General features: G+C 43.6%; 1 protein-coding gene across 2 annotated transcripts; it reads right to left on the reverse strand.

Moving 5' to 3' along the window:
• Window positions 1-367: 367 nt before the first annotated feature.
• On the reverse strand, window positions 368-36,814 carry DYNC1LI1 (dynein cytoplasmic 1 light intermediate chain 1). Of its 2 annotated transcripts, none has more exons than XM_083188658.1 (13): window positions 36,506-36,814; window positions 26,125-26,198; window positions 23,383-23,499; window positions 22,793-23,023; window positions 21,457-21,626; window positions 18,727-18,820; window positions 11,913-12,048; window positions 10,019-10,130; window positions 9,403-9,462; window positions 9,241-9,282; window positions 7,379-7,499; window positions 7,165-7,275; window positions 368-1,248 (listed from the first exon to the last, which is right to left on the reverse strand). In XM_083188658.1, exons 1-13 carry the CDS (start codon window positions 36,613-36,615, stop codon window positions 1,136-1,138), a joined length of 1,491 nt encoding a protein of 496 aa, XP_083044784.1. In that variant the 5' UTR covers window positions 36,616-36,814; the 3' UTR covers window positions 368-1,135. The 2 variants fall into 2 exon arrangements, with proteins under 2 accessions (XP_083044784.1, XP_083044783.1); XM_083188657.1 differs by having other exon boundaries at window positions 7,132-7,275; window positions 36,506-36,813.
• Between the last annotated feature and the right edge of the window lie 27,288 nt (window positions 36,815-64,102).

Consider the following 64,102-nt stretch of genomic DNA (forward strand, 5'->3'; position numbering starts at 1 on the left):
GGCAGCAGGAAGATTTCAGTAATGGCGCTACATAAAAAAAGATTCACTCTTTTGAAAGGGGGAAAAAAAAAAAACTCAGCTTTCAGTCTAGTAGTTACATTATTGCAATCTTGCTGTGGTCCCCAACAGGCAGCCTAGTACATTTAGACTTTTATGTGCCAAAATAATTAATAATGAAACTTGCTTACCTGACTAGCTATATTGGTTTGAGTTAAGTTTAGATACAAATATATCCTACCGGACGCAATAGATAGCCTGTAGTTGTAATTCTTTTAAACTAGACAAAAAAAAAAAAAAAAAGAAGGGCAACAATAAAATTAATAATACAATAAATATTAAAATATAAAAAAAATATGTTTAGTCTATGCAGAGAATAAATACAACTTTATTAACTGATTGTAGAAGACAGGACTCTTTGAACCATCAATGTAAACCAGATAAATACCAGCTAGTGCAGATCTGTACATATTAGACAAACAAACCTTGAGACATTAGTGTAAACACAACACAATTAAGCCAATCTCAGCCTTTTAGATAGACATACAAAAAAATGTTATTCAGTGCTTGTAGTAAAGTGGTAATAGAACCTGCCCATACCGTAGGTAAATGTACTAGAGGACACAGCAGCAATATTTAGGTCAGTTTTAGTTACTCCATAATTCAGTTCTGTGTCCTGCATCGCCCACACAAGATTTGCTAACTTGCTTTTTTTTTTTTTACCCCTTTCTGTTTGATAAACAAACAAGCAAACTTGTATTTTAAGATTTTCCATCTTATAGTTGGAAGATGGAAATCCATTAGTAGCCTATAGAATTACAATTCTCTCATCTATGTTATTCAGATTGGGTAACTAAACCGAAAGAATTGTAGTTGTACCAGTGACTTAACAAAAATAAGCGTAGAACAAGTTAAAAAAAAATATTAATACAGATCTGTGTCAAAAAAAAAAAAAAAAAAGAAAACCCACCAGTCCAGTAATGGATTTTGCTTATACCACAGGCAGCTTTGTTAAAACTGGGATGGGGAAGAAGAAAAAAAAAAAAAAAGTGGGAGGTGTTTCTGTCTCTGCAGTTCCACAATCACTAGGAAAAGGCAGAGGCAATTTTACACAATTATAAGGGTGCATTTGCAAACTTCAAGATGCTTCATTTTCTGTAGGTGACGTTGGTGATGTAGGGGAAACCATATCGGGTTTAGGTGGGATTCTTTCCAGTTCAGCTTGAACATCTGTTAACACTGGCTTTTGACCTAGAAAGGAAAAAAATATATACATAAAACTATTTTTGTTATGGGGCATCAATAAAATCCAAAATATTTAGAATTCATCTAATGCTGCTCATTTCACAGATTTACCACCTGCTAATCAGATTATTTGTTAGAGTAAATATATTGCTGTCTATTCATAACTTATTGTACTAAATTCCCCTTATTAAATATTATATATAAAAAACAGAGAAATGGGTTTCCATGTTTTAATAAAATACTTTATTCCCCCATATTGAATGATTCCCCAATCCCCAATCCACCCATATGTTAAAGTTATTTGACAGTGATTGACAGATAGTTTTAATTCAAGATCAGATCTGCATTTTAATATAAAGATACTAGTTACGGTCAACTGATCATTACCATACACTAGCAATCTACAAATCTACAGCCCTGATTGGTCAGTGGAATTCGATGTTGGACAACATGATCTACAGATTTCGACAGAGATTGCTGTATTCCATACATTGCCAACTTTTTAACACTATCAACTGCAAAACTGGCCATATTGATTGCTGATGTATGGGTCTCACTACACATGCCATCTTGTATTTTAGGATCAGCAATTCCTTAAATCAGTTAATTCTCCAAAAAAAACATTTAAAAGTCTGGAAGAAGTGCTCACATTTGAGAGCTTGCATCCCTCTGGTGGCATGTTAGAACTACAGGACAGCACTGAAGCATTTTATAACTTGTTATTTGATACTTTAACTAGAAAGCCACAAATTAGAAAACAAAAATGGAGAACATTGGTGAGAACAGATTTCATTATGTATAGATAATGATCATCCTTAATCTAACATAGTGCACATCTCTGTATAATGCGATAACATAACCTGAAACATTTGGTAAATTGATGAGGGCAGAGCCATCCTTGTCTCTGGGTAAGAGAAAACAGTTGATACATACAATATTGAAGTTACAATTGGCATTTCTTGGTAGCTGCCGAAAGGTCAGGATAATATGTTCCTACCAACCAGGTCAGTGATTCATCCTTTATCTAAATCTTGATTTTTGAGAAGGCCAATTTTGTGCAACACGGGCACTACTGACTAGCTTGGAGTAGCTCTTTGCCTGACTCTATTCTTTGGCATTATACTTGCTAGGGACACAGAGCCAAAACACTTATTCCACATGTTAGTAGATGTTGTAGCAACAGCTGTTGTTGCCAAGACGACTGTAGGGACAAAAGTAGGAACAGAGATGGCAACAGCAAGGACAGTTGAATGGATATAGGGGCAGATGTATCAAGCCTTTGAGAAAGATAAAAAGTGTAGAGAAACTAAAAAACACCAATTTTTTTTTTTTTTTACACCAATTTTTTTCCCCAACACAGCCTGCAGGAGTGCATTGCTTGGAAATTTACCTCCATCGACTTGATCACTCTCCATGGCTCCCCCATAGGGAGTATTCAATTCCTGCAGATATTTCCTAAACTCGTTTCGGAAATCAGTTTTCGCATATAATAGATCAAATTCACAGGTGACCTATTCAATGCTTTTGGGGTTTATTCCTGACTTTTGGAAAAGTCAGAAAAGATGTGGATCGGTAAATTCATGACTTTTTAGGTGGAAACGACAGGCAATCAGCACTTTGCCAATTTTCAATTAAGGTGCAGGTTTTTTGACTGTCGGGAAAAAATTGCCACAGTAGGAAAACCCATGGATTGGCAAATTACTCTCCAATCCAAGTGGTTTAGTCGAAAATGCGTCTGTTTTCTACAATTTTCCGCTAATACAGATTCAACTTTAACTGAAAAGTCAAACCTGCATCTTCAGAAAAGCCTGATGAAAAGAATCAACACTGGGGCAGATGTATTAAACAGGTGAAGAGATAAAGTGGAGAAAAAATGAAAGGAGATAACACGTTAGCCAATTATCTGCGTTTCAAAAATAACAGTTAGTAGTTGATTGGCTGGTGCAGTATCTTCTTCCACTTTATCTCTTCATCTGCCCCATTGTGAGGAGCCCAAGAGTTACCAACTGAGAGCGTGGCATGCACCAAGATGGAACCAGGTGGAGACAGAGTACCAGTCACTTAAGCCTGATGGATCAATCTTGCAAGAGTCTGCTTGGAAACAGACCAACCTAGTTTTTCACAGAAAATACAGTTTTTGCAGGGCTGTCATACAAAGCCACATAGATCCGAAGATGAGGATACATCTTCTAAGCTATTTGTGGCTGTGCTAGCACAATATTACCATCCCTGGGAGGAACCCCAGAAGTACCCTTATACGGCTGGGCAGATTGGAAAACCAACAGCTGGGACAGATGTATGCTGTATAATATTGGGAAGCTTCTAAGAGGCGTGAAAAAGGCCTTGGAAATCAGTGCACTTCTTGAGAAATAAGGACCCTTAAAAGGCCTGGGCAAACTAATACGAGTAAATATAATCATTGATTTAGGATTATACATTTATTGCGGAATCTTAAAAAGGAACTCCGCATCACAGCAAGCGACTTCAAATGCCTCAATGAATAGAAACAATCCTTGCCTCATAAATTATATACAACCTCAGACAGCCCGCCACATCCATAGTGCTGGCGGAGGCTGACTGGAGAGTGGCCAGCGGACAGGAGAGTGGCAAGCGTCTCGTGTGTGCATGCCCCATTCTGGTGGACTGGGTGGGGGTGACGCAGGCTGGCAATCAGATTGCGAATAGGAAAGTATTTCTAAAATAGTTTTTTTAGGTGTCAATCCTTTTTATTTGTATGTGCTATGGGGGTACTCAATCCAGAATTCTAACTGTCAGAATGTCCAAAGAGTCAAAAACTCGACAGCTGGAATTCACCATTCCAGCTGTCAAGTGTCAGAAAGTGCGTGGATTGGGTGAACGCGTCCAGTTTGTTGAACAGCCGCGGATTCGACAATCCACAGCCATTTTCCGACAATACAGACTCGCCTACATAGGGAGGTGGGTCTGTAGCAGGCGATTCCCAGCCGGGATGGTGAGTCCTGCCAGGATTGAATACCTTAACTGCTGATATTTCCACTGTTGGAAATAATGGCAGACATTGAATACCCCCCTAAATGTGAATTAATTTTAAAGAGAATCATTTTTTTTTTATTGTGTTGATTAACGTAGCAACAAAAATGGGTGGTATTCAATTGTTTTTTTTTACCAGCTTGCTATACTTGGGGGTGTGGAGCTGAAATGCGTGAATGCGTACCTGAACCTGACCACAATGAGTGCAATATAAGTGAAAAAAATAGATCAATTGATTAACGCACCATGATCTCCTGTAACTTTAGACAGGAGATCAGGCGCGATATAACAAATTGAATCTGTTAGAATGTGTTTGATCCGGAGATCTTGAACCACATTCAACGATTGGGAAGAAGCATTCCCAGCTAACACTTGTATCGTAATAGGTTGTTTGAGGTAGAAAGCGGAGAACACCTTTGGCAATGTGTGCTCAGCTCTATAATAGTGGAAAACAAGATACAGGGAGCAACAGGACAACACCCCAACCTCTGACACCCACCAAGCAGATGCCAAAGCCAGAAGTAGAACGGTCTACTTTAAGAACACCCTTTAAGAAAGTCTGAAGCTTTAGAAGGAGGGCCAACCGGCACTAAAAAACATGGACAAGGAAGACCTTTCTACCTTCAGCATACCCAGAACAAGACCAGCATCCCCACCTCACTGTATGAAAAGACGACGACAGGATAGCCTGAAGGAAGTAATGGAAAATTTTCAGTGCTCACACCAAAGCTTCCAAATACGATGATAGTGTGCAGCCCTCACCACTAGTTAACATTAGTTGACACCAATTCTCACAGCTACAGGTAGCTGAATTCTTCATCAACACTGGGTAATAACAGCTCCTGGGATACCCGTACCATAGGATCGCAGTTTCAAACCCATGCAGACTCAGTTAAGTCAAAATACAACAAAAGACCCTGAAGAAAAAAGGTCCAGTCTGAGCAGCAGTAGCCATGATTGATTCTTCTGCGAGAAGTAGGAGGCCTGAGTACCACATGGCACAGTTAATCTGGAACCACAAGGATGACTGTGGTGGACTTATGATTGATGCACTTGAGCACTCGTGGCAGTAGAGGAAAAAGAGTGTAAATAGGTACTTATGAGGAGATCATCATAGAATGAAAAAAAGCATCTACTTCCTCTGCCACTGGATCCAATGTCCTGGAGCTATAACATGGTAGCTGGTGATACTGCTTAAAGCCCATTAAGTCTACCCACTCCCCTTGCTAATCAATACTTCACCAGGCTCAGCCAGTCAATGCAAGGTTGAACACAGGGTCCGATGACCCATGGCCAGGGACACAACAATAGCCTCAATACACTATGACAGGTCTTCTTTGGCAGGTCCCATGGTACACACAGTCTGTGGCTGCATACAGTCTGGACACAGCCCTATGATGGTACACACTAGGTAATATGTTGGCTTGTGTGCACGCTGTTGTTCATAACATCTTCAGATCTGCAAGGAGTGCAGGCAGGGCTGAAGATAGGACAATGCTCCTGGATTTGGCCAGTAATGGATATATCACACAATATATATTTTAGTTTGTACAGCCAACCAACATAATGTTCTGTCAGCTTAAACTAAGTCCAGTAGGATATAAAGGAGGACGAGCCAACTTCAATTCTAAACTTATCATCTGTCTATACACCAGTGTCCCCTAGTGGATGAAGGAGAAAAGGACACCATCAGGGGTTTGATGGATAGGGAAACCCAATTATTCGATGTTTAAAATTCTGAAATTACAATAATTGCCAGTAAAAAACTACTATATTAAGGGAAAGCGATTAATTGAATAGAAGAAAACGATCGCTCATAAAAAGAAAATTAAAAAAAAAAAACTATGTAGTTATGCTTAATTTTTAATGTGTAACTAGCCGAGGTACCCGGCTTTGCTCGGGTTTGGTTGTGCAGTTAGCATTACTTGAACTTCATCCTTCTTTTGTTTAAAGCTTAACCGCTCACTATGCCCATGGTGTGACCAGCATACACTATTTTGTTTTCTTACACCCCATTGTCCTCTACCCCCTTTATATTATGCAACTCTGCAATATGGGGGAAAATTTACTATAGGAAATTTGTAAAAAAAATAGGTGTATTTGTATTTAGAAATACACTTATTTTTGACATTTACTATCCCGAAAATACGGCAATTCGTATTCGTATTGATGTGCTATCAATACAAATACGAATTGCCGTATTTTTGGGATAGTAAACGTCAAAAATAAGTGTATTTCTAAATACAAATACACCTATTTTTTACAAATTTCGTTTAGTAAATTTTCCCCATGTTGTTTCCCTAACCCACTGTGTGTAGTGGCCGGACCCCTTTGTGGGCCCCCGGTGGGCTTGAGATTCGGGGTCTAAGTGGCCGTGAACCTAATCTGAACCCAATCCCTGTCCTCTACCCCCCCCCTCCCCTCTATGTTATACAACTTTGCCATATCTTGGTTCCTTGACCCACTTTGTGTAGTGGCCAGACCAAATTTTGGGCCCATGGGGGTGCTAGGGGTGTCTTTTTTTTTTTTAAGATTGTAAATCATGTGTACCAGGTTTGGTGTAAATTGCTTCAGGCATTCCGGAGTTGTGCTGGAACACATACAATATATATTAAGATGCAAGAAAAGCTTCTGAAGGGCTTGGATAGAAGTTTAATTTATATAGCGCACTTTCTCCAACAGGACTCAAGGCGCACAACAGGACAATAAAGCAGTCTGATGTAGTGTGAGGTATAACTGATGAGTTATCTAGAGCAGCATTAGGAAATAGACTAGTATACAAGACCTGATGAATGCACAGTTGAAGAGCTCTCCTCTACCGCCCCTCCCCCCCCCCCAAACTAATTCCCTGTAGTTCTTTATTGCACACTGTAAGAGTACCTGATTTTTTGGCAGTTGTTGGTAAACTATTACCTCCAGCATTGCCTGCAGGGATTGAGTTACCACCAGGCCCAGATGGACCAGCTTTCTTGCTCAATAAACTGTTGAAGAAATTAGCAAGCACCCCTTCATTTGTTGTTCCAGCTGTGATAAATACAGAGACAAAATTGTTAATGCTGACATTTTACCATTACAAAATGATTTTGCTGCAAAAAAAAAAAAACCAAGCAGCTAACAGAACAGATACCTTTCATGTTGGGATCAATTTTCTTTGTGCCAGCAGGAACTGGCGACACACTGGCAACATTAGAAGTCCCTGACCTACTGGGTGTTCGCGGAGACCCACCAGGGACCCTAGGAGAGGCATCCTGCAATAAAAAGAAATTTGACCCTTGACATTACGGAGCACATCATTAAAACACTCTCCAGTAAGTAACTGGTGATGAAAATGTACCATTTAAAATTGTGTTTGCACATTAATAGTTTATGACTAGGAATTTAGAGGAATAAGATTTTGTTATAATTTTTATTTTTTTTTACTTTTCTCCTTGACTCAGATATGTTGGCTTGTATCAACCATTACACAAAACAGAACCATAAAAACACCAGTCTGCTTGGTCACCACAACCATTGACCACTACTCACACAAACCAAGCAAAAATATATGTTTTTTCTAGATCTCCAGTATAAACACAAATTGTTAATGGAAAGACTCATACTAAGGTGTCAATCCAAATACCCGCTAAGGGTGAGAGTTGCCATTAAAGCAGTGTGCAAATGCCATTGATGGCACCCCTTGCAGCCACATCTAGTGCCCAACTCACACATTTTTGCTTGCACTTTTAAGAGGCTGCAGACAAAATTCTGCGAGTCGTGGTAATGTAAGTGCAGAATACAAAATGTACTTACTAGCCCTCCTAAAGAGTGCTAGTAAGATGACCCCAAATACTCAACATTAAGAAACCAGAATGGCATCTAAATAGCAAGGTCATGATATTTTTTTATGGATATTTGGTGAAATTTGTTTCAATGTTGTATTGATATTTAAAATGAATGGTTGAACAATAACAGTGCTGTACACATTTTTCTTTGGATACTTGTTTTGTTGTAAATTGTCAACTATTTTTCTAAATTAAAGGATTTAACCAAAATGTAATTACAGTACCCGACATTAAACAGATAAAAAAACACAACCCCCTCCTTAGTAGCAAGCCATTTCTAAAACAATGTTATTCTACAGATCCATATAAGTACGTTAAATAAATTCAGTAGAGATACTTTGCTTTGATACCATTACATAACAAAATAAATAAATAAAAACATCCTGTTTGCACCTTATATAAAACAACATTAAATCTGTTGCAAAAAAATATATTGGTTATTTCCCTACTCTGTAAACTAAAGAAGTACACAATTAAAGGGACCCCCAATTTATGGTTACCCTACATGACTAAAATAGTGCAAAAATGAGTCTGGTCCAAAATATATAAAATACTCTGGTACGGTACATCTAGGTAAAGAAAGAGCTGTTCATTTAGTAGGCTTTCATGTCTTAGGGCAGTATTCAAAGAGAAAAATTCTCCGTGTTTTATGGCGAGTTTGTGCTTTTCTCGCCTTGGACGGAGACTTTTGCTCTCAAAAAGCAAACAACCCTATTCAACGTGCACTTCTCGCCGTCTAAGTGAATTTCGCTGTGTCTCTCAGTGTAGCAATTCTCCATCTTTTCATGGAGAAGTGGAATATGAACTTTTAATCTGTGAAAGGGCATGCTATTTTTATTCATGTGCTTATAGCACATGAATATATATTTAATTTTTTTTTTATTATTATTATTATTTTTACACAGAGCAGCCAGCAGGGGGCCGGGAGCCGAGCCACTCATTAGATATTCATATAGTCACTGCACCCGATCATTACATATGCACGATCGGGTGCAGTGAATACCCGGCCCCCTGTTGGCTCTCCGGGGGGGCAGCCTGTGCGAAAAAAAATGCTCGCCATGCACGGAGAATATTTTCATTGAATACTGCCCTCAAAATTCCAAGCTGCACAGAAAATCAATAGGTATATTACAGTGATAACTTAACAAAATAAAAAAATTCTACTTACGGGACGCCCAGCTGAGGTTGGCGGTTGTTTTGCTAATTGTGACTGAAAGCAAATAAAAAAATTCAATAAAGTAAATACATTTACAGCATTTTGTGACTATATAAAAAGCACAAAAACAAAGAAATTTGTATTTCAGTATAGTTTAAGACATAAAAAGCTTACCTGTTGTTTCATAAGGAATACTTGATCATCTTCCGCTACAATCTCCTTCTCATGAACAAACTAAAAAAGAAAAAAAAGGAGTATAAATATTGCAAATAAATGAAATCTACATTTGATATTATGCAAATGTAACAAAAAATATAAATAAATAGCATACCAAAGTGAAAAAAAAAAAAAAAAGATATATACAGACTGAACTACTACTAAAAAAAAAAAATGACCTCTGTAATGGGAACCTTACAACTATAGTCATAAATATTCACGGTGGTACTGTGTGAATTTGCAGGTTTGTTTACATTCAATAATTTGTAAAAGCCTGCCTTTTTTTAACGTGTTTAAAATAGACAACAGAATTTATTAGGCATTGATGAACAATAAAGACCAGTCGATCTTTTACAAACCCTAATGAGAACGGAATATATACATACACCTATTGAAAAAAAATCCTCTCACTCTAGTAATACAGTGATTTTTTTATATTACTTTAATGTATTTTACACTAAACAACTTATTTTCTCTATTTTTTATTAAAATCACTGTATTTAATCAATTTTGTATAGAAGGAAGAGTGTGTTATAAATATCTAAAGGTTATATGAAACAAAATGTAAAATTACCTTTCGCACAGGTGGCTTAGTGATAATGTCTTCAAAAGTGTCTTCAGGTTTTAGTGTTTGAAAGTTTTCATGTAAAATTCCTATTTTCTTATCATTGTCCCATCCTGCTGGACTGTACAAAGACAGAATTGCAGAAACAAGATCAAAGTTATTTAAACTCTGTTCTTAGATTCCAAACCCGTTATCAAGCTAGCACAGAGCATCACCATTTACAAGACAGCACCGAGCCGTTTTTGTCAAAGATTGGTTGCTATGAGCAACAGAACCACTTGTCTGTTTTAGATGCTTTAATATATCTATCCTTAAGTCTCTCCTAGTGGGTGCTGGAAGAGAAGGTGAAGTCCACGTACATACCAATATCAGGCGTCTCCTTGTTGATGAAGGGGTATTGCTTATGGCCCTGAAGTAGCAACGGGGCAGCACTCCTGGCAGGTCATTTGGGTACATATTCAGAGTAGTTTGGATAGCTGTGCTCCAAAGTCACCTATGGGAGGTACTGGCAGCTTCCTAGGGGACAGGGCTAGTCTGGCTCTCCAGGGCTCAGCTGACTCACCAGCAAGAGTTACCCTCTGGGACTCCACTAACTATACTCTACCGCCGTCAAAACCAGGCGCCCTTACGCTCTATCACTGCAAAGCTACAGCCGGTGCTGCAGATCAGAGATAGGTTGAGGGAGGGGAGAGGATGGCTGCGGGCACTGGGGAGAGGGAGGGCAGGACAGTCACTGTCCGCTCCCTTTTGTAATGTATAATAGTAGCAGTACTCCTGACAGAGGAATAGCCTGGTCAGGGCCGTAACTAGGGGGGGGGCTAGGGGGTCACGCGCACCGGGCGCTGAAGGGTGGGGGCGCTAGTGTGAGGTCCCGGCAGCGTGGTCCCGGGGATGGGCAGCGGGGTCCAGGGACTGGTGGGTTAACTCTGGCTCCTACTAGCACTGCCTGGTGGTGGGCGGGAAGCAGGTTTTGAAAAGACTTGCCAGACGCCGCCAGGCAGATAGCGCTAGGAGATGGAGTGAGTGAAGGCTGCCGCTACACCAGTCCCTGGATGCTGCCTACCCCTGCTGGCTGCACACAGGTATGTTGGCAGCGGGGGTCCAGGGACTGGTGTAGCGGCAGCTTTCACATACACAGCCGCTCGCTATTTGCCTGGCGGGGGGGAAGCGCTGATGATTTTGAAAAGACTTGCCGGACGCTGATTGGCTGAATTCAGCCAATCAGCGTCCGGCAAGTCTTTTCAAAATCTGCTTCCCGCCCACCGCCCGGCAGCGCTAGGAGCCGGAGTTAACCTTCTCCAGTCCCCGGACCCCCGCTGCCTGTCCCCAAGGCAGTGATTTGGTGTTTTTTTTTGGGGGGGGGGGGGCGACCAGATGACTGCTGCCCCGGGCACTACTAATAAATTGCAGTGGTGGCAATTACAAATGTTGTCATTTATGATCAATGTGGTAGCAGCCAGATCATTGGCACTGTTTGTGAGGCACCAGCTATACCACCCTAAGTTATGGACCTGAAACCTGGTAATTTATTGGGTTTGAAAAAAGGGGGTAGCCTCAGGCTTTACGTCCCGTCTCAATTAGAGCACTTCTTCTCACCTGGTATATTACCCAGTTATCAGCCATTAATACAGATAATCTAGGATAAGTTCCTGGAGCAATGTGATAACATGGTTTGGGGCACCCTATATTTGGCTACTTATCTGTGATTTATTTTTTGGGTATGCCCAAACCCTGAAATAAATCCCTCTTACCTGCAGCCTGGCTGCATACACAGCTAAGTGAATAGTCTCAGGGGATCAAATTAGCCCATGGCAACATTACAGTGGCTAGTTGTAGTCCCCCATAGTTTAAATAAACAACTGCATTTAGTGTCCAAAACATATTCTTTATTTCAAATACTTACATAAACACTGCATCTTTTTCCACAACCACAGCAGGCATATTGAAGGGAAAGCCGTATAATTGTTGAACAATATACTTATATACTATGTCAATGTTTTTGTTCTCTTTTATGGATGTATAAATTAGTGCAGCCCCATCTTAGCATAAATTAGTCAAGGAAAGATTCATCATTTTAACCCCTTCCTGACAGAGCCAGTTTTTGCGTTCCTGACAGAGCCCTTTTTTTCAAATCTGACATGTCTCACTTAAGTGGGGATAACTTTTTTTTGCTTTTACTTATCCCAGTGATTTTGAGATTGTTTTTTCGTGACACATTGTACTTCAAATTAGTGGTAAATTTGGGTCGATACAGTCTGTGTTTTTTTGTGAAAAATACCAAAATGTCGTAAAAAAATGGAAAATTTAGCAATTTGCAAAATGTTAAATTTTCTGCTTGTGAGACAAATAATCATACCACTCAAAATAGTTAATAACTAACAAAGACCATATGTCTACTTTATGTTGACATCATTATTTCAACTTCCTTTTAATTTTTTTGGACACTAGGAGGCTTACAATATGAATAGCAAATTCTCAAATTTTCAAGAAAATTTCAAACACTGATTTTTTTAGGGACCAGTTCAGTTCTGATGTGACTTTGAGGGACTTGTATGTGAGACACCCCCATAAATGATACCATTTCAAAAACTGCACCCCTCACAGTATTCAAAACAGCATTTTGGAAGTTTGTTAACCCTTTAGGTGTTTCACAGGAATTAAAACAAAGTGCAGGTGAAATTTCAAAATTTCATTTTTTTTGCAGATTTGCAATTTTAATACATTTTTCTAAGGAACACAGTACATTTTACTAGAGAAATGTGACTAAAAATTGATTCCCCCAATTCTTTTGTTTTCATAAATATCCTATATGTGGCCCTAGTGTGCACGTTGACCAAACCACAGGCTTCATAATAGAAGGAGCACCTACTTGATTTTGGAGCCTCCTTTTTATGAGATTATTTTTTAGGCACCATGTAGGTTTCTAGGCACCATAAGATGCTAAAAGTTAGGAACCCCCCCACAAGTGACCCCATTTTGCAAACTACACCCCTCAGGGAATTCATCTAGGGGTATAGTGTACATTTCAAACCCCCAGGAGTTTCACCAATTGTGGTACAACTGGGCAGTGAAAATGAAAAATTATTTTTTTTACACAAAAATGCTGTTCTGGCTCCAAATTTGTCATTTTCAGAAGGTATGAAGGAGACAAAGCACCCCAAAATCTGTGCCCCAATTTCTCCCGAGTACGGCAATGCCTCACATGTGACCAAAAAATACCATTTGGGTGCATGGCAGGACTCAGAAGGGAAGGAGTGATTTTTGGATTTTGCAGCTCAGATTCTGGTGGAATTTTGGTGGGTGCTATGTCGCATTAGCAAGACCCCCCAAGCACCAATACAGTAGAACCCCCCCACAAGTGACCCCATTTTGCAAACTACACCCCTCAGGGAATTCATCTAGGGGTATAGTGTACATTTCAAACCCCCAGGGGTTTCACCAATTTTGATACAAGTGGGCAGTGAAAATGAAAAATTTCATTTTTTTACACAAAAATGCAGTTCTGGCTCAAAATTTTTCATTTTCAGAAGGTATGAAGGAGAAAAAGCACCCCAAAATCTGTGCCCCAATTTCTCCCGAGTACGGCAATGCCTCACATGTGACCAAAAAATACCAGTTGGGTGCATGGCAGGACTCAGAAGGGAAGGAGTGATTTTTGGATTTTGCAGCACAGATTTTGGTGGAATGAATGGTGGGTGCTATGTTGCACCAATACAGTGGAACCCCCCCACAAGTCACCCCATTTTGCAAAGTACACCCCTCAGGGAATTCATCTAGGGGTATAGTGTACATTTCAAACCCCCAGGGGTTTCACCAATTTTGATACAAGTGGGCAGTGAAAATGAAAAATTACATTTTTTTACACAAAAATGCAGTTCTGGCTCAAAATTTTTCATTTTCAGAAGGTATGAAGGAGAAAAAGCACCCCAAAATATGTGCCCCAATTTCTCCCGAGTACGGCAATGCCTCACATGTGACCAAAAAATACCAGTTGGGTGCATGGCAGGACTCAGAAGGGAAGGAGTGATTTTTGGATTTTGCAGCTCAGATTCTGGTTGAATTTTGGTGGGTGCTATGTCGCATTAGCAAGACCCCCCAAGCACCAATACAGTGGAAACCCCCCACAAGTGACCCCATTTTGCAAACTACACCCCTCAGGGAATTCATCTAGGGGTATAGTGTACATTTCAAACCCCCAGGGGTTTCACCAATTTTGATACAAGTGGGCAGTGAACATGAAAAATTACATTTTTTTACACAAAAATGCAGTTCTGGCTAAAAAATTTTCATTTTCAGAAGGTATGAAGGAGAAAAAGCACCCCAAAATCTGTGCCCCAATTTCTCCCGAGTACGGCAATGCCTCACATGTGAACAAAAAATACCAGTTGGGTGCATGGCAGGACTCAGAAGGGAAGGAGTGATTTTTGGATTTTGCAGCACAGATTTTGGTGGAATGAATGGTGGGTGCTATGTTGCACCAATACAGTGGAACCCCCCCACAAGTCACCCCATTTTGCAAAGTACACCCCTCAGGGAATTCATCTAGGGGTATAGTGTACATTTCAAACCCCCAGGGGTTTCACCAATTTTGATACAAGTGGGCAGTGAAAATGAAAAATTACATTTTTTTACACAAAAATGCAGTTCTGGCTCAAAATTTTTCATTTTCAGAAGGTATGAAGGAGACAAAGCACCCCAAAATCTGTGCCCCAATTTCTCCCAAGTACGGCAATGCCTCACATGTGACCAAAAAATACCAGTTGGGTGCATGGCAGGACTCAGAAGGGAAGGAGTGATTTTTGGATTTTGCGGCTCAGATTCTGGTGGAATGAATGGTGGGTGCTATGTGGCATTAGCAAGACCCCCGAAGCACGGTGAAATTATGAACCTAGTATTCCATAGATGTGTGGTATATTTTAAAACACTCCTTTATACATAGGCCGGGTTTGTCGGGGCAAGTGTCACACTGGAAAATAGTTTGCTTTCTTATTCCCTTTTTATAGCAAACTTTGCACCTTTTTTGTGTCCTGCCCTTTTTTCCAGTGGAGGGGATTTCATCAGGAAAATGCTGCCCTGGTACAATACGGGGGCCAGTACTAGAAGTACTGGGGCCCTCTGCCTGCTGGTTCCCAAATATTAGGCCCTTTATGACTTCCTCTTGAAAGTGCATAAATGTCCCCCTCTGGCCGGTAGAACGGAATAGCACGTAAGCGTTATACAGTGCCATCTGGATGATATACACGGCCACCTTCTTGTACCAGATTTTTGTTTTCCGCAGGGCACTGTACGGCTTCAGTACCTGATCTGAAAGATCCACTCCGCCCATGTACCTATTGTAATCCAGGATACAATTAGGTTTTGAGGTGTGGGTACTGGTACCTCGTACAGGGACGGAGGTGGTACTGTCTCCGTGAATTGTTGTCAGTATAAGGACATCCCTCTTGTCCTTATATTTGACCAACAACATATTTTCGTTGCATATTCCCCTGCTTTCACCCCTTCTCATTACTTGGGCAATGTGCGTTTTTGGGAGGCCTCTTTGGTTCTTGCGCACAGTACCGCAAGCTGCTGTACCTCTTGAACCAAGGGCCTTAAACAGGGGGATGCTGGTGTAAAAGTTATCCACATAGAGGTGATAACCTTTATCCAGGAAGGGGTGCACTAAATCCCAGACAATTTTCCCACTAACACCTACGAGGGAGGGGGGGCATTCTGGCGGTTCAATTCTTGAATCCTTCCCTTCATAAACCCTAAACCTGTGGGTGTACCCTGAGGTGCTTTCACACAGTTTATACATTTTTATGCCATACCTTGCCCTCTTACTGGGAAGGTACTGGCGGAATTTAACCCTTCCTTTAAAATGTATAAGGGACTCGTCGATACAAATACATTTTTCAGGGATGTACACCTCTTCAAATTTGGCACTGAAATGATCAATGACCGGCCTGACTTTGAATAGCCGGTCAAAGGTGGGATCATCTCTGGGTGGGCACTGTGCATTATCGGTGTAATGTATAAATTTAAGAATCGTCTCAAATCGAGCCCGGGGCATGGCCATACGGTAAAATGGGGTGCTGTACAGAACATCTGTACTCCAATATTGCCTAATTTCTGGCTTTTTTACTATGCCCATATGAAACACCAGACCCCAAAACGTCATCATCTCTACTGCATCTACAGGGGTCCACCTAGCAAATGATGACGTGGGGTTTTGAGCAATAAACTGCTGGGCATATAAATTAGTTTGGTCCACCATTACATTTATAAAATCATCAGAGAAAAATAATTTGAAAAAGTCAATTTCTCTGAGACCTGTGGAATCAAATTGGATTCCTGGCATGGCCAAAAACTCAGGAACCTGGGGCTCAAAATTGTCTGGTGGTGGGGTCCATACGAGATCAATTATTGGGGGGGGGGGTCTCAGCTGCTCTACGGGGGCGTCTTTGAGGGGGTCCCTCATCATCAGAGGAGGAAGAGGAGCTTAAGACGAATCCTTCAAATTCCCCGCTTGCCTCACTGGCTGTGTCAGAGTCAGAGGCAAGCATGGCATATGCCTCCTCCACTGAATACATTCTCCTGGATGACATTTTTATTTTTGTGTTACTGGTAGTGAAATGTTTCAACACGTGTATAGTGTAGGGGGGGGTACAAACTTTATTTCAACCCGGGGGGTATGTAGTGTGTAGTGTGTATGTAGTGCAGAAAAAAAAAAATACTTTATACAAAAAAAAAAAAAAAATTGAAGGGGTTAAAAAAAAAAAATTGAAGGGGTTAAAAAAAAAAAATGGAAGGGGTTAAACAAAAAAAAAAAAAAAGGTCCTGCGCCAAAAATTGAGCACAGATGTTGGTCAGTAACGTCCGTCACTGAACAGCGCTCAAAGGCAACAGGAATTTGATCAAAAAAAAAAAAAATAGATCAACCCTGTGCCGAAAAAGATGATCAGTGATGTACGTCACTGATCAGCGCACAGCGGCCACAGGACACCCACAAAATCACAGTGTGTGTAAAAAAAAATTAAAAAAAGACCCCACAGCACACACACAAAAAAAAAAGGTGATCAGTGATGCGACACTGATTACCAGTGAGGGGCAGCAGGTGCACAACCTTTGGTGCAACTGACAGTGCAACTGGCAGGTATATATAAAAAAAAAAAAAACCTCTGCACCCCCAAAAAGTTGCTGATCACCTCAGATATAGTGATCAGCACAAAAGGCGGGGGCAGCAGACACAAAATTTAGCACTCTCTATCACTCTCTGTCACTATCTCTCTCTATCTCTCACTATCTAACACTCTATGACACTGCAGCAGCAGCAGCAGTGACAGGTATATATATATATATATAAAAAAAACCTGCGCCCCCAAAAAGTTGCTGATCAGTTAATTTATACGGATCAGCACAAAAGGGGGGGCAGCAGTCAGTTATTTAAAAAAGATATAGCACAATCTGTCACTATCTCTATCTCTCTCTCTCTATCTCTCTCTCTATAACTATTACACTGCAGCAGCACAAAATATAGCACTCTCTGTCACTAGGCCTCTCTATCTCTCTCTCTCTCTCTCTCTATCTCTCTCTCTATCTCTCTCTCTATCTCTCTCTCTATCTCTCTCTCTATCTCTCTCTCTATCTCTCTCTATCTCTCTCTATCTATCTATAACTATATCACACTGCAGCAGCACAAAATATAGCACTCTCTGACACTATCTCTCTCTATCTCTCTCTCTATCTCTCTCTATCTAACTAACGCTATTACACTGCAGCACAGGAAGTCACAAGTAACAGGATCCAGGAAGCATCCAGCACACACAAGCAGTGATGAAGCAGGCAAGATATTTGCAGTGATCAGGTAAGTATTTAGCAAGGTTCTGGTCAGTAAATGGCGACAGCTCGGCACGGTGACCGCACTGCACGCTATTCCAGACCGGAATGGCGTCTGCAGTGCAGTCACCGTTAGTTTAAACCCCCCTCCATGGCTGTGATTGGTCCGTCGGTCCGACGGACCAATCACGGCCTTTGGGGGCGGGCGGGGTGAGGTGGGTGACACCAGTGTCACCCTTACACCCCGCGGTGATTGGTGCTGTACTTTACAGCACCAATCACCTCCGATCCCGTGTCACCGGCGAACGTTATTCGCCGGTGACACAGGAAAACGCTGTAATTGGCTGTTCACACTGAACAGCCAATCACAGCGATCGCCGACGGGGGGGGCGGCATCGCAGCCCCCCCTGGGCATGCACGGACATGTCTGCTGTCAGGGACAGCAGACATGTTGAAACTGTCACCGCGTCTATAGACGCGGTGACAGTTAAATGCCATGACGTACATTTACGCCATGTGTCGGGAAGTACTTCCCGACCATGACGTAAATGTACGTCAATTGTCGGGAAGGGGTTAAATAAAAATATTACTTGTTAAACGTATGCACAAAGATAATTATTAAAAAAATGAGGTATTAAAAATGTAAAAAATAAGTTCCCAGTGCACCACCAAAATAAACTAGTTTTCAGTTTTGTGTAAATCATTGAAAGTTTAGGCGGTAGCACATTCGATAAGTGACTAATGGGTATAAATGCAAGTGGTTGTATAGTATACTATTCTTTAGTTACAACACTCCTTTATCTAAACAAATACCATTTGTGCGTTAAAAATGTAAAACATATAGGTGATGTTTGAACCTTTAGCTGCAGGGTTGCTTCTATATATTCTAAAAAGGATACAATGTAAACAAAACTTCCGGATGTACGACTGAATAAAGTCGAAGTGCTCATCTGTATAGTCATGTTCTTTTTCCAAAATACTAATGGCATCACACTGTAAGAAAAATGTAAAATATGGGTTATTCTGAAAGCTGTGTCATCAACATTGTAGGCCCCGGGCAAAGCAATATACTAAATGTTGTGGAAAAACAATGGACTTTCCTGGCCTGTGACTGGCCTAACACAAAAGTGGTCCATTCAGTGCGCGTGTTATGGAAGTATTGCATGGGGGTCCACACGTTGGAGGAACTTGTGGGTGTTGAGCCCAAAATATTATTTGGGGTCCCCCACTCCACTCTAAACCAAATTCACAATATGCAACATGGTAGTGGGTAACAGGGAGAGGCCGAGGGGGTCAGGGGCAGCAGTGGGCCCCTTAGTCCTCAATGGCTCCAGTACACTGCACCTGCTGCACCAATGGTAGTTCTGGCTCTGTGTTCATGTATGGTTCTAATATGCAGCTCTACAGGAAGCCATAGTCCGTTTGCACACCATTCACTGTAGATGTAGTTTCTCACAATATTAAATGTGCAAAGATGTGTAAAGTGGCCGTTTTCAGACCTTACACATTTGGGGAGGGGGCGGGGGTATTCTGGTTGATTCGCAAGGCTGCAAATTCGCAGCCTTGCGAGTCCACCAAACCCCGCCCGGGGAATGAACGCCCAACCGCAGAGGCTGGGAATGGATGTTTTGCATAAACATTCATTCGTATGCCTCGGTAACCGCCCACATCTTTCGGTGGTCGGCGACTTGAATAACCCCCTGGGTCGCATGAATGTACACAAGTGAAAGACTTTATAGCAGCATTAGTATAGAAAGTCACAGATGGGTGACCACCAATAGGTGATGTGCACTTTTGCATGTCAAAAAAATGCAGCTTGTCTGGGTGCCTGCCTAATGGATACATCCATTCAAAATATAGAAGCAGAGTAAAGCAGCACTTGCACTGACTGTCATAGAACCATCCCCAGTCTGTTTTAGGCAACACAAACTGTACAGTGGTCAGGGAACTCGTCCTCATTACCCCACACAGTGCATGTTTTGCTGGTAACCCAGCAGGTGCACAGGTGTACTAATTACTCACAGACACATTTTATACGGTCCGCAGGTGGAGTTAATTATTTCACTGCGTGGGGTAATGAGGACAGAGTTCCCTGACCACTGCACTACTGGGATACACCACAATACTGTATTGCCACCTTTACAATCAGAAGCAAAAGCCACTAGCTAAAAACACAGTATTGTTTCATCTCTTCAGCATTGTTATTTTATATGGTTGTTTTGTGGTTATTCTGTACGTTTATATTGTAACATCAACAAATATAAAATAGCCTGCTAGTAACTACATGTCAGCAATATAGCGACTAGATTTAAAGCAACAAGATAACAGAGTGAAGCCGGGTTCACACTATGCAATATAGTGATTGATATTGTGATCCACAACGAATCACAATAACTATCATATAGTGGGCCAGATGCACCAAGCTTCAAAAAGTGATAAAATAGAGTCATAAATAGCCAGCCTGAACCGGATTGGTTGGTGGTTTCCCTCTCTCCATTGTATCGCTTTTTGAAGCTTGGTGCAACTGACCCAGTGTTCACCTCTAAAACTCACTCACACCCGTCCATATGGATTCGGTATGAAATGCTGGCGGTCGGAACCCCCGACGCTGGAATCCCGACCCCCGAAATGCCAAAAAGGGGGGGCGCGTGGATCGCCCCCCCTTGCGGGCCCGGTGCCTCCCTACGCTTGGCACACTATTTTGTTCTCCCTCTATGTCGTGGACACCCATAGAGGGAAAAAGTGCCGGCATTGTGGTGGTCGGGATTCCGGCGTCGGTATTTCGTCCGTTGGGATTCCGACCATCGGCATATTGACCGCATCCTGTCCATAGGATGTTCTACACATCCAATTAGACAATGTGGTATTGTAACGTGAAGCATGTAACATACTGCGTCATCGTACATCAGATTGTTTAATATGCATATCTTTACATCACATTGGGGCAGATGTATTAAGCCTTAACAAGAGATAAATGCAAGGGTGATAAAGAGAGATAAATGTCCAGCCAATCAGCTGCTAACTGCCATGATACAGGCTGTGTTTGAAAAAAGTCAGTAAGGAGGTGATTGGCTGGACATTTATCTCTCCTTATCACCCTTGCATTTATCTCTTGTTAAGGCTTAATACATCTGCCCCATTGCACCTTAATTTAGGTGTGTACCCAGCTTTAGATGTAAAAAGGTGCCACAGTCTCAATAAGCTCTACTGAAGGTGTGTGTCTCATTAGACTGATGCCACAACCGAAAATCCAATGCATGCAGTGGGCATTTAGAAATGCTAGACTGCCCTGCAATAGAAGTGCTAAGACAGAAGAATGTTTTTATTCTAACTGTATTGCAATGGGTGCAGCATAAGTCCATTCAGCCAAATGGACTCTCCCAAACTGAAGGATATATTACACTAATAATAAACACAGAACACTACTAAAAAGGTTAATTACAGGTTGCATAATTGGAGTTTAAACCTAAGAGAACCAGTATTGTAGGGCAATTTGTACCCCAATGACCCTTATTAGGCTGAAGTTCATAAAGATGTAAGCTTTTGGTGCTATACCCAAGCTTACTTTCTGTGCTGTAGCTGTAGCCAGGACTGCCTAATCCAACATAAAATACCATAAATAAACTGACCTTTGTGCAAACAACTACTATGGGAATACCCAGGTTATGAGTAAGCGTGTCATCTCCCAATGGCAAAATGACACTGTCGTCACGATCGTCATGTGTGGATGTGCTCCTTCGCTGAGGGGAGGCAGGGGATTCCTCTCCAGGCTCTACGTATTCTTGGAAATTTCTAACCACTGCAAACATATCAAATTCATTCAAGAGAAGAAGGTCAGATTGTATACAGATTATTTCTATGTGCAATACGCACTAAGGTTCAAAAAGTGATAACCATCCAAGCAGATCCTAAATGTCATTATACAGTATGTTTTAAAATGACAGTTATGAGCTGATTGCTGATCACTCTCCACTTTACTACTTTTTGAAGCTTGATGCATCTAGCCCCCTTAGGGCTTCATTACATCTATTAAGAAGCTTGGTTTAAACATTTGGGTACCTAGGGCCTCACAGCACTGAGGGTTTGGGCTGATATCCCACCCCTCACTATGGGCCTAATTCAGCTTGGATCACTAATCAGAGAATTTGTAATACGCTCAATTATTGAATGTGCGTGCTCAGCATTGTGCATGTGCAGCCGTAATTGGCAAATAAATATCCGTATACATAGAAGTTACAGAGTAGTCGTGGTTTCATTGACAGGAAGCTGGCATTTAGGGGCAGAAACATGGCATTTTCTGGGTGTGTCTCGGATGTCAGCGACGACCACTTCCAGCCTTGTTCTTGAGCAGATTGGTTCGGTTTTTGCGAATGGAACGATATTTGCAATGTATTCGCAATTTTGCAAGGGACATTTTTTTTTGCCTGAGTGGCGACTTTTTGATCGCAGACAACTACTTTTTCTCGAACTAGAAATCTATGCTGAACTAGACCCCATGTTTGGGGTTTGTATGTTCACCTCACCCTGCATGAGCTTCCTCCTGGTACTCCAATTTGCTCACACACTCCAAAACAATACTGGTATGTTACCGGTCTCTCAACAAAAATGAATCTGTGTGTCCATCCTTCTGGGACACACACAAAAGTTTTTCATTTTGTTATGCTGCCTCCCTGCATGAAAGACCCTTAATCCCATATGAATTTGTTTCCATTAAGTACATAAAAATACATACTGTAGGGTTTCAGATTATTTTAATGTGCCTGTCCTAAATATGCAGAATATGGAATATAACTCCACTGGGACAGGCAGTGAAGTAAATGACCAAATATTCTTTGTAAAGCGCTGCAGTATACATGTGCACTATAGAAATAACTAGTAGTAATAATACAAATAATATTTATTTTAATTGTACATCAATTGTGGAGAACCTCTTTGGAAGTTATACAACGCACTAATTGCACTTACTTTTTTCTTCCATCTCCTTCATTTCTTCAGGCGGTATCTTCAACTTATCCACGTGTTCCCGGACAACACTAGCCCATTTCTGAAGTGAATCCAGGGCCAACCACGGCCGTGACAGGTCTACCACTAACATAACTAATGTGTCTTTTACACAGCTGCCATCCATGGCAAACTTCAACAGCCCCTTGTGATACAGATCACCATCCAAGATCCACACATTACATCTGGTTTGATCTAAAATAAACATAATCAGTCTCATCACATAAACAAAATATGGAGAGTTCATTTGGAATATGCAAATATAGGACACATTTTATGGTTTTAGAAACCCATATCATATGCTCTGCTGGCAGATTGTTCCTGCATTAAGAGTTCTAAGTACATCTGATGGGCACTGGAGAGAACACTAATTTAGTGGGATAGTGGTGTATGGGGAAGTTATCATTATTACTCAGGTCGGCAGATCATGGCAAATCCACTTTTGCAAATAGCCCCAAGTCCCAAATATTCAGACTAATAAATCAGATCTCTGTACCCGAAAACATGTTTTATCTTTAGGCCATTCTAGAATACAGCACATCAACACTACTTGCCATCTCTATCTTCATCATGGACGTTAATGTATAGATACTCCATTCCTCTTCCTTTCTTATACTCCGCTATTCCCTGAAGCTTTCCAATCAGGCTGGTCTTACCAGCTCCATCCTCGCCTGTAAATATTAAGATTTGTGGAAGAGAAAAAATAATAATTAAAATCAATTATCCACTTACAAACCAAAATGATCAGGAAACAAGCTTTAACATATGGTGTAAAACCAATATTTTTATATATTAATTTTATTGTTCATAAATAAAAATCAAATGCGGTGCAAAAGTACTCACTAAAAGATCAGTCATTTCCAAACCATAAGTGGAACATATCTGTCAAAGACTTGAAGTGAAAGCAATACAAAGCTTTAGATGAAAAGCCTTTCATTCATTTTAGCTGACCCGCCCAGCATTGCCCGGGAAAACCTTGGGGGGGGGGGGGGGGGATAAATTTCCAAATTTGCTGTAAAATGTAATCTTATGCTGTGCCAAAGGCCCAAGTTTCTAATTTGTTAAAACCTCCACCATAAATGTTAGAATGTGTTTGCATTGATACTCAATGACTTAACATATCATGCGTGTTGATGAATTCTACATCCACTCCTGAGATTTAGCAACTATGATGCATTTATTTTGTGTGTTCTGTGTGTGTTGTACTGTATGTGGGAGTGTGTTGTACTGTGTGTGTGTGTATGTGTGAGGTGCGCTACGTATATATGCGTGTGTGTTGTGTGTTTGTTTGTCTGTGCAATCTTTAAGTGTGTGTTTTGTAGTGAATGTGGGTGTGTGTTGTACTGTGAGTAGTGTCCAATGTATAAGTGTGTGAGGTGCGGTAGGTATATATATATGTGTGTGTGTGCGTAGTGTGCTGTGTGGTAAATGTATATCCCCAATTATTCCTAATAGTTTATAGCCTCCACCATAATGTTAGAATGTGTTTGCATTCATACTCAATGACAGCAATGAAATCAGGTGTGGTGTTGTTCCTTCATCATCTGTTTCACAGATTTTAATTTTTTTTTTTTTTTCTTCAGATCATCAATCAAGGCAAATTGAACCTTGGTGTTCTTTAAATTTCTAAGTGAACGGCTTTCAGGTGCATACCACTGGGTCCAGAGGTACCTTGTCACCGAATTTGGCAACTCTGAGTGCCACTGTGTCTCAGACAGACACAGACACACACTCTTCAACTTATAATATAGATACACCAACACTGTTTGGAAAGTCATTGTTACTAAACAGATATGTTCAAATTAACTCGGTAAATACTCCGTATACAAGGTGATAAAATAATGTCAGCGCTGGTTGGTAGAGTTGGCAAATTAACTTAAAGGTCTGATAAGTGGACATACGGATGTGGTCAAATTTAAAGCAACTTACTCTCTAGGTGGAACAGAACAGAAAAGTACAGTAAAGCTGTGTAACATTGGAGCTATGTCGGGCAAATTTGCCATTTCGTAATGACAAATCACTGGTTACTTCAGCCACAGTGAGTTGATCATTATGCATAGCTCCCAACATGACCCATGCCAGGAGGGACACAATGCTCTGCTTCTGGACTTCCCTCTTAATGTATGATTGTCATCACCTGTTTCAAACAGGATAATTGATAAGAAAGGTGCTTCAACACAGGTGATGGCAATCATAATTAAGGGAGAAGTCCTGAAACAGAGCATTGTGTCCCTCCTGGAGAGGGTCATGTTGGGAGGTATGCATTATGCTCCCTCCAACTTTAGACTATAAGCGTTTAGCTTTGATCATCTCCCTGCTCTTTAACCTGGAGAATCATATGAACTGATAGAAGAATCCTTGCCTGTAAAAACCCAGGTGTACTACTTGGGGACAGGTGAAAACAAAATGTAATTCATGCAAAAGTTTCTCGTTATCTAATGTTCTGGTCAGCTCATTGCACCAACAAAGTAAGAAGGCATCACACACACCAAAAACAAGCAGAGAAACAGAAACAACACTTTAATAAGCAGATAAAATCTGCCAATCTGAAGCGTTAAAATAAATGGAAAATGTTTCTCTTCACAGAATAATTTTGCTGTTTAAACTCTGCTTGCATGTGAAGACTGGAGTTTTGAAGGGGTAAGAAGAAACATCTCATCTGCAGTCACAACCGCAGTACGAAACCGCTGGTGCAACATGGTTGCATTTCTGCCCCTATACTTTATACCACATCATTTGTAAAACATGTCTGAAACTGGCATAATTAGGTCAATGGCAAATTCATGGTACATTCTCCCTGATACTGAGCTACTAATATAAATATATATATATATATATATATATATATATATATATATATATATATATATATATATATATATATATATATATATATATATATATATATATATATATATATATATGGAATACACAGGACAATGAAGTTATACTAAATGCAACAAAAACAGCTTATTCCCTGCATTCATACTACTGCTAATAAGCCATCGAAACCTGATAGAGCTGTGGGCAAAAATGAGCAAGGTTTCCTACAGAAATCAGGTTGTGCGATTCCTCACACTTAAATTGCGTTTGCCTCGGAACGTCTACTTCGAGACTTTAAGATAAGCAAATATGCTTATAATGGCTTAATCAGGTCTTATCTTTCTTGAAAAAGACAAAGAAAGACAAAAACTGTACATGTCACAAATACCAAATAACTACAGCTGCTAAAGTCTTGCTTTAGGTGTACAAAGGAAGTTAGGAACTGAATTAAAAAGAACGTTAATCTTGCTTACCAAGTAGCAGCACATTCTTCCCAGATGGCAGCTTAGAGCGGGACCGCGTGGAGACTTCACTCAGTATGGAGGACCTGGATAGATTAAACAAAACAAGCAAATTAAAGATAGCTTGCAAGACACACTGTATGCAGAGGGTATGGTGGGAATTTAATAATTATGTAGCCTGACATAGAGCCCGATTCAGAGTTGATTGCAAATGCAAAATCTTTCTCAAATGGACAAAACCATGTGCACTGCAGGTGGGGCAAATGTAACATGTGCAGAGAGTTAGATTTACAGTTATATTGTTTCTGTGCAGGGCAAATAGTGGCTGCTTTATTTTTACACTGCTATTTAGATTTCAATTTGATCAAACCACACCCACACCCAAATCTAATGCTGCCCATACATATGTCAGATATTACATGCAATCATTCAATTTTGGCCACATCTGGCCGATAAATCGAATGATTGCATGCATTTTTAAGCTGACATCCAACGCGATGCGCAGGCACGGCGTCGAATGTCGCATCGATTAATAATATGAGCTGCACATAATATTTATCGAATTGCATGAGCAATCGCATGTGAGCGGGGCAGGGATGGGGACCGAAGCCGGCGGACGGGGAGCGGGAGCCGGTACCTTAGCGGGAGCGGGGTAGGCATGGGGACCGGAGCCGGGTGGACGAGGAGCGGGAGCCGGTACCTTAGCGGGAGCTGGTTCTTTTAAATACTTTATCATATAAAGTCACATTTTATATATTCATCTCTGTGAGATGTCGAAAATATACGCAAAAAATACCAGCATTGCTCACATTTGTTATATAAATTCAAAAAAATAAAATAAAAAATGTTGTGTAAAAAAAAAAAAAAATATTATATTTCCTATATAAAAAAGGTAAACATTACAGGTCATTATCATCAAAAAAAAATGTTTGCTTGCTAAATTTCACACCTCTTGAGAAATTCACTTGGCACTCAGGGTTAAACTCCATTATGTTACTTTTACTAAACCATGAAAAAAAGGTCCTTTGTTCTCGAGAAAAAAATGTATTCATATAAATATTAGGAAAGACAGGTACCAATGCTTTTTTATTCTGTCTCATCACTTTAATAATTATAGTTGTTAGGTGTCCTGAGAAACTATGCTTTTGAAGTCATACCTAACAGTTCTCATTTTCAAAATCCCCTAGCAGTTATATTAATTATGCAACAGCATATTTAAAAGATTTACAGGTGAAGCTAATTATTTCACTTGTGATTCTGTGAGACCTGAACCCTTTGAGTGCGTGCCAAGGGAATTTGTCAAAATAGGTGTTAAAATTGCCAAGCAAACTTTTTTATTAACACTTTGAGTGCCAACGTTGCTGTGAGAGAACCTCAGATCTCTGTTAAAAACACCTGTGCCGCTCACGACGACTGTTCTTTTTCTTGGGTGCAATATTGAACTAAACTTAAATTAACTGACTTGGCTGTATTTGTATTTACTTATACTAAAGGAACAGTTGCTGTGAGCAGATATTTTGAGGATCGCGCACAGCAACATTGGCATTCAAAGGGTTAAAAATATGCACTATTTGGAGTCTGAGTGCATATGATGTTATAAGATTTTATTTTTCAAAGCTTGTCTGCTTATAGCAGTGATTCTCCACTCCAGTCCTCAAATACCCCCTTAACCAGGTCATGCTTTCAGGATTCTTATCTGTGGTAGAAGGTAGGATACTTATTGACACAGCAAGATACATGACACAGCTGAGCAGGATCACAGAAATACACAAAACCTCCTGTTAGAGCAGGCATGTCCAAACTGTGGCCCTCCAGCTGTTGTGAAACTACACATCCCAGCATGCCTTGCAAACGCTTTAGCATTCCCTAATAGCAAACTGTGTTAGGCAGGATGGGACTTGTAGTTTCACAACATCTGGAGGGCCATAGTTTGGACATGCCTGTGTTAGAGAAACAATGTCTTGCGGTGGGTAAACACCGGCAGATATATTGGCTTATCAATAGATTGGCTGATATATTGTTAAGTGATAGACAGGTGTGTACCTGCAATACGTCTGTGAATGACGTTGTTAATAGACATAATGGGTGGTATTCAATGCCTTTGGCGAGGGGGTTGTAAGGCGAGGATGGGTTTCCTTGCCGAAAACAAGCAACACTCACACCCGATTCAATGTACGGCCCACATTCTCACCGTGAGAGGACGGCGAGGATCCCCTTAAGGACGGCGAGGATCCCCTTAAAAACGGTGAGGTTTGCCGCAAATGCAGCAAGCTTGCTGAATTTTGTGGCGAGCCCGCCGGTTTAATGGTCATACTCGCCATTTCCACCTCGTCTCAGGGAACAGGCGAGATGGAAACAGTGAGTGAGGAGAGGGAGATGAATACATATCGGCCCTTCTCACTGTCAACAGCTTGCTGTCAGGGCATTGAATATACCCCATTGAGTCACCTATTCAACACAGCCAATAGCCGATATATCTGCGGTGTGTAATCTTTCTGGTGGGATCAAAAATCTGTTAATGTATGCAAGCATATAACAAAATGAACAAAAATGACTGTTCAGATAAATTTGTTAAATTAAACAGATTTAACCAAGTTGTATGAATGTCTATGGTCTGTTTTCCAGTGTTTGTAAGTAAATGGTTGATCATGGTCATTTGCTCCCAGACATTACCATATAATGTTATAGTGTGCACACGGCTAAACTACAATAAAAACCTCTATTTTATGCCAGGCCTGGTAAATAAATGGTTAATTCCACTTAATTCCGGGCAACATTTATTTTTATTGAGAAAATGAACACCTGCCATGACAGGTGCCATGCCATGACCAATGACAACCACCAGGAAACAAAGTGTATTCAAAGGGAAAAAACTTCTTTGCCTCTAGTAAATTGCCAAGGGGTGGATTGGTAATCACAATTTGAAGAGCTGAAACAAGTGGCTACTTTTTTATGGGAAGCTCATGATTTTAACATATAGAAAGTACAATTATGGGGGTATACTATTACCTGCATTAATTTGCAAAACAAAAACAAAAAAAGGCTTCATCCTTTGATAAAAGTCTGGTGGCAATTATCAGGCTGTCCAAATATAGCCCTCTTTAGTGGGGCAAATACCCTATATCACACAAACACTTATAGCATATAACACAGCATTTTGGCAAACTTATTGGGGATTTGGTTTTGGAGAAACAAAACCCCTGATAAGTTTGGGCATCAGGGCTAATAGGATAGCCGGGCGAATTAAGCAGCCAAACAAAATGATCGCTCCTATGTTTCGACTTCAGGCAAGTTTATATATGTCCAGGTTGAGTCTCATATATCCAAAATACGGGAATATTTCCAAATTATGGGGGGGGGGGGGGGGAAGTAAGCAATCGATAGTGACCCCTTTCCTGATGCTTCAATACACACACACACTTGCAATTTACATGGGTGCCCTCCGGTATGATATATATATATTACTAGAAGGTGATTTTTGGTGACTACCCCCTTTTCTTAATTCATACTTTTTAATCAAAATCGATAAATGAGGTATAATTTAAACAATTAAGGGTACTTGTTTCCTAGAACGGCCACAATCGTGAGTGATCGTGGCTCTTAATTAAGGGACACGATCCTCACGATGTGGCCGATTTTTTACAATTTTTTCACTTTGAGTGACAGAAATCGGGTCAATCGGTCGGTCGCGACCAATTAAAATCGGCCGCGATGCGACCGACCGATTGACCCGATTTTTCCATAGACTTCAATGTTAAAAAATCTTTTAACATTGAAATCGGGAGGATCCCGTTGGTCTTGTGCCATTATAATGGCACAAGATGAGATGGACTTGATTAAGTCCATCTCACATAGGGTAAAATGATAAAAAAGGTGAAATGGCCCAATATGACCCATTTCACATTTTTTATGTGCCCGCCATGACCCCACGATAGACGTCAACCCGAAGCGTGGCGAGCGCAGCGAGCCCGCGAGGGGCGGCGGTGCGCGTCCTCCGACCTTTTCATTCCCCTACTATCCACTAGGGCGTGGAGTGAGAATAGAATATTGTGGCGAGCGCAGCGAGCCACCGAGCCCGAAGCGTGGCGAGCCCCGCGAGGGGACGCGTATACCTGCGCTCGCCACGCTTCGGGTTGACGTCTATCGTGGGGTCTAGCCCACTTAGTAACATTTGGGGGGGCAATTGAAACAAATCTGGTGAAAAAAAAAAAAAATCGGGTGAAAAATCGGTCGGTCGGATCGGTCGCATCGTATGCGACCAAATCGCATGCGATGCGATCGATCCGATTTTTTATCTTACGACCACAACGATCTAAATCGTTGTGGCCGTGCTAGGAAACAAGTACCCAATTAAGTTCTCCACTTCTGAGGAATTGTTAATTTAGAATTGAAATTGTATTGTTTAAATCGAAGTTAAAAATTGCCTTTTGGCCCATTCGCATGCAAAAGTTTTGCACGGGCCACCTAGTACATACTATAGTATATATATTAAAGCATAAATGCATTCTGTATTTAGGCTTGGGATACCCAATTATAATATGCAAATATTCCATAATCTGGAAGAACCTACATTCTAAAATTGTTCTAGTTCCAAGCATTATGGATATGGGAGATTCAACCTGTACTAAGGAGGAGTCACAAAGCACAGATGATTAGTTTATACAAGATAAGGATGCAAATGTACAATTAACCACGTTCTAATACCACACAATTACTAATGTTAGAATGTGGTACGCAGCCAGATGACTGCTCAAAGCCAAGCTGACAGGTACTTGCTCGTGGCTTCTCTCTCTCACTGTCAGCTTCTATTGCCAAGTACAGGATTATATATCAGGAGAGAACAGCGAGATTCGCATACAGGCACATTTTGGGCTTGTCAGCATTACACAGCAATAGTGAAGGCTGTGGCATTCTAAACAACCTTGCAATTCAGGAGATTTTGAACTAATTGCTGGTTCATCATGTACCCTGGGTTTTCAATTACAATAGGAATGAAGCATACCTAGAAAGTCACACAAGGGCTCTTTCTTGGAGCACACTTAAGCTGTGTACACACGGTGCAATATCGCTGGCAATATGGCACTAGTGTCACCAGCTGTGCTATTTAAGGACCTATATCAAATCATACACCAACAGTGTATGGATAAATAATAACATCACTAACTGTCACTTTATAGATACGAATAATCTGAATTTTCACTGGCGCCAACTTTGTTCACTAATTTTAAAGTTTATATTGTCTGTATGGCAAAACTTGCATCATATGAAATAACAGAGTTATTTTAGATAATTGGATGAGAGAGAGAGAGAGAGAGAGAGAGAGAGAGAGAGAGAGAGAGAGAGAGAGAGAGAGAGAGAGAGAGAGAGAGAGAGAGAGAGAGAGAGAGAGAGAGAGAGAGAGAGAGAGAGAGAGAGAGAGAGAGAGAGAGAGAGAGAGAGAGAGAGAATATGAATGAATGCACTCAGCTTACAAGAGTATACTTTTCCCGATGCCTTCACAGTAAAAATTGTACAGGTTCCAGAAGGTGCAGCACTCGTAAATAAATACACGAACTCAGCATCAGCGTTTCAATCTATTAGATTTTCTGTTGCTGACTAAATCTAAACAAAGATTGAAATGTTGAAACACTGATGCTGAGTTTGTGTATTTATTTACGAGTGGCGCACCTTCTGGAAAATATATACATACATATTATCTTGGAAATTTTTTTAATCAGCCTGTAAAATGTGAAGGCAGAATCTGAATGGGTGGTACTTTATCTCACGGCTTTTTATTTCCAAAATTAGATAAATCCCCCCTTAGAACTTCCATAGTATAAATAAAATGATCTTTTGAAGAGTAAAGCTGGGTACACACCATATGATAAAATCAGATGATTTGTAATTTTGAGCCAAATCGGAACGTAAAATAGTCCAGCATGAATACACTATAGGTCTTTCATCGCATCCTCAGATCTGAAGAAATCGTTACATTTTCTTCAAATAATACAGGGCCAGATGCACTAAGCTTCAAAAGTGATAAAATGAAGATTGATAAATGGCCAGCCAATAACCTCCTAACTACCATGTCACAGGCTGGGTTTAAAAATTGTCAAACAGGAGTGGATTGCTTAGTGCATCTTGCCCTAAAGGTGCCCAAACACGTTGCGATAACAGCGTGCAATGCGACGCGTTATAGGGCAGATCGCATTGCAATGTGTATGGGCACTTTAAGTGTGTAGTGTCCATTCTAGCACCCTGCACCTTTTAAAATTTGCACAGTACCTCTTTCTTGAGTGTGGGGTGTCGCTGTCTGCTGTGATGTTTCTAGCACAGTCTGGTTTGTATCTCAATACAGGTCAGACTGCAGTAGAAGCACCAAAGCAGGCAGCAACTCCCCAGGCAAGAAAAAGGAACAGCAAAGATTTTGAAAGGTGCAGGGTGCCGGATTGAACACTAGTGTGTACGCACCACTGGACATATATGTCCAGTATAGTTATATGCCTTGATGGCAAATTAAACTCTGAACATAGTTATTTTGGTGTCCAGTTGCCCATTTTACAAAGCCCGGCTGGGTGCCAGTTTAGCTTGCCCCTACACATTTTTAGCTGTGCACCCCAGCAGTTGGGTTATTGAAATTGAGACATATAGATAGATATATTAGTTGACAAGCTAACAACTGGATGCAAGATATATAGTTTGGCACAGCATATGCACTATACAGTTTGTTCTGGAGTTCAAGGGAAATCAGGAAGAGAAACATGTTGTTTGTACATTGTCTATGTGTACCCAACTTAAGACTACGGCATTACTACCACACAAATGTACTTTTTCTCTGCAAGTCAATTACAATACCTAGTACAGATACATAGCAGTGTGACAAATATAGAACCATAACTAGCAGCTATGCCTTAAGCTGATGGAAGCGATGTATTACTTTTTTTGTTTACTTCTTTCTTTACTGTTTCTCCCAGCCTCTGATGTAAGCTATGCATTACTTTTTTTGTATATAGTTTCTTTACCATTATTTGTACCATGTACCTCCACCCCCACTGTATGCAAGCCTGTATGCTGTATCATCACGGGTTGCACACCCTGCTAGCAACAAGCTCAAGTCTGAATAACCCCCCATATGTAATGATAGCTATACACTAGACCAGTGGTCTCCAACCTTTTTTGGGGCCTGAGCTACTCGAGACAACATAAACCGCCTGTAGAGCTACTAAAGTAAAAAAAAAAAAAAAAAAAAAAGAAATCTGCCTAATAAACAAAAAATGCCCTACAGCTCGCGAGCGACGGGTTGGCAACCACTGCACTAGACCAACTTTCATTCAACTAGTTGGTTGGATGGAATAAAGATTTAGTACTGGATAAGAGAAAATATGATTGTTAATTAAGTACTTTGTTGCCAAAATCTGGAAACATAAAAAGTGTCGCTCAGACAAGGTCCTGAAGTTTAGTCTGTTGACGGCGCCGGGCAGGGGGAAAGCCGCTCAGTGTGTATGCACTGAGCGGCTTTCCCCCTAGAGATGATAGCGATCATCGCTGTCCATACGGGATACGGTCATTTGGTCTACGTTATGTTGGTCGACAAGCATTGGGTCAACACCATTAGGTAAACATGGGTCTAGGTCGACAGGTCATTAGGTCGACAGTCAAAAGGTTGACATGAGGGTTTTCACTGTTTTTTGAGCCGACAGGTGGCATTTCATGCCCTACAATCCACTAGGGCATGGGTCTTCAAACTGTGGCCCTCCAGATGTTGTGAAACTACAAATCCCTGCATGCCTTGCCACAGTTTTGCTATAAGGGAATGTTAAAACTGTGGCAAGGCATCCTGGGATTTGTAGTTTCACAACATCTGGAGGGCCGCAGTTTGAAGACCCATGCCCTAGGGCTTGGTAGGATATTAAAAGAGTGCCCAAAGCTTTGTGAGTGAAAAGAGCAATCCGAGGGGATGCGGTGCACTTCAAACTGTGTCCATGTCGACATTCGGGTAAAAAAACAGTGAACCCCATGTCGACCTAATGCTTGTGTCGGCCTAATGTGCTGTCGACCAACATGCTGTAGACCAAACAAACCCAACCCATCCATACATGCTGGGAATAGTCACCCATTGACCTTTAAACAGCTTGACAGTATGTTTGTGTCCATTTTCTTGGGTTGTCATTTGTTTTGATTTTGCGGCTTGTGATTTGCTCCCATACAGTTCCAGATTTTCAGTCCAACCAAAGAAATGGTTGCATGGTTGAATGAAAGATGGTCTCTAGTGTATGGCCAGCATAAGTAAGCTACTTATTCCTGAGCTTATTCCAGTACTGTTAAAGTCACTTATACCCCTTTTACACCGCCGAAAAATCCGGGTCAGCTGCAGGTCAGACCCGGATCATCGGCAGTGTAAATGGGGTATATCCGTGTCCATTTACACGGGTCCTCTACCCAGGTCCTGACCTGGGTAGAACCCGGATAGGACCCGTGTAAATGGCGGTGTAAATGGTCCCGCAGCGGGTCCACAGCGTGCAGCGCTTGGGAAGATGTGCCCAGCTGCTGCGGGAGGAGGGGGGTCCCTGCGGCTGCTGAGGGGAGAGGGGGTACCTGTCCTGTCAGCCTGCGGTCGGAGCTCAGCGGAGGGGATGATGTGCGCCGCTGCTGTACCATCCCCCGGCAGCCGGTCCCTGCGGCGAATGGACAGTCAGTGTCGGCGGTCCCTCCAGCGCATAGGAACTAGTACTAGTTCCCATGCGCCAGAGGGACCCCTGCCACTGACTGTACATTCGCCGCAGGAACGTCGCGGCTGCAGGGAGTGGTACAGCAGCGGCGCATATCATCTCCTCCGCTGAGTGAGCTCCGACCTCAGGCTAACAGGTACCCCCCTCCCCTCAGCAGCCACAGGGACCCCCCTCCTCCCAGCACCCGGGGACAGCACTCCCCATCTACCCCCTAAAACACTGAACCTGGGTCAGCAAATTATATTATATATATTGCTCTAGCAAATAAGCAAGCATATGAAAATAATTTAAAAATAAATGGTACGATATGAGAAAACAACAGGGTTAACTAAATAACCACAAGTTGTAGGCAGTTGCTATATTTCAGCTAGTTTTAAACATGAAAAAAAAAAAAAAAAGAAGGTTTTGCTTTTTCAATTATTTCGACTTTAATCAATTGGCTGCTTGCAACTCCCAGGCTATTATATCAGTCTCCAAACCAAACTAAAGGGAGATTTGCAGTCCTTGGGACAAAGGTGCCAAACACTGGGCATTCTGTGTATGGCAGAACAGGGTACAGACCTACTGCTTACCTAGGTTCCATATAGCTTGGTGAAAATTAGTTATGCCTACAACTTCTGGTGATAAATAAGGAGGGGAAATAACCCCCCCCCCCCCCCTTCTGCCAGCTTCAAATTACAACATGGACTAATGGGCATTTGCTATCAGTACCGTGCACGCAAAAACGTGTATGCCAAACTCTTGGAAGACAGGAGAATATAGCTCAGTATCATACGTAGAAGACAACACAATTACACATCAAAGAGGATTGTGAAAGCATAATAAACCCATTATGCTGTGGTGTTCTGTGTGACCGGCTGTGATGGACAGGTCTTGCGCTGACCCCATTTGGGATATTGTCCACCAAACCTAGGTTGCGGCAATCACCATAGTTTATAGAAATTCCTTAAAACCCCAGCGCAGCAGATATCACTGGGTGCAGGTACCTGCATGGCACCTGAGCAGGTGGAGTGCACTGGAGTAACCCAAGTAAGATAAATAGGCCAATAATTAGAGTATGCAGTCATGAACTATAAGCATCATGTGTGTAGTCTATTACGCAGGTTAGACATTACATTATACATCTGGTACACCTGAGTGTGAAGAAATCACCTTAATGACAATAAAGTAAATCCGAAAAAAATTAGTGACTAGTATACACCCGAGGACATCACTCTGCGCTGCTACACGAGGTACCTGGTGCCTCACCCCTCCAGTACTGACCACGCCCATCTGTCACCACAACATGTCAGGTACTGCACCCACAACATAATCAGGGGAATTGCGCGGCCCCGTCACTTGTTTTGAGTGGGTGACGGGAGCGCGCAGAGCACCTCAGTGTGGGCGGAGCCAGACGCTCACTGACAGTATTCGCAGCAATCGACCGTCTGGCCCCGCCCAGCCTGGGTGACAGCATGCAATGGGTTAAAATCAAAGGCTCGCTCTATGCACCCCCGGTGGCAAGAGCATGATGTGCCAGCCTAACACACGGGTTACCCCCAGCCGGGCAGATGCCACCAGCAGTAGCGTTGCGGGTCACCGGCTGTAACGGTCCCGGCTGGGAATGAATGAGCATCGATGATGATGATGATTATGGCACTGATGGGGGATGGTGACCCGGGCCCTCAGCACCGCCACTCACTGACCAGAGGTTCTGTCCATCCTCGTCCTCCCCGGCCGCCGCCCCGCTGTTCCCGTAGCCAGCGTTGAAGCTGGAGGATGGAGAGGAGTAGGAGGCGGCTCTCCCGGCTGCCATCCTGGTGCCTCTGTACCGCGGGGGGGAGGGACGGCGCTCAGTGGTGCGGGGGTACGGGCAGCTGCTCCTGGTGACACCCCCTTCCTAGGCTGTGGTCCCGGCCACCTTTCCGCTGGAGAGACAGGACGCTGTGCCCGGGAGAGAGCACCAGGAGAAGTGTGAGGGGGAGCGGACGCAGGGCGGCATGGCGGAGATGACGTCACGGCGGCGGCTGGACTCCGCCTACTTACTGTCACTGGCACTGCTAAATAAACAGCAGGCAATCATCATCACCGTTCTCTCTGTAGTCGGTACTACTTTATATGATGCTGCTGCATCACCGGTAATAACCCGGAGCTGTGCCCCATACAGCAGCGCTACTGTCCACGTTGCATTCAGCGCCCTGGATATATGGGGAGAGGATAATGCAACCCGCTTAGTAGCACAGGTTCTCACTGATTCATAAATAGAGCGCAATCGCCCAGGCCACGGTCTCACTCACACAGATGTCAATTTACTTAAATGGGAGCTCCATTGAAGATGGTATGTTTTCCTTAGCAACCAATCTGATTTGATCTATTGTCTAGAAGACGCTACATAAATAAGTAGAATCTGATTGGTTGTTATGAGCAACATTCCATCTTCAACAGGGGCGGATTGGGGATTAAAAGCAGCCCGGGAAATAATTTGAAGCAGCCCTGGGGGGGGCGGGCACCTTTTGCGCGCCGGAGGCGTGTTCAAAATTTTAGGGGGCGTGGCCTAGTGAAATAGGGGTGTGGCCTATTTCAACGAGGTCACACCCCATTTTCGCAGCTGTGGGGGCATGGCTAGTAGCTCTCTCTGGCCCTTATTCTGGTTCGGACGGTACGGCCCGCGTGCGGCCGTACCGCCGATGTTTTTATTCTGCACATGCGCAGAGGTCAATCTGCGCATGTGCAGCCCCCTTCGCCGCAGACGTATTTCGTCCGCCGCAAAGGGGGCGTATAGGGGCGTGAGGGGCTTCAGACCCTCATTTCCCTATGTGTACGCCCCGCGTTTCATGGGCGTTCCCATGCAAACGCGGGGCGTATGCATGGTAATGAGGGTATGACGCAACTCATGGGGGCGGAAAGCTGACGTCGCCGGATGTCAGCTCTCAGCCCCCATACAAGCTAGCACACGGACGATTGTCCGTGTGGTCTCAGCTTGCGGGAGCTGCTGGGGCGTGCGGACCTGCCTTCGATGGTCGACGACCATCGAATGCAGGGGGCAGCTCCCACCATGGTGGAGGCGTACGCCTCCACCATTTTTATGCGGATCGCCAGCCGTCCGTGTACGGACGGCCGTGGCGATCCGTCTCGTGGGCGGGGATTGGTTTGTGCGGCCGGAGCACCGTGTGCGGCTCCGGCCGCACCAACCAGAATAAGGGCCTCTGACAGGGGCGGATTGGCCCTGTCAGTGTTACATAGCCATGGTTACCCATTACCATCCTTGAGTAGGAGAAACACTACTTCCTGGTTTGGGTCCCTGCCACACACTGCACATGCTCAGTTTGCAAAAAGGTAGCCCGCAGGTTACTATAGGACAGTGGTCTCCAACCTTTTTTGGTGCGGGAGCTACTCGCAACAAAATAAACCACCTGAAAAGCTACTAAAATAAAAAAAAATCTGCATAATATCCAAAAATGCCTTTTACACATTATGCCACACACCGTAATGCCCCTGACACATTATGCCACGCACTGCAATGTCCAATATGTCACAAACATACCTCCCAACACTGGAGGCAGAAGAGAAGAGGCATCTGCACCCAAAATTAGAGGGTTCACCTACTACCATGGAACTCCTGCGAGGCTACATGGGGGTGTTAATACACATATGCCTCCAATAGTGCAGTGCCAGATACACATATGCCCCCAAAAGTGCCAGATACACATATGACCCCAATAGTGCCAGATACACATATGACCCCAATAGTGCAGTCCGTGATGCCCATTATACATTTGCCACAGACGATGCTTATTATACATATGCCCCACAACATGATGCTCCATTATACATATGCCGCACACTGTGATGCCTATTATACAAATGCCCCACAACGTGATGCTCCATTATACATATGCCCCACAACGTGATGCTCCATTATACATATGCCCCGCACCGTGATGCTCCATTATACATATGCCACACACCGTGATGCTCCATTATACATATGCCACACACGTGATGCCCATTATACATATGCCACACCGTGATGCTCCATTATACATATGCCACACACCGTGATGCTCCATTATACATATGCCACACACCGTGATGCTCCATTATACATATGCCACACACCGTGATGCCCATTATACATATGCCACACCGTGATGCTCCATTATACATATGCCACACACCCTGATGCCCATTATACATATGCCGCACAATGTGATGCCCATTATACATATGCCACACACCCTGATGCCCATTATACATATGCCACACCGTGATGCTCCATTACACATATGCCACACACCGTGATGCCCATTATACATATGCCCCACACAGTGATGCTCCATTATACATATGCCGCACACCGTGATGCCCATTATACATATGCCACACACCGTGATGCCCATTATACATATGCCACACACCCTGATGCCCATTATACATATGCTGCACAATGTGATGCCCATTATACATATGCCGCACACCCTGATGCCCATTATACATATGCTGCACACCGTGATGCCCATTATACATATGCTGCACACCGTGATGCCCATTATACATATGCTGCACAATGTGATGCCCATTATACATATGCCACACACATGATGCCCATTAAACATATGCCACACGCACATGATGCCCATTATACAATTAACTGGTTAATCAGTACTGAATGTGTTTGTGTGTGCAGGTGAGGGGGGTTAATAGGTTTCCCAGGTGAAAAGATGCTGTGTTAATGAGTGCTGGTAGGGTGAATTAATATTGGATTGGAAAGGAATGGGTTAATGGGTGAAGGCGGACGATTATTGCCATAACAGACAGCAGTGCGTCCTTGTGCCCCCACCCCCTCCCCTGTGTATATATATGTGCACATATATATATATATATATATATATATATATATACGCACACACATATATACATACACACACATATTTATATATTCACACACACACACACACATATATTTACACACACATATAAATAAATATACATATAGAAACGGCACAGCAGACAGACTATTATCATCTATGATTTTAATACATTACTGACTGTGTGCTGCTTAGCTGCTGCGCAATCTTCTGTTTTTCAGCGCTGCCCAGCGCCGCCCACAGCCGCCCATCAGACGGATCCCCAGTCCTGTGCGCTGCATGCTGCCTGCTGGGGAACACGTCACAAGCCACCAGCCGGCGTCTTCTCTTCAGTTCTCGGCCCGGCCACTTCCTCCGACTCCGAGTACCGCGGGAGAGGCTGTGTGCATGCGCACCAGCCCTCCCGCGGCCATTTTAAGTTTGGGGAGCCAGGGCTGGCTGCGGGCGGCCATGATTAGTGAGGGCATAGAGCTGCGGCCGCGGCCGCGGCCGCTAACCGCATAGATGGCGGTCCGCGGCCCGGCAGGGAGGATGAGCGGCCGCATTTGAAGTTAAATCAGCCGGCCCACCGGGAAAATACCCGGTTTCCCGGTGGGCCAATCCGCCCCTGATCTTCAATAGTACACATGGGGCTATATGCAAGCATATCGTCCAGGTCCAGTGTCCTGTTTTCATCAGCAACCGGCTGATGCAAACGAGACACTGCGGGTGCAAGCCCAACAGTGTCTTCTGTGCACCTGCTGCGACCGATCACTTCAGGGCTGGTTACCATCTTCAATAGGTACTCCCATTTAAGTAAATTTTCCCTCAGCGACCATATCCCGGGCAAATTTGGCTAGAATCGCTCCGTGTTTGCGGGGTCTGGGGATTACATTAGGGATTCTCTGGAAGTAATACATCGGGCAGCTTCGCATCCCCCATAGAAACCTAGGGGGGATCTCTGCTGCAGTCCCCCTTTGATACATTTAGGAGATACTTAATATTTGCGGCTAAACCCCGAAAACTGGTGTTTTCGGGGATTTAGCCGCAAATATGGTTTGATAAATGGGCCCCTAAGGCTTAATACATCTGCCCCTTAATCATTACACTGTGTATGAGATTCCTTGTCGCGTATGTGCAGGCTATGAGTGGCAGCCAGACGCTGGGAGGGATTAGTCGATGCAGTGCACTTCTGGGATCCGGTGCAGCAGCGTTTTCCTTCCTCTCCTCTCACAAACCTTGGGGCCCGGTATTAGTACACCAGCAGTACCCCCTGTTGCCGTTTCAGCTCTGACCTCATCACAGAACAGGTTGGCGCCGCGACTATTTCAAATGTGGCTTCACATGACAGTTAATCAGGATCTCCCAGATTGGCTATCGATCAGCAAGCTCTCAAATTGGCTTGCGTCCCACATTAGATTGTGACCGAAGCATGATGAGCAAAGCGAGCCATGCGAGGGGACACGGTACACTTTCGTCCATGTCGACGTAAGTCGACATAGAAACAAAAAACTTGAAAACCCATGTTGACCTTTTTTACTGTTGACCTTTTCCATGTCGAGCTATTTCTTGTGTCAACCTTTCGACCCTGCCGTCCTAAGCCATGTTGACCTTTTTAATGTGGCAACCTATGGCCTGTCAACCTGTTGACTGTCATCCTTAAACCCTATGACCCAAACCCTATTTTACAGGGTATCCGGACTATTTGTCTACAACAAGAAGATAGACATCCATTAGGTTGACACCATTAGTTCGACAACTCAATAGGTCGACATGCTTTTAGGTCGACATACCATTATGTTGACATACCATTAGGTCGGCATGTCATTAGGTCGACATGCCATTATGTCGACAGTGTCTAGGTCGACAGTCAAAAGGTCGAGATGGTTTTTTTCACTGTTTTTTGAGCCGACATGTGCCGACAGGCGGTATTTCATGCCCTACTATCCACTAGGGCGTGGAGTTACATTATAATAGTGTGCCGAGCGCAGCGAGGCACCGTGCCCGAAGCATAGCGAGCAATGCGAGGGGCTGCGGTTCACTTCAAACTGTGTCGGCATTTGGGTAAAAAAACTGGGAAAAACCATGTCGACCTTTTGACTGTCGACCTAGACACTGTCGACCTAATGGCAGTGTCGACCTAATGGCATGTCGACCTAATGGTATGTCGACCTAAAAGCATGTCGACCTATTGAGTTGTCGAACTAATGGTGTCGACCTAATGGCTGTCTATCTTCTTGTTGTAGACAAATGGTCCCGCATCCGCAGCCAGTGGGGTCCTGTTGATAGACAGGGGGAGCAGCCTGTGGTGTCCTGTTAATATACAGGGGAGCAGCCTGCGGGGTCCTGTTATTATACAGGGGAGCAGCCTGCGGGGTCCTGTTATTATACAGGGGAGCAGACTGCGGGGTCCTGTTATTATACTGGGGAGCAACCTGTGGGGTCCTGTTATTAAACAGGGGGAGCAGCCTGAGGGGTGCTGTTATTATACAGGGGGAGCAGCCTGTGGTGTCATTTTGATACAGGGGGAGCAGCCTGTGGGGTCCTGTTATTATACAGGGGGAGCAGCCTGTGGGGAGCTGTTATTATACAGGGGGAGCAGCCTGTGGTGTCATTTTGATACAGGGGGAGCAGCCTGTGTGGTACTGTTAATATACAGGGGAGCAGCCTGTGGGGTCCTGGTAGTATACATGGGGAGCAGCCTGTGGGGTCCTGTTATTATATGGGGGAGCAGCCTGTGGGTCCTGTTATGATACAGGGGGAGTAGCCTGTGGGGTCCTGTTATTATACAGGGGGAGTAGCCTGTGGGATCCTGTTATTATACAGGGGGAGCAGCCAGTGGGGTTCTGTTGATAGACAGGGGGAGCAGCCTGTGGTGTCCTGTTAATATACAGGGGAGCAGCCTGTGGTGTCCTGTTAATATACAGGGGAGCAGCCTGCGGGGTCCTGTTATTATACTGGGGAGCAGCCTGTGGGGTGCTGTTATTATACAGGGGGAGCAGCCTGTGGTGTCATTTTGATACAGGGGGAGCAGCCTGTGGGGTGCTGTTATTATACAGGGGGAGCAGCCTGTGGGGTGCTGTTATTATACAGGGGGAGCAGCCTGTGGTGTAATTTTTATACAGGGGTAGCAGCATGTGTGGTCCTGTTAATGTATAGGGGAGAAGCCTGCAGGGTCCTGGTATTATACATGGGGAGCAGCCTGTGGGGTCCTGTTATTATTCAGGGGGAGAAGCCTGTGGGGTCCTGTTATTATACAGGGGGAGCAGCCTGTGGAGTCCTGTTATTATACAGAGGGAGCAGTCTGGGGGTGCATATATAATAATGTAATAGGGTGGCGCAAAGCATGCCTTGCTCCGGGCACTGTGGCACCTAGTTACACCGCTGTTGTAATGTGTACCAAGCTTTACTCAAATGCGATACATTGCAGGTGCTAAAAGCACCCACAATGGGCAGCTGATGGGTCTGATTCTGATTTATCCTATGAGCTGCAGGTCTGACATCCGACTATGGATGCCAATCCGGGGCATTTTTTCAATCCCGGATTCCAGGATTGAAAAATGCTCAATTCCAGGATTCTCGGGATTGGCATCCCTAAAAGAAAATCACACCCTGTCCACCCCTACATGGGCGGGCAGGTGCGTGGCAGCCGGGAGCGGGGCAGAGCAGCGCTGGGGGGGGGGGTGCCTGGTGCCGCCCCGCAGATTTACTTACATAGGCTGGCGGGAGAGGGGCAGACAGCGGCGCTGCGGTGATGCTTGCCTGCCTCCGGACAGGTAGCGGCAGCACCAGCTGGGCAGGAGGGGAAGCTAGGAGTCGGCATGCGCAGTCTAATCCCGAAATTTAAATTTTGGGGCCAAATCCCAGGATCCCAACAATCCCGATCCTGGGATTGGCCACCCTACATACGACTCATTGGATTGCACATTGGATGAAGTATTATTATTTACAGTTTCTTATATAGCGCAGCATATTTCATTGCGCTTTACAATTAGCACCCCTGCGAATTGCCCACTTTCTACCCAATTTCTCTCCCTATTCTGTCAGGTGAAAACAGGCTAAATCAGACTAGACTAGGCCTTTACACTGTTACCAATACTGTACTCTCACCTGCACATCTTCAAATCTACTGCTGTTTTTCTTAAAGCCTCCATTCCTATTTCCAGTATTCGAGCCAATATTTACATATTACACACTTTGGGGGTAATTCAATCCTAATCGTACAGCTGTGAACCGTAAGGCATACACATGTGCAATGTATCAATAATCATTAGGGCCCAAACATGATTTACTTAAATTTTGCTTTCATTAAAGTACTAGCCCTCAGCAGCACACACTCTGGGCATTCTAGTTACCAATTTTTCCAAATTTCAGCTCTGAATGCCCTTAACTTCTCTTGCAGTAACTCCCACAGCATAGGCAAACAGAGTGGGGGGGGTGTTCTGGTTGCCTGGAAACCCTCTCAAATTGTGAAAATAGTAACAGTATATAATATGATTACTAGTGCTGCTGCCACATCATGCAATGTAAGGGACAGAACAGATTTGATGCACATGCCCAGTGGTACCAGGTTTGCTGTGTTTGTAGATCCTCAATTAGTGCACTGGACTATAGAGCAGCTGTCAGGAAGAAGAGACAGGATCCTTACCATGAGGTGGGAGAACGTGAGCTTAGAAAGTGCAGTACTGGTTCTATTATGTTTGTGTTTCTATTTATTATGGTATCTTTAAGCTTTTCCTGACCACTTATTTATATTACATACATTTTTGATACAGCCTATGTTATAGATCATCTATCCAGAGTATAAAAAGACAAATGTTTACATTAATGTCCAGGTTCGTTACTCGGTTCTTCTTAGACCAGACACACACACTTGCTCCAATGTTCTACAGAGTGGGTGATTGTGGACTGCATTTGGAAACCCCTCTCTTGAAATCCTGTGATTGCCACTGCACAGACAGTTTTTAATTTGCTCTTCTCAAACACATCTGTTTTTATCACACTTTGGTGTTCTTTGGACATCAGGTAGGTTTGGGGTAATTATTTTGCTGTAGGGTGAATTCTCGGCTGATAAGGTGCATGCCAGAGGGAATGGCATGACGCTGTAAGATGCTGTAATAGTGTTTTGAGTCCATGACTCCTATTTTCACCAAATCACCAATGGATCCATTTCTGAAACAGCCCCAGACCATGATAGAACCTCCTTCATGCTTCATTGTAAGCTCATTACCTGTATGTGACAGACAGTATGCAGCAGACTGACTTGCACATCTTTGACCCAAACAGCTCAAACGTCGATTTGTCTGTGAAAAGAACCTTCTTCCATTGCTCAGAGGATCAGTCCTCATATTTCTGTTAATGAGCCTCAGCAATGGTTTACGTGCTGCTACATACCCCTTTAACCCAGTGGCTTTAAGGCCGCCTCAGTGGCTTTGAGGCCGCCTTGACAGTAGTGACATGTGTCGTCATGAGCGCAGCATGGATCTGTGGGGCTGTTTGGAACCTTTTCCATCTACTACAAACTCTAATATCTTTGTCCTCTTGTTTTGTGGTCACACAAGGCTGTCCAGGTAGCGGGTGATCAAGCACACTGTTGGTTTTGGCATATCTTTTCAGGGTTCACTGCACCCCACCAAGGGAAATCTTCTCTTTCTGGATAATTTGTCATTAACTAAAGTCTGCCTTTCTCAAATAGATGATGGCAGATAGTTTTTTTTCTGGGAGCCATTATTCATAACACATTGGTCATACTGACAAATATATATTAAAACAGGAGTGGCATCGAAGTTCCTCAGCTATGTTTGTGTTGACAAAACGGTTCCGAATGAGCACCAGGCATGCACCTGACGTCAGTGCATGCAACCACGTGACTTTGAGCATTAGTTTCGAACAGTTGTGAGGATCATAGGGTAGCGTTTACCTGATCGATGTGCTCCGAAATCTCGCAGCCCAGCTATCAGGGCTGAATTACCCCATAAGCAGGCTTTGTACTCTCATAAACAAGTAATGCCTCATTTGACTTAGGGTATAAAAGGTGACACAGAGCACCAATCCACTACACTTGGCTAACAAGCCAACCCTGGTGAAATGCACATCCAAATCTGGAGGTGTAGGTCTCATGTAGAATGCGCAACTATTCTGATCAGTATAAACAGCAGAGGCATGAGGAGTACAAATCCCCATAATTCAGTGACCTTGATAATGGAAAATAGATCTTCCGTACCTCCCAATGTGACAAGCTGATGACAAGGACAGGTTAACAAGCTGGATATGGTTCACTGGCAGACTGCAAATGAGTTAGTCCAATTGGTTCAAGATATATGTAAAACTAAACCAGCAGACAAGAAGAACAAAAACTAAGCTAACTAAGCAAGTTCATTTAAACAGGAGTTGTACAATACAGTATTCAGAAGCTATGGGATACTGGAAATCAGGAATGCTGCTGAACTGTTTGTGAGCTTAAATGTTTGGCAGAGTAGCTTTAACCCTTTGAGTGCCAATGTTGTGCAAGATATCCGCTAAAAATGCCAGGACCGTAGTCGAGGAATATGAATCACTTGAGTTATTGCTGCCAAATGATCTGTGTCATGTTTGGTGAAGCACCAGCTGGAGTGTAACGGAGGCTGGGTGCTTTAATGTAGGGCTGTTGCATGAACGACAGATTGGAGTGAAGCAATTGGATAAAATTAAACCTTTTTTAATAAAGATACTGCGGTACAAGATATGAATGATGGCATAGAGAATAACTGTAGATATTGATAAACTGAAAGAAGGCAATAATAAACAGTACTTATTGGAGAGCTTGAAGATGATTGGAAAGTTGAATGATTGGATGATTGCAGGATTGGATGATTAGATGATTGAAGAAAGATTGGATGATTGGAAGAAGAATTGGATGGTTGAATGATTGGATGAAGGGTTGGATGAAGGATTGGATGAAGGATTGAATGAAGGATTGGATGATTGGATGAAAGAGAAGATGAAGTCCAGTTGAATCTGTGCTGAGTGAGATCGTAGCTGCAGGACCAGGGATGCGACCACGGATAATAACCGTCAGGAATTAAGGAAGAAGATGACACCCTTTGGGGGTTAACCTTGTCCTATCCTAATAGGCGGCAGAGGGTTCCGTGATGATATGGTGGAGCAGTGGACGATCAGCAGGGAGATCAGCGAAGACTTTCACCAGGATGCGAAGGAGAGCTGTAGTGGATACTACAAGGATAGCCAGGAGTAACCAATGATGTTAGCGGGTAGACATCATTGTACTGACTGCCGGTCTGGTCCGGCTAGTCAGACTTTAAGGGTAGAGCTGAGCGGTGATTGGCTGCGCGTGTGACCTCACGCTTTGGAGTCACGTAGCATAGGCAACCAAGAAGATGGCCGCCGCCAGATGCGGCGACAGAAACCAGCCGGCGGAGAATATACGCGGAGGCGCTGCAGCCGGCGCTTCCCAGCCAGAGGCCTAACATGACACGGACACCATCATGGCGGCTCATGCCTCACGCCACCCAGAGCCTGCACAGCAGGAGACTGCACACCACAGCTGTCACCTGGTGGTGACAGAGTGTCGGAACACAGACAGCCAGCATGGGTATCAGCAGCGGAGGTGAGCACCAAGGTAGCATATCAGGTGACCGGGACAGCACAGAAAGCCAGGGTAGCTGAGATGGTGGTCGTGACAATCTGAAGTCAATGAAATGAAGTTTAGTTAAATATTGCACCTAAAAAAGTCACTGTAAGCGAAGCTGGCATTGTTAGCGGATATTTTGCACATCTCTCACAGCAACGTTGGCACTCAAATGGTTAAATACACAACAAACCAATTTGAACTAGACAGTTTGGGTGACATCAGCTGTCATGTTACTACTGTGTTAAATCTTGAGCAGAATTGCGTGTCTACTACTATAGCGTGCTGCCTACTTCCAATGCAGGAGATGAAATATCCACAGCACCAACCATAGATATTGGATATTGGATCTGGCAACATAACACTAAAGCCACTGATGTGTGAAGTCAGTAACATTGATTATCTCGTTATAATGGCATTTGTTAAGTAATAAGATTGGTTATTTTAGGTAACACTTGTGTATCAAGTATTATGGAGAGAGAAACTTCACATAAATAGAAATAAAACACTCTATGACAGTGGTTCCCAAACTATTGTCTGCTGTGGCACCTTGGAGTGCCGTGGGGCACTTGCAGGGGTGTCCTGGGTTTGTGGTCCAGGAAAAATAACATGATTTATGGTCAGTATAATAGGCAAAAGCAGCGTTCATGGATTCCAATTATAAAATATGTGGATAAACAGAAGCAAATCCTGTCCATCACCAAATAACTGTTCCTAATTACTATATATAATAGAATTTACTTAAATTAATATTTTTTTTATGAATAAGAAATGTTCATCCTAGGGATGCCAAGAATTTTCTTAATAATCTAAGGTGGCATGATTCAAAAAAGTTTGGTAACCACAGCCTTATGACCATAATGCCACAGCACGGATGGTGTAATAGTTATACTGCCTCACAGCGCTGAGGTCATGGGTTCGATTCCAACCATGGCTCTAACTGTGCGGAGTTTGTATATTCTCCCCGTGCTTGCGTGGGTTTACTCCGGGTTCTCCGGTTTCCTCCCACAATCCACAAATATACAGATAGGTTAAATGGCTTCCAACAAAAATTAACCCTAGAATGTCTGTGTGCATGTACATGTGGTAGGGAATATAGATTGTAAGCTCCACTGGGGCAGGGACTGATGTGAATGTTCAACTATTCTCTGTAAAGAGCTGCGTAATATGTGTGCGCTATATAAGAAACTGTTAATAAATAAATAAAAAATAATGCCCCATACACAAGGTTCGATTTGGTGTATATTTTTCTATTCGATTTTGCTTATATAAGCAAAATCAAATCGAATGGACATCAAACAGTTTTCAGCCGCATACAATGCTGATTCGATCCCGATGCGCAGCCACTTGGCATCGAAATGGAATAGAAAAAAAGACTAGAGTATATAGTACAGACCTGTACTATATAATCCAAATCAAATGCGTTTTGCTTGCCGTTCGATTTGAATCCGATTCGATACCAATCAAATTAGCATTGAATCACAAACAAAATTGCACCGTATGAACACCCCTTAAGAAAGCTCCCATCATTTGTCTAGGAGTTTATTTTTTTTATTTTATAACTAGAATATGCCACACTGCAGTACATAGGAAAGACTAAAGACTTTAGAGCAGAGAAGGGAAAAGGGGACATGATAGAAACTTTCAAATATATCAAGGGTTTTAACAATGTACAGGTGGGAGACATTCTTCACAGGAAGAGGAGCAACAGAACACGAGGACATGCACTGAAACTAGAGGGAGGAAGATTCAGGGGAAATGTGAGCAAGAATTACTTCACAGAAAGAGTAGTAGATAAGTGGAATAGCCTCCCATCAGAGGTGGTAGAGGCAAATACAGTAGCACAATTTAAACATGCTTGGGATAGGCATATTGATATCCTTACAAAAAAATAAGGATCAAATATGGTTTAAGGTAACATGTTTAAAAAAGGGGCAGACTAGATGGGCCAAGTGGTTCTTATCTGCCGTCAAATTCTATGGGTGACATTCTATGGGATAAGATTTTTTCGCACTTTCAAAATCGCCCATTATCGCACTTTTTTAATATCGCATTTTTGCAGCGAATTCGCATATTTAATGAGGTGCGAATTCTGGAATGAAAAGTGCGATTAGGTGCGATAATGTGCGAATTTTAGGCATGAAAATGTGCGAATTTTAGGCATGAAAATGTGCGAATTTAAGGAAATGTGCGATTTTTTGTTCATAAAAAAAAAAAAAAATGGCGTGGGGTCCCCCCTCCTGAGCATAACCAGCCCCGGGCTCATTGAGCCGGGGCTGGTTCCAAAAATACGGGGGACAAAAAGCATAGGGGTCCCCCATATTTCTGAAACCAGCCCCGGACTCTTGGACCGGTCCTGGTTCCAAAAATACGGGGGACAAAAAATCTGGGGGTCCCCCATATTTTGAAACCAGCACCGGGCTCCAACAGCCCTCGGTGTCATGCCACAGCCGGGGGACACTTTTTATATAAGGTCCCCCGGCCGAAACATGAGCACCGTGGCTGGTCAGCCTTGGACGGGGTACCTGGAGGAGTGGGGACCCCCCCATAAAGGGGTCCCCCCCCAGGCTTCACCCGTCCAGGGCTGAAGCCCGGGGCTGTCACCGGCGTCCGTGGCCAGTGGACGCCGGCCTGATAGTGTTAAATCTTCCATAAATAACATTGCTTGATACAGAAGAACTACAAGTGCCAGCAGACCTCCCCCGCATGCTGGGACTTGGAGAACCACAAGTCCCAGCATGCGGGGCATTAATGGGCCCGCTGGGACTTGTAGTCCACCTGTAAAAAGAATGTTTAAAAAAACACACACACAGAGAAGTAAAACTTTATTGCACACACACACACCTCACTTTTACAACACAATACTCACCGATCCAGGATCCAGCGCTGGTCTCCCTTCTGCTGCTCCCTTCTGCTGCTACCCCCGCACTGACAACGGGGACAACCGGCTCTCTCCGATGCCGCTAACAGCCGCTGAGAGCGTCTTTGGCTTATGCGTCTCCATGGGGACTCCATATGCGTCTCCAATCAGGGCTGAGCAATGCGTCTCCATGGAGACGCATCGGCCAATCACGCTCTCAGCCTCTGTAGCGCTGGGACAGCGCGACAGAAGCTGTTAGCTGCATCGGAGGAAGCCGGTTCAGCCCGCTGTCAGTGCGGGCTGTCCGGCTCTGCTGCAGAGAGACCAGCGCTGGATCCTGGATCGGTATGTATAGCGGTGTAAAAGTGAGGTGTGTGTGTGTGTAATAAAGTTTTACTGCTCTGTGTGTGTGTTTTTTTTTACATTCTTTTTACAGGTGGACTACAAGTCCCAGCGGGCCCATTAATGCTCCGCATGCTGGGACTTGTGGTTCTCCAAGTCCCAGCATGCGGGGGAGGTCTGCTGGCACTTGTAGTTCTTCTGTATCAAGCAATGTTATGTATGGAAGATTTAACACTATCAGCCCTGGACGGGTGAAGCCTGGGGAGGGGACCCCTTTATGGGGGGGTCCCCACTCCTCCAGGTACCCCGTCCAAGGCTGACCAGCCACGGTGCTCATGTTTCGGCCGGGGGACCTTATATAAAAAGTGTCCCCCGGCTGTGGCATGACACCGAGTGCTGTTGGAGCCCGGTGCTGGTTTCAAAATACGGGGGACCCCCAGATTTTTTGTCCCCCGTATTTTTGGAACCAGGACCGTTCCAAGAGTCCGGGGCTGGTTTCAGAAATACGGGGGACCCCTATGCTTTTTGTCCCCCGTATTTTTGGAACCAGCCCTGGCTCAATGAGCCCGGGGCTGGTTATGCTCAGGAGGGGGGACCCCACGCAATTTTTTTTGTCAAAAAACACTTTTCCACATTTTTTAACACAGGGCCATGCACAGATCTCTATGATCTGTGCAGGGTTCTGGCCAAATCGCATATCAGAACCTGGTCTGATTGTTTTGAGATTTTTAGACACATTTTTCAAATTCGCATCTCATTAAATATGCGAATTGTATACTTTTCAATGTGAAAACATCTGGATGCGAGTTCTGGCGAAAACTAAAAATCGCACTTCTAAAAAGTGCGATTTCGCGGCAAAACAGCACTTTTTGCCGGTTTTCGCATCTCATTAAATATGCGAATTCGGGAAAAAGTGCGAAAACAGCCGTTTTTGCGATAAAATTCGCCAAAGTCAGATTATCTCATCCCATAGAATGTCACCCATTGTTTCTATGTTTCTATATTTAAAACAAAATAGTACTAGACACAAATCACTTTAAATGAAAGGGGAACACAATATTGATGACAAACCTCTTAACACTGATAGTTATTGTCAGCAAGTTGCCCTAGGTGTTAAAACTTTTGCAGGTATTGTGTATTTATGGCTAACTGCTTTTCTATGTTTTATAAAGCGTGATCAATTCAACGTTATTGTTTCCATATTAAAATAAATTGTATTTTAACACATTATTTTGTATATTTATTTTTGGTACACATTGCTTCGTGATCAGAATCCAATTGCAAATATATTTGAAACCCTACCAGTAAAGATAATAATTGAGAATTAAAGGTTACATTTGATGGCCTGATGTTTTTGATGACCTCACTATGTATTCATTATTTATATGTGACATTCAGATAACGATGTTGTATCAGTGGGTGTTTCTGTTACATAACATATTCAGTAATGAAGACCTACTTTATTTATTTTTGCAATATTTTTATTTTCCAAGTAGAAATAAAGAACCATGTTGTAAATAAATTCTGTAGGTTGTTCGCTGTACAATGTAGTTAATACCAAACCAAGTCCCAGATTTTATCCATTTAGCAATAATCTCTGCTAATCCAACATAATAGATTAGTCGCCTTTGCAGTAATGTGGAGAAAGATTTAGCTGATATGAGTGTTGAGCAAATCCTAAAGACTGATAGAATCTTCATCCTGACAAATGTGGTGGATCTGATCTAATGAAAATAAATAGCAGGTATCAACCTATTGACAGTATATATTATATTTAATACTTTCTTTCAATGGCAACCATATATGAGATTATTATTCATATAAAATATAAAAATCTGCCATTTTGGGGCTAAATTTACTTAGAAAAAGTATCTCACCCATTTTTGGCCAATATCAAACACCGATGAGATTGATCAGACACAGTGATTTTCTTATAATGAAAGACAGGAATTTCCGGTACTTGTTTCCTAGCACGGCCACAATCGCGGGCATAGTCAGGGCCGAAACTAGGGTTTCTGGTGCCCGGGGCAAGGCATTCATTTAGTGCCCCCCCAATAAATAAATAAATACACGTGTGTATATATATATATATATATATATATATATATATATAAATATATATACACACACTGTATTCTGAAATGAAATATATATTTATCCCTCAGTCACTGACTCTCTGAAGGTAAATTATTATTAACCAGTTGCTGACTGAGTGACTCAGGCAGCAGCTGGTTAATAATAATTTACCTTCAAAGTGTCAGTGACTGAGGGATAAATATATATTTCATTTCAGACTACAGTCGCTGGCTAACCCCCCACTTTCTCCCCAATATGTACGGTGGTGTAGTTAATAACTTACAGCGAGTCATGAGAGGTCAGACTCAGAAGACAAAACTGCTGACCAGCAGAGCAGGGCGTGTGATGTGGTGGCCGCAGCTGTCGGCGTTGCCCGCTGTCACTCCTGCTGCCACTGCTACAGAAGTCCTGTGACCCCCGGCTTCTTGAATGCGGCGATGGGGTGGCCTGATGGCACGCTGGCAGCTGCTTTAGACAGTGCTGCCTCGTCCTGCGCACGGGAAAGAACAAAACACCCTGTGCGCTGACTGTCTTTCCGGCACCAAGTCACGCAGCTCCTCCCCTGCTATGACGCGTGGGCAGCGCCTGCATCATGACATCACCCGCACAGCGGCACAAGGGGAAGGAAGCCGGCGGCGATGACAAGTGAGTGAAAGACACTCACAGTTAGTAAACAAAACTCTGTGACTTGCGCCCTCCCCCCTCCAGCGCCCGGTGCGCGTGACCCCCCAGCCCCCCCCTAGTTACGGCCCTGGCATAGTGTACCTTAAAGTTAAAGTACACGATGCCCGCGATGGACCCGATTTCCTTTGAAATCAGGTCCATTTTGCCGGCAAAGGCAAAATCGGGGGCATCGCGTCGGTCGCGTGCATTAACATGGCCCCCGACGCGACCGACGTGATGCCCGCGATTTTGCCATAGGCTTCAATGTTAAAATATTTTTAACATTGAAATCGGGAGCATCGCGTCGGTCTTGTGCTATTATAATGGCACAAGATGAGATGGACTTGATTAAGTCCATTTTACATAGGAAACAATGTGAAAGGGGCCAATATGACCCATTTCACATTGTATATGGCCCCGTCATGGGTTACGCAACCCCATTGTAAGCGTCATCCCACGATTGACGCCAACCGGCGGTGCGGCGGTGCGTGTCCTCCGACCTTTTCATACACCTACTATCCACGTCGGCGTGGAGTTAAGAATATAAAGTGTGGCGAGCGCAGCGAGTCACCGAGCCCAAAGCGTGGCGAGCGGACGTGTATACCTGTAAAGTTATACGCGTCCCCTCGCGGGGCTCGCTACGCTCAGGCTTCAGGCTCGGTGGCTCGCTGCGCTCGCCACACTTTATATTTTCAACTCCACGCCGACGTGGATAGTAGGGGTATGAAAAGGTCGGAGGACGCGCACCGCCGCCCCTCGTGGGCTCGCTGCGCTCGCCACGCTTCGGGTTGGCGTCAATCGTGGGGTGGCGTTGAGGGTGTAAAATTGGGGGTCTGGGGAATACTTTACATTGAATCCAATGTAAAATAGGGTACCAGGGGCCCTATTCACATTTGATTCAATGTAAAAATCGGGTCGATCGCGTCGGGCACATCGCATGCGATTTGGTCGCATGCGATGTGACCGACGCGATTTTTCCGACACGATCACCCCGATGCAAATCGGTGTGGCCGTGCTAGGAGACAAGTACCGAATTTACTACATCCCCATGTTTTAGATAATCGTGTCTCCTATAGTGTGTGTGCTCCTTATTGGCTGACATGATTGCCAGCAGCCAAACACTCCCATACACTAAGTCAGCAGAAATCAGAGAGATCTGTGCAGACTTTTTTTATTTAAATGTGTAAAAATAGAATAGGTGTCATCACTAAACACAGCTCCCCCCTCCCCCGTCGCTGCCCCCAACCCTGCCTCTCCCCAATCGCAACCAGTCCTAGGCTCTTTGAGACAGTCCTGCTTCAAAAAATACAGGGGAAAAATGAAAGAGTCCCCCTGTATTTTTAGAACAAGCATCAGGCTCTTGGTCTGGTCCTGGTTCCGAAAATCTGGGGGGTAGGGGGAGGTTTTTAAATCCGCACTGAGCTCCACTAGTCAGGGAAGTAATGCCCAACCCCTTGCTTATATTGGTCCCCTGGCCATAACATTACCACCCTAACTAGATAGCCCTAGATAGTCCCCATTGAACAGATTGCTGAACTTGATATTATGTATGTATGGAGAGTTTGTCACCCCTGTGCCAGGCAGTTTCCATTCCAATCCTCTACAAACCACACTTTCTCTAGTGCTGATCTGATTTCCCAGGGCTACTGCGATAGATTGCGTGTCTATGGGCTGGTCACTCTCCCTTCTGCATTACAATTAGTACTTCCTCATCAGATTCCACACACATTTAAAAAGCATCATCCATTTTGGGAAGAAATCATGATTGTGGGTTTACTGGGCCATATGTCAAGTGGAAGACTTTCTTCCTAGAAAATACCTCCTGTCCTGATGTCTTCAATGGTACTCCTTCAGGCTTTAAGCCTTCCATGAATGAGTCTGATTGGGAGGTGCTTTAACGTGCTCAGTGGAAGTAGCCAGGTTGTATAATTGACAAGTCTAAAAGTAGGTTATTTTCCTATCGCTCGGACTATTCTCAGGTGGATATCTGGTATTGGGCCTTTCTAGTGAAGGAGGAAAGTGCTTGTAGGGCAATTCTGGCTGTTCTTGGGGGGGTTATTCTTGTTGATTCGCAAGGTTGCGAATTCGCAGCCTTGCGAGTCCACCAAACCCTGCCTTGCAAATGGTGGCCTGGAGGCCACCCATTGCCAGCATGTGTTCACATGCACTGGCTGCGAATGGATGTTTAACATAAACATCCATTCGCAGGCTGTGGGGGAACACCCACATCTTCCGATGGTCGCCGACCATCGGAAGATGTGGTGTGTGCACACATACTGTATATAAAGTCACTCTCAGGTCACTTATATATGCGAGCACTTTCGGACTGAAATGAACAAGCAGCTGACATCCGGTGATATCAGCTGCCCACCCCCCGGCGCTCCCCACGTCACCCGGCGATTACCATAGGAATGCCTAGCGTTTGAAACACTGGGCACTCCCATGGGCGAGTACCCCGCCACCCCCGCAATGCAGTGTGTTCGCCGTGGCCGAACACACCCAGCGTATGTACAAGCGCAGAAATGCGGCTGCGCATGCACAAAACATCGAGCTTCCATGCGAGCGTGCTGACCTGAATAAGGTCCATGATCTCCACAAGGTAATGCACTCCCCCTCTGCGGCTATAGCTACTACATCCCTCCATAATTAAAAGTTCTTATATGCCTCCAAGGCCTCCTACTCTATTGGGCCCCACACACAGGGCGACATTCAGGCATTTTCTGAGCGATTTTACTAAATCACTCAGAAAATGGCTGGAAACGCATGCAAATCGCTGTGTGTGTGTGTGTGTAGACCACACAGCGATTTAAATGCGCAGCCCCGCCGTTCCGCCCCCCCCCCACACACACACCTGCGACACCTCCGACCCCTCCCCCACACACGGCATCCCATGCTGGTACCTGTGGTTCTCCCAAGTACCAGCATGTGGGACAGGCTTTTGCTGGGACCTGTAGACCTACTGTAAAAGACAATATTACTGTTTAAACAAGCTATCAACCCTGCAGCCACCGCCCAGGGTGCAGGCGATAGCCCCGGGCTTCAATCCAAGCCTGGGGTGCCCTGGAGAGAGGAGAACCCTTTATTTGGGGGGGTCCCCATCTCCCCAAAAAAACTCCTGGCCTAGGCTGACTAGTTAGGGTGGTTAATGCTTTGGCCACGGGACCCCATCAAGCGTGTCCCCTGACTATAGCATTACACCCCATTGCTAGTGGAGCCTGGTGCTGGTCCCCAACCCTATTCCTTTTGTCCCCCATATTTTGGAAACCAGGGCCGGCTCAAGAGCCTGGTGCTGGTCCCCAAAATACAGGGGAACCCCCACTCACTTTGTCCTCCATATTTTGGGGACCAGGACCGCTCCAAGAGCCCGGGGCACCTTGTCCCCCTCCCAAACATTTAAGAGGTGCCAGTCAATGTTCTGGGTAGCTGAACGCTGCCTATGGTTGCTACAGGCTATGTGTCTGTAGTCTCTGGATGGAGATAATCCCTTTTTTCCGGCTGCTCCACTTCCTTCCTCCCCACAGCTCTTCTCTGCCTTCCTCCTGGGCCCTCCCTCCTGCACCCAGCTCCAACCCCTAGTTACTCTGGGCTCGGTTCCCCCTCTTCTCCCACAGTTCCCCCTTTGTCCCTTTCCTCGCCCCACCTTGGACCCAACTCTCCATCTCCAAATTTCCAACCATGTTCAGCTGAAAATGTACAGTATAAGAGTGAAGAGCCAAGTCTCATTATCGTCCATGTTCATCTGCTTACAGGGTGGGAGCTATGAGATCTTTAAAATGTTTTTGAATATTATTTAACTGAGTACACAGTTCATTAATATGCCCAAACAACTGCCTGAATACGGGCATTCCAAGTTCGATAAGAGTAAAACCATAGGCAAAAGGTTTGCACATAAGGATTATATAGAAAGAACGGGTGTGGATCATTAGATCACCAGCATGTTGGTCGACAGTCATTAGATCGACACCATTCGGTCGACATGCATGTAGGTTGACATGAGTCAAGGTCAACATAGGTTAGGTCGACAGGGTCATTCGGTTGACAGGGTCAAAAGGTCGACTTGTGTTAGGTCGACATGGGGTTTTTCTAATTTTTTTGTCCCGAATGTCGACACAGTCTGAAACGTAGCACCGCGTCCCTTCGCATGGCCATGATTCGGGCACGGAGCCTCGCTACGCTCGGCACACTATTTTATTCTCCCACCACACCCTAGTGGATGGTAGGGCATGAATGCCACCTGTCGGCACACGTCGGCTCAGAAAAAATGTGAAAAACCCCATGTCGACCTTTTGACTGTAAACCTAACCCATGTCGACCTAATGACCCTGTTGACCTAACCCATGTCAACCTAGACTCATGTCGACCTTCCTACATGTTGAAATAAATGCATGTTGACTTAATGTGTCGACCTAATGACTGTAGACCAACATGGTGACCCAATGACCGTATACCCAAAGAACATTACATTTCAATCTATTTAGCACTGAAATGTAACCGTGTATCCTTCTTTTAACCCCTTTTCGACATTTGACGTACATTTACGTCATGGTCGGGAAGTACTTCCCGACACATGGCGTAAATGTACGTCATGAGTTCTAACTGTCACCGCTTCTATAGACGCGGTGACAGTTTGGAGATGTCTGCTGTCCCTGACAGCAGACATCCCCCCTCGCCGCCCAGGGGGGGCAGGGGTGCCCCCCCCCGGTCGGCGATCGCTGCGATTGGCTGTTCAAAAGTGAACAGCCAATTGCAGCGTTTTCTGTGTTACCGGCGGCTAAGCCGCTCGGTAACACAGAGATCGGTGGTGATCGGTGCTGTTAAGTACAGCACCGATCACCACCGAACGGCAGCCCGCCCTCCCACCCACCCGGCAGCGTCCCTCCCACCCGGCAGCCTCCCTCCCACCCAGCCAGCAGCCGCAGCGCCAGCCCCCCTCCCACCCCCCCGCCAGCCGCAGCACAGCAGGAGGAAGAATATGATTTTTAAGTGAATGGGATTAAATGAAATATATATATATATATATATATATATATATATATATATATATATATATATATAGTCGGGGTGCGGCGGCACTCAGTCAAAAAAGAAACAGCGGTACAGCCTTTAAGACGCCAACGTTTCAATATTTAATCATATTTTCGTCAGGGCAGCAATAACATGTAAAAAACTCACCATACTTATAGTGCAGACCATCACCAGATCCTCCCTCGAGGCAGACGCCGACGCAGTCGGAGTCGCCAGCGGAAGTCATCACCCTGTGATACAACCACCACCATCTTGGTTACTGGAAACAAAGCATAGGAATCAATATCCAAGTACTGGCAAAAATGTATACATAGAAAAAACGGAGCAAATGATCGCAAGAATAATGCATAGAACATACAATTTGTAAGAAGCAATTTGTAAAAAACATTTTATAAAAAGCATTGGAGGCCCATAGTCTCATTAAGGGGGTTATTCTAGTTCACTCTTTCTGACAAAATCCTTCTTAGATGGACAAAACCATGTGCACTGCAGGGGGGCAGATGTAAAATGTGCAGAGAGAATTAGATTTGGGTGAGTTATTTTGTTTCTGTGCAGGGAAAATACTGACTGCTTTATTTTTAAACTGCAATATAGATGTCACTTTGAAGTAAAACCCCACCCAAATCTAATTCTCTCTGCGCAAGTAACATCTGCCCCACCTGCAGTGCACATGGTTTTGTCCATCTAAGAAGGATTTTGTCAGAAAGAATGAACTAGAATAAGGCCCTAAGTCCCTTAGGACTCAATGTGTCAAGTAAATAAATCCATTTGGATTCTTTTTGAAGCAAGCATTTTGATCTGTTTCCTCCACGGGCAGAAGGAGGGACATGATCTATAATGATATGCTTCAATGCCGTAGGGGAGTGTCCGGCTTCAGCATAATGCCTAGCAACAGGCTGTGTACTGTTGCCAGACAACACAGCGGCACGAATTGCCTGTCTATGTTGCGCCATTCTGGTTTTGAATTGGCAATCGGTTTTACCGATATAATATCTGCCACACGGGCAGATCAAAGCATAAACAACAAAGCATGAGGAACATGTTAACCGATGATGAATTTTAAAGGATTTGGGCAAGAAGGGATGTTTAATGGAATTGCCTGTGAGCATATAGCCACAAGTCGTGCAGCCAGTACATTTCACACAACCAGGTTTAGGGGTCCCCCAAAAACCAGATGACATCTGTTTGCCCATACCCGTTACATCAGTATGTACGAGGTGGTCCCTCAGATTCCTCCCTCTAGAGTAACTTGTCATGATCCTTTTCTTGTTGAGAGCAGTAAGATTAGGGTCTGATGTTATAATGGGCCAATATTGTTTCACTGCCTGTCTAGCCAATCCACTGGAGGTATTATAGCGGGATGGCCAGATGAGTGTGTTGGCATGATTAGTTTTGGCTTTCTTTACTAAAGTACTAGCTCTAGTTTTATTCATAACCCTCTCTTTAGTAGCCAAAAGATCGGCTCTATCATACCCTCTTACTGCAAATTTATCAATCATTAGATCAAGTTGCCGATTAGCTTCAGCATCTTCATTGCAAATTCTCCTGACCCTTAAGAATTGTGATAAGGGCAAGCCCTTTTGTACTGGCAAAGGGTGAAAACTCGAAGGGGGCAGGAGAATATTACGATCTGTAGGTTTAACGTACAGAGTAGTTTTAAGCATGTTGTTACTTTTTTCAATTCTAACATCAAGAAAATCAATCATAGAAGGTGAAGCTTTGTAAGTTAGTTTGACAGGACTGTCACTAAGGTTATGCTGACAAATGATATGCTCCAGTTCATCACTACCACCACGCCAAATGAGGATCATGTCATCGATGAACCTGGAGTAGTATATAATATCGCGTGAAATGGTCTCAGAGGAGTAAAAAATGTCTCGCTCAATGCTGATCATATAAGCATTGGCATAGGCTGGTGCTACCGATGCCCCCATTGCGCACCCAGCCAATTGAAGATAAAAACTCCCATCATAGAAAAAATAATTTTTGGTGAGAACCATCTCCAACAATCCGCAAAAAAAATCAATTTCAGGTCCTGTATAGACAGGACTATCTAGAATCAACTGGCGAGTGGCAGCAATGCCCTGGGCATGAGGAATGCAAGTATAAAGTGAGCACACATCAATACTTGATAATAAACAATCTGAAGGAATATCTTGCAACCTGTCAAGATCCAATAATAAAGCGGTAGTATCCTGTAGTAAGTGGCAGGAGCCCTGGACACAAGGCTGTAAATAAGTGTCCAGGTACATAGAGACAACATGAAAAATTGACCCCCTGGCAGAGATGATGGGTCTGCCAGGGGGATCCACCAGACTCTTGTGTACCTTAGGTAAGGTATATAACAAGGGTCTGGTGGGATGTTCGGTCAATAACAGCTTCTGGATATCAGCATTAATAATGCCATTCTGGACAGCATTCTGGAGATAACAGTCCAGATCCCGCTTGAAAGTGGCCGTAGGGTCTCCAGACAGACGTTTGTAAGTGTTGACATCAGTGAGTTGTCTCTCTATCTCCCGCTTATAGTCAACGGTGTTTTGAATGACTATAGAGCCACCTTTATCTGATGCCCGAATAATAATGTCCTCTCTTTTTTCCAGACTTTTGAGGGCTTTCCATTCAGCGGGCGTAAGGTTAGAATGATGCTTATTGGATACAGCTTCAGTGGTATTTAAGGAATTTTCTATCAAACGTGACAACGATTTAATAGATGCATTATTGACTGGAGGGTCAAAAGATGACTTCTTCTTTAATTTTTGTAATTCCTGTGGTATTGGATTGACATTTGCTGGTGTCATACGATCCTTGAAAAATTCTTGCAATTTAAGTTGCCTGTTTAGTTTAAAAGTTTCTATTTTCCATAGAAAAGGGTCATACGAGGTAGTGGGGACATAATTCAAACCTTTATTAAGCAGATTGGTCTCAACCTGAGTCAGGGGTGTGGAGGATAAGTTGAAAATCAGCTCCTCTTGCCCCTTGCCGGGGGTTTGTGTCCCTTTGAGCCGCTTCCACTGGCCTCCTCTGCGGGTGTGCCGTCGGGTAATTTTAGTTGAGCCCGGGTGCGGATGGCTAAAGGGATGGGAGCTTTCTTGGCTCTTCTCGGTTTTTTCTCTCCTTCGCTGGCAGATGTACCGGATTCGTTTGAGGTATCCAATCTATTGCCACGACGCGATCTGCGTGAGGAGGAATTTCTGTTGGAGGTATCTGTGCCTCCTGTCAACCAACCATAGACGTTGTGTGTTTCGTAGTCATGGTTAACTTTGTTGTATTTTTCACGTTTATATTTGATTAACTCTTTCTTGTAGCTGTCTACTTGGTTTTGTAGCTTTTGCAGCCAATCACAGGTGGCTCTATAGTCATTCAAAACACCGTTGACTATAAGCGGGAGATAGAGAGACAACTCACTGATGTCAACACTTACAAACGGCTGTCTGGAGACCCTACGGCCACTTTCAAGCGGGATCTGGACTGTTATCTCCAGAATGCTGTCCAGAATGGCATTATTAATGCTGATATCCAGAAGCTGTTATTGACCGAACATCCCACCAGACCCTTGTTATATACCTTACCTAAGGTACACAAGAGTCTGGTGGATCCCCCTGGCAGACCCATCATCTCTGCCAGGGGGTCAATTTTTCATGTTGTCTCTATGTACCTGGACACTTATTTACAGCCTTGTGTCCAGGGCTCCTGCCACTTACTACAGGATACTACCGCTTTATTATTGGATCTTGACAGGTTGCAAGATATTCCTTCAGATTGTTTATTATCAAGTATTGATGTGTGCTCACTTTATACTTGCATTCCTCATGCCCAGGGCATTGCTGCCACTCGCCAGTTGATTCTAGATAATCCTGTCTATACAGGACCTGAAATTGATTTTTTTGCGGATTGTTGGAGATGGTTCTCACCAAAAATTATTTTTTCTATGATGGGAGTTTTTATCTTCAATTGGCTGGGTGCGCAATGGGGGCATCGGTAGCACCAGCCTATGCCAATGCTTATATGATCAGCATTGAGCGAGACATTTTTTACTCCTCTGAGACCATTTCACGCGATATTATATACTACTCCAGGTTCATCGATGACATGATCCTCATTTGGCGTGGTGGTAGTGATGAACTGGAGCATATCATTTGTCAGCATAACCTTAGTGACAGTCCTGTCAAACTAACTTACAAAGCTTCACCTTCTATGATTGATTTTCTTGATGTTAGAATTGAAAAAAGTAACAACATGCTTAAAACTACTCTGTACGTTAAACCTACAGATCGTAATATTCTCCTGCCCCCTTCGAGTTTTCACCCTTTGCCAGTACAAAAGGGCTTGCCCTTATCACAATTCTTAAGGGTCAGGAGAATTTGCAATGAAGATGCTGAAGCTAATCGGCAACTTGATCTAATGATTGATAAATTTGCAGTAAGAGGGTATGATAGAGCCGATCTTTTGGCTACTAAAGAGAGGGTTATGAATAAAACTAGAGCTAGTACTTTAGTAAAGAAAGCCAAAACTAATCATGCCAACACACTCATCTGGCCATCCCGCTATAATACCTCCAGTGGATTGGCTAGACAGGCAGTGAAACAATATTGGCCCATTATAACATCAGACCCTAATCTTACTGCTCTCAACAAGAAAAGGATCATGACAAGTTACTCTAGAGGGAGGAATCTGAGGGACCACCTCGTACATACTGATGTAACGGGTATGGGCAAACAGATGTCATCTGGTTTTTGGGGGACCCCTAAACCTGGTTGTGTGAAATGTACTGGCTGCACGACTTGTGGCTATATGCTCACAGGCAATTCCATTAAACATCCCTTCTTGCCCAAATCCTTTAAAATTCATCATCGGTTAACATGTTCCTCATGCTTTGTTGTTTATGCTTTGATCTGCCCGTGTGGCAGATATTATATCGGTAAAACCGATTGCCAATTCAAAACCAGAATGGCGCAACATAGACAGGCAATTCGTGCCGCTGTGTTGTCTGGCAACAGTACACAGCCTGTTGCTAGGCATTATGCTGAAGCCGGACACTCCCCTACGGCATTGAAGCATATCATTATAGATCATGTCCCTCCTTCTGCCCGTGGAGGAAACAGATCAAAATGCTTGCTTCAAAAAGAATCCAAATGGATTTATTTACTTGACACATTGAGTCCTAAGGGACTTAATGAGACTATGGGCCTCCAATGCTTTTTATAAAATGTTTTTTACAAATTGCTTCTTACAAATTGTATGTTCTATGCATTATTCTTGCGATCATTTGCTCCGTTTTTTCTATGTATACATTTTTGCCAGTACTTGGATATTGATTCCTATGCTTTGTTTCCAGTAACCAAGATGGTGGTGGTTGTATCACAGGGTGATGACTTCCGCTGGCGACTCCGACTGCGTCGGCGTCTGCCTCGAGGGAGGATCTGGTGATGGTCTGCACTATAAGTATGGTGAGTTTTTTACATGTTATTGCTGCCCTGACGAAAATATGATTAAATATTGAAACGTTGGCGTCTTAAAGGCTGTACCGCTGTTTCTTTTTTGACTGAGTGCCGCCGCACCCCGACTATATACAGGACCCCTGCATGCTTTGCATTAGGTGTTCTATCGGAAGGCACCAGGACTGTTATCAGCTTTATGCAGTGAGTGCCAGAATCAACGCTATTATATATATATATATATATATATATATATATATATGTGTGTATATATGTATATATATATATATACACATATATATATGTGTGTGTATATATATATATATATACACATATATATATATATATACACTGTAAGACAGTGGCAGGGAAAGTCATAGACGGCAGGTACCTTTCCCCTAGAATCCTGTCTTATGGCATATAGACTG

This window comes from Crinia signifera, chromosome 5 (genome assembly GCF_055691185.1).
Source record: "Crinia signifera chromosome 5, ASM5569118v1, whole genome shotgun sequence".
Lineage (NCBI taxonomy): Eukaryota > Metazoa > Chordata > Amphibia > Anura > Myobatrachidae > Crinia > Crinia signifera.

What these genes read in the sequence shown, in the direction of transcription:
- DYNC1LI1 (XM_083188657.1), bottom strand. Translation starts at nt 36,615, where the DNA reads ATGGCAGCCGGGAGAGCCGCCTCCTACTCCTCTCCATCCTCCAGCTTC. An exon ending in GAAGAATGTGCTGCTACTTG is followed by an intron (nt 23,500 to 26,124) that starts GTAAGCAAGATT and finishes TAATATTTACAG; the next exon opens with GCGAGGATGGAGCTGGTAAG. An exon ending in AACAACTGCCAAAAAATCAG is followed by an intron (nt 1,249 to 7,131) that starts GTACTCTTACAG and finishes TTTCCTTTCTAG; the next exon opens with GTCAAAAGCCAGTGTTAACA.